Raw genomic sequence first — 72,089 nt, 5'->3', positions numbered from 1 at the left:
CGCGCAACCAGAACCAGCAAACACCTGGCAGGGGAGTTAGAGGGGGAGGGGCGATAGAGCTATCAAGTGTATCTGAAACCAAAACCTTTGTGTTTCTCTAGGTAGTCCTCCTGTCAGCTTCCTGTTGCTGTATATTGTGACCCTTCAGGGGTTTATTTACTGACAGGTCCACTTTCTATCCTCTAAACCCTCTTCAGTCCAGTCCTGTCATTGTCACGGCTTTATCTGAACACACGGCCAGTATGAGCGGCTGACATCTGTCTTGTGATTGGTTGATTGTTTTGTTTCATAATAAAAGGTTAGACATTGTCATATGACGGAGTAGAGCCTCATTTTTCCGTCCCACAAATATTCCTAGAAAAGGTCCATTGTATAATGCAGGGCTCTCCGATCCTTATCCCTTACACAAAGGGCCAGCTTTATGTCCTTCTGACTTTAGGGGTTCAAGAGGTGATCAGTGGGAGGAAACAATGCCCCATCCTTGGTGGCTGTGGGAGGAATATAGGGCCGGATAAAGCCAAGTACAGGGCCGCATCTGGCCCCAGGGCCACAGTTTGGAGACCACTCTTCTAAACAAATGGAAGTGAGGGGGAAAAGCACGAGCACATTTTTCTGTTTGATTCCATATGATTTATGAAATTGTATTTATTGATCATTTTTCATATTGAGCTGTCCTATTTTTGGCTAGAAGGATATGGAATCATTTGATGGTAAAGGAGAGCTGCTCTGTTTTTTTCTCATTTTAAGTGCTGAACCAATTCAATAGCGTGCAATTTTACCCCTTCCTGCCCAGGCCATTTTTCAGGTTTCAGCGCTCTCACACTTTGAATGACAATTGCGCAGTCATACAACATTGTACCCAAACTAAAATGTTATCATTTTCTTCACACAACTAGAGCTTTCTTTTGGTGGTATTTAATCACCGCCGGGGGTTTTTATTTTTTGCTATATTAACAAAAAAAAAGACCGAAAAATTTGAAAAAAAACCCATGTTTTTCTTTGTTTCTGTTATAAAAGTTTGCAAATAAATAATTGTTCTTCATAAATTCAAGCCAAGATGTATTCTACTACATGTCTTTGGTGAAAATAACCCAAATTAGGATGTATTTTTTAGTTTGTAGGAAAGTTATAGAATTCACAAACTATGGGATAGATCTGAATATTGATCAGTCCTGAAGTACTGACAGCCAATCTAATTTCTTGAGGTCCAAGAATGTCAGAACAGTACAGATATCCCCCAAATGACCCCTTTTTGCAAAGTAGACAGTCCGACGTACTTCATAAGAGGCATGGCGAGTTTTTTGAAGTTGTATTTTTTTTGTCATAATTTTTCGGAAAATGAAAAAATGAAAAATATTATTTTCACTATTGTTTTTTTACATACTGTCACCAGTGCAGTACAGCGTCATCATATAACTGGCATGGCGGTGATCAGGGACACTGACTGGTGACAGTATGAAAAAAAAAAATTTTTTTTTTTTTATTTTTGTATTATTTTTAATTTTTTATTACATTTTTTTTCTTTTTTTAAAGATTTTTTTTTCATATTTCACTATGTCCAAAGTAGTACAATGTTACCATAATAACATTGTACTACTTTGGAGAAGTGATCAGTATTTTTTATTTTTACATAATTTTCTTATACCAAAGAATTACTTTGCTATAAGCAGGCATTTACGTGAATGACCGATTCATTTAAGTTTTTTTTTTGTGCTTAGCTGTGATTTGGCCACAGCTAATCACATGGCATGTGCATGTGATCGCTGTGACCATTCAAAGCTAGACACTAGTATACAATGGATGGCATGAATGAAGCCATCCATTGTATATAACTGTCATTTGACCTGCTGCGATTGGTAACAGCAGGTCACATGGTACCGGCAATGGAGGCCGGTACTCAGATCTGTCATCGGCCATGTCCGAGGTACATGGCCGGTGACAGATCGCGCCGCTGTGCGGCTCTGCAAGCGCGAAAACTGCACATGTGCGGGAGGACGCCATATGGCGTCCACCCAGAAATTTACAGCCTTTTCCCGGCCGCCAAACGGCTATTGGCTGAGCGGCTATTGGTTAAAGCACTATGGGGTTTATTTTGTTTGTTTTTTTTACTAAAGTAACCCCTGTCAGCACTGAAAAATACTGATCTTCGTGTGTGTAAATGTTAATATTATTAACAGCTTCCCGACCGCCGTATGGCAGAAATATACTGCTACAGGACGGCACTCGCGTCCATGGCTGGCAATCACCAGGTCCCGCTGATTACCGAGGATCTCCGGCAGGGAGGAGAACTGTTTTGTTTACTAACAGTTCTCCACCCTGTCAGCTCTGGCACACTGCTTTGGATGGCTTACAGTGCCATTAGTACAGTGTCAGTGCTTTTTTGTTTTTTTTAGCCCTGATCACTGTATTGGTTTCACTGCGGATGTCAGTGACACCAAGAAAGTTCCCCCCAGTGTCAGAATGTCTGCCACAGTCCCGCTATAAGTCGCTGATCGCTGCCATTACTAGTAAAAATAAAAAAATCCCAGTGTACATACTGCCATTTGTAAACGCTATAACATTCACGTAAACCAATTCATTTACACGTATTAGGATTTTTTTTAGCAAAGACATGTAGCAGAATACATTTTGACAAATTTTGACTTTTTACATTTTTTTATTGGACATGTTGAACAGCAAAAAGTCATAAATATAGTTTTTTTCTCAAAATTGTTGGTCTTTTTTTTCATAGCACAAAAATTAAAAAACGCACAGGCAATCAAATAACACCGAAAGAAAGCTCAATTCGTGGGAAAAAAGGATGTAAATTCCATTTGGGTGCAGCGTTGCATGACCGCGCAATTGTCAGTTAAAGTAACGCAGCGCCGTATTGCAATAAATGGCCTGGTCAGGAAGGGGGGGAAATCCTCTGGAAGTGGTTAATCTTTCTAGGGAGTATATTTATCACCTTAAAAGGCCAGCAAAGCTAGATTAAATTTATAAAAGAAGGATTTTCGCTTTGTTTTTATGTTTTTTTTTAAAGCGTTGGTATATTGTCATTGCTGCTTTCTGAACATTTCCATTCATGCACTTAAATGCTTTTGATTGCGTTGGCATGTGTTATACCTTAGACCTTATAGAATATGGCATTGTGGATAGACATGAGCAAAACAAAAAAATTTGTTTCGTTTCGATTCAAAATCGAACACATTTTTATGTAGTTGGATTCGGTAAATTTGTTTTCGAGATTTGTTTTGGTAATTCGTATTTGAATTCAATTCGAAAACATTTCGGTCAAATTCGAAAAGTCGTTCACATTCAAAATTGGTTCAACCGAATTTGAAATTGATTCAACAAACTTCAAAAGTCATTCGAAATCAAACATTTCAACCAATTTCGAAAACATTTGACCGAATTTAAGTTAAGCTGGCCCACACACGTGTAGCTTTTTATCCGAAAATATTAGTTTCAAGAATATTCATCTGATTTTCCAACCGCTAGTGGGGTCAAATCAATGTTTGTTTGTGACAGCAGTGTCGGAAAAATTCGAAGGGGCAGGAAGGAAAACTTTTTTTTTCTCGATCAAAAGAATTTTCGGCCAGTGTATGTGGTTCTCTGTCAGAAATTACATTTATTTTAAAATTGAATGTTAAAAGCAAAAGACAATTTTCAAATGACATTCGTCCATTCATCGAATGTGCAAAGGATTTTCGTAGGACTTTTCTTACGAAAATTCTTGGCCGAAAAGCTACACGTGTATGGCCAGCAGAAAAGAAGTTGATGGGACATTAGTAGTACCGAGTTTTTTGTGCACTGGTAAATTTTAGCGTGGTTTTGTGGTGCACTGTGACAGGTCTTCTTGGGCACTGTTGGAGATGTTTTTTGTGCAGGGGTACACTGTGACAAATGTTGATGGGGTGCTGGTACAGTGACAGTTTTTTGATTTTCTACACCATTCTAATCTTTTCTATTCTTTGATTTTCTGTTGTCTTATAAAATATTGATTCTATTCCTTTCTATTCTATTAAGTTATATTCTTTTGCATTCTATTTTATTAGTTTTTCTTTTCCTCTATTCTTTACTACTCTACTATTTTCTATTCTATTTTATTCCTTTCCTTTTCTAGAAGCTACTTCGTTGTATTCTTGTTTTCAAATTGGAGTTTAAAGCGGAGTTCCAGTGAATATAAAAAAAATAAATAAACAAAAGGCAGCAGCACATGCGCGAGTCGCGCTGCGCCACCTAATTGTTGCGGTAGTCTTCTGGAACCTGTGAAAGTTATCAAGAGACTGCGGGAAGGAGGATGGGGCTGAACTTCTGGCTCACTTCGCTGCGGCAAACTGAGCCGAAAGTGGGAGTGGGTACTTGTCAAAAACAGGTATCTGCTCCCCCTCCCCCCCCCCCCAAAAGGTGCCAAATATGTCAGTGGAGGGGGGAGAAGGCAAATAAGCAGAGCTTCCACTTTTGAGTGGAACTTCGCTTTAACAACAATATACAGGAATCAAAAGAGAAACTCAGCCCTTTTGAAGATACAACCCTTTAAATAGAGAGATCTAAACAGTTAAAATAATTTGTGGATAAATTAAAGATACTCAATATAAAAAAATAAAAAATATTAGAGAGATGTTGGTGATTACCAATATTATACACTTTTCAACTGGCGGGAGAACAAAGATACTACGGGGACAGAGTCTAGAGCTTCCTCTGTAGAGAGAGAAGGGGATAGTGTGAACCCTACACTTGTGACACCTAATCTACCCACAGGGGAGAATACTAGAAGGAGCCCACCACCTGCCGAGGAGAGGGGCCAACAAATAAAGTCAGCTGCATCTAAATAGCAGCATTTGGTAAGACATACCCCCTCCTCCTATGGATAATATACAATATAATATACACACACATAATAGTTACCATCCTTTGGACTATGGGTATTGATGACATGGAGAGGTTCAGAGAATAGTCTTGCAAACTTCCTGGAAAAGATTCAGGAGGTTGGAACCATAACCAAGTCATTTTTTCTGGATTTGGCGGTATATTATATTGTAAAGCGCTGAGCAAACTGTTGGCGCTATATAAATCCTGTATAATAATAATATAAACATAAGAATAAGTTGTACACACAAAGTTTTTTCAAGGAGATGGACCGCAAAAGATATATCCCCATAAATAGCTGTCACCACCCTAGGTGGATTGGAGAGTATACCAAAGGGCCAATTCATGCTAATCTGTCATAATTGCAAAGATATAGATGAGTTTAATGACCAGACTGAGCTGCTCATTGACAGATTTGTGACTAAAGGGTACAAAGAAGTTAAACTTAGAGACATTAAACAACAGGTCTTGATTTTAGAGGTTTATCTTTAAATAACTTCTCCCTAAGTAAAATGTAGAGTTTGGGACTGTTTTTGTTACTAAACTTAGCAATCAATATAGACAGTTTGAACCAGACCCAGACTGGGACAAAAACAAAAAATCCGGGCATTTTAGACTGAGCGGCCCATTTTTGTTTTTTCAACCAAATTACAAATAATGACAACTACCGGTCATGCAGTACCCAGGGCGAAAAGTGGCAAACTACGCCCCCCCACCACCACCGTTTCCTTATGAAAGAATAACTCCCAGCATAAGTGCCAGTTTACAGAATACCAACCCCCAGCATTAGTGGCAGTAGCAACAATAATGCCAATTTCTGCAATAACCCATGGCATTGGTATAGTTTTGTGCAATAATAACCCCCTAGTGTAGGTGCCAGTTTGTACAATATAACCTCCCAGCACTGGTGTCAGGTTCCACAATAATGACCTCCAGCACTGGTGTTAGTTTTCACAATAATAACCCCCAGCATTGATGTCAGTTTCTGCAATAATAACCCGCCGCATTGGTATAATAATGACCCCCCACATTGGTGCAATAATAAACCCCCAGCATAGATGGTAAGTGGCGTTATGTTATTTAACCACTTCCTGACCGGCCGTTGCATATAAACGGCCGGACGGTGGCAGTGTAGGGTCGGGTGGCCGTTTATAAACGGCCTCCCTGCACCCTGCTTGTGCGCGCTCCCTGGGAGCTCGCAGCACCGCGATCCGGTGCCCGCTGTGTCCTCCGGACACAGTGAAACACCGATCATCGGACGGGACCTCTGTACGAGGTCCCGATCATGTGATCACTGATTGGCCAATCAGTGATCACATGCAAAGTAGTAAGCAAGATGTCACTTGTGACATCATTGCTTACTGCATGTGAAATCTGTGAATGATCACAGAGGTCACATGGTACAAGGCTATTCACAACAGGCTTGTACCATGTGACAAGCTGTGACCAATCACAGCTCACTCAGTACTTCTCAATGAGTGCAAGAATGCACACAGAGAGAAAGAGAAATGATTGCTTTTACATCCTATATGGGTGTAAAAGCAATGTGTAAAAAAAAAAAAAATATCTTCATCACCCCCCACAAGTAGTACAGTGTCACCATGGTGACACTGTACTGCTAGGGTGACAGTATGTAAAAAAATAAATAAATAAATAATAATAATAATATAAAAAAATTAAATAAAAATGTAAAAAAAAATGTTTAAAAATTAAAATTTTTGGTTATAAACTAATTTGGATTTTTTTTTACTAAAAAGATAACGGAATACATTTTGGCAAAGATTTATGATGAAATATTATTTATTTGCAAAATTTTATAAAAAAAACACTTTTTTTCAAAATTTTTGGACTTTTTTATTTACATAGCAAAAAAAAAAATAATCCCAGTGGTGAATAAATACCACCAAAATAAAGCTTTATCTGTCTAAAAAAAAATGGTAAAAAATTCATATGGGTACAGTATTGCATGACCGCGCAATTGTCATTCAAAGTGTGATAGCGCTGAAAGCTGAAAATTGCCCTGGTCAGGAAGGGGGTAAAAGTGTCCGGACAGGAAGTGGTTAAACCCCTGCAGCATGAAGGGGTTAATTAACACTGACCACTAATGTAGCACAAAGGGGATATGATACTGCCACAGATCACTAATGCATCAGTGACCAGTGGCAGTACATTAACCCCTTCATGTGGCACCTTACTGGCTAATGGCAGTGTTATTTAACCCCTTCATCCTCGACACGCTCAAAGGAGTCAACCATTCCAGTTCACAAGAAAAGCCGTAAAAGGATAAGTTCACCTTGTACCATAAAATAAGAAATGCACATTTTTTTGCAGGTAAAAAAAAATGTGCATTTATTATTTTTTGTTCATGGAGCCTCAAACATTGCACCAGCGATCAGCAGATCGCTGGTGCCATGCAGGTGCCCCCCAACCTGTCAGTATATTTGCTTGCTCGTACATCATGTACAAGCAAGCAGATACTACTGACAGGAAGGTTCAATAACAGCATTGTGGAGCGCCGTGGTAGTTCATTGAAAACTACAAGCTGAGAGCCGCAAAGGCTGCCAGGACTTGTAATTCTCCCATTCACAATATGCTGTGAATGAATGACGCAACTGGGTGAAGATCCACATGGCCATGTTTAAAAAAAATAAAAATAAATTGTGACAGCTAGCGAGGGGGAAGAAGATCCCTCACTAACTGTCACAGCGGGTATCGGGGTGCGGGGACTGGTCAGATCGTAACATGTTATACCCTGAATATGGGTGTTACATGCAACATGTTATGAAAAGTGAACTTATCCTTTAAGATTGAGTCACTTAAATATTGCTTGACAGTGTAATGTTGATCCTCCTCTGCTCTTTTCTGAATATTGTTTACTTCAATCCAAGGAACATACAGTGAGGAACAGAAGTATTTGAACACCCTGCGATTTTGCAAGTTCTCCCACTTAGAAATCATGGAGGGGTCTGAAATTCACATTGTAGGTGCATTCCCACTCTGAGAGACAGAATTAAAAAAAAAATTCAGGAAATCACATTGTATGATTTTTAAAGAATTTATTTGTCTTGCACTGCTGAACATAAGTATTTGAACACCTGAGAAAATCAGTGTTAATATTTGGTACAGAAGTCTTTGTTTGCAATTACAGAGTTCAAACGTTTCCTGTAGTTCTTGACCAGGTTTTCACACACTGCAACAGGCCCACTCCTCCACACAGATCTCCTCTAGATCGGTTAGGTTTCAAGGCTGTCGCTGAGCAACACAGAGTTTCAACTCCCTCCAAATATGTTCTATTGGTTTAGGTCTGGAGACTGGCTAGGCCACTCCAGAACCTTGATATGCTTCTTACGGAGCCACTCCTTGGTTATCCTGGCTGTGTGCTTTGGGTCGTTGTCATGTTGGAAGACTCAGCCAGGACCCATCTTCAATGCTCTGACTGAGGGAAGGAGGTTGTTGCTCAAAATCTCACAATAAATGGCCCCATTCATCCTCTCCTTAATACAGTGCAGTCGTCCTATCCCCTTCGCAGAAAAGCACCCCCAAAGCATGATGTTACCACCCCCATGCTTCACAGTAGGGATGGTGTTCTTGGGATGCAACTCATCCTTTTTCCTCCAAACACGACGAGTGAAGTTTAGACCAAAAAGTTCTACTTTGGTCTCATCTGACCACATGACTTTCTCAGATGCCTCCTCTGGATCATCCAGATGGTCATTGGCAAACTTCAGACGGGCCTGGACATGTGATGACTTGAGCAGCGGAACCTTCCGTGCAATGCATGATTTGAAACCATGATGGCGTAGTGTTCTACCGACAGTGACCTTTGAAACTGTGGTCTCAGCTCTCTTCATGTCATTGACCAGCTCCTCCCTTGTAGTTCTGGGCTGATTCCTCACCTTTCTTATCATAAATGATACCCCACGAGGTGAGATCTTGCATGGAGCCCCAGTCCGAGGGAGACTGACAGTCGTCTTTAGCCTCTTCCATTTTCTAACAATTGCTCCAACAGTTGATCTATTTTCACCAAGCTGCTTGGCAATTGCCCCGTAGCCCTTTCCAGCCTTGTGGAGGTCCACAATTTTGTCTCTGGTGTCTTTTGACAGCTCTTTGGTCTTGCCCATGGTAGTAGTTGGCATCTGACTGACTGTGGGGTGGACAGGTGCCTTTAAAGAGATCAGACAGGTGCTACTAAGTTAGATTAATGAGTGGAGTAGAGGTGGACTTTTTAAAGGCACAGTAACAGGTCTTTGAGAGCCAGAATTCTTGCTGTTTCTTAGGTGTTCAAATACTTATGTTCAGCAGTGCAAGACAAATAAATTCTTTAAAAATCATACATTGTGATTTCCTGAATTTTTTTTTTAATTAGGTCTGTCAGAGTGGGAATACATCTACAATGTGAATTTCAGACCTCTCCATGATTTCTAAGTGGGAGAACTTGCAAAATCACAGGGTTTTCAAATACTTCTGTTCCTCACTGTACATGCTGCTTCTCTGTGTATCTCTCTCTTCCTGTCCTGGCATCTGAATGACATCACATCAGAGACCAGGACTAGAAATCATCTGTTGGGCGGAGCTCACTCCACCTGACAGAGACGTGTTTTGGATGTCTTACAGTGCTGGGTGAAGGAGGAGCGCAGGTATCTGCCCAGAAATGTATTTCTGCAAGTGAATTATGGAGGCTGTTCCAGGCAGTGGCGGTGAGCTGTACAACCACCCTTAGGCAGAGTTTAACCTGCACATCACTGCCTTCCACCAGCACCCTCTCCAGTCAGTTGTTGTGCCCAGGGTTCCTGCCCCTTCAGCCCCTCCCTCCTTGATCCGGTCCTGGGAATGACCATATAGAGGCTGGAGGGGATTTGCCATCAGCTGGGCACTGCAGTGTCCTTCATTGGGGGAAATATGCAGAAACCTCTACAATGCATAGAGGGAACGGTCAGTTTCCAACCCCCATACACAAGAGGAGAGAGATCTGGTCAGTGAAGTAGCAGAGGGGGTTGTTAATCAGTTTCAGCTGCTTTGGTGTTAATGAAATTAACAACAGGTGCACTAGATGGGTAACAATGAGATGACCCCAAAACAGGAATGTTTTACAGGTGAAGGCCACTGACATTTTTTTCCCTACTCATCTATTCTGACTGCGTTTCTTTAATTTTGCATTTGGCTAGGGTCAGTGTCACTACTGGTAGCATGAGGCGATACCTGGACCCTACAGAGATTGCACAGGCAGCGCAACTCCTCCAGGATGGCACATCAATACATGCCATTGCCAGGTTTGCTGTGCCTCCCAGCAAAGTCTCAAGAGCATGGAGGAGATTCCAGGAGACCAGCAGTTACTCTAGGAGAGCTGGACAGGGCCGTAGAAGGTCTTTAACCTATCAGCAGGACCAGTATCTGCTCCTTTGTGCAAGGAGGAACAGGATGATCACTGCCAGAGTCCTACAAAATGACCTCCAGCAGGCCACTGGTGTGAATGTCTTTAACCAATCAGAAAAGACTTCACGAGGGTGGCCTGACGTCCTCTAGTGGGCCCTGTGCTCACTGCCCGGCACCATAGAGCTCGATTAGCTTTTGCTATTGAACACCAGAATTGACACCCTGTGCTTTTTACAGATGAGAGAAGGTTCACCCAGAATACATGTGACAGAAGTGAAAGGGTCTGGAGAAGCCGTGGAGAATGATATGCTGCCTGTAACATCGTTCACCATGACCGCTTTGGTGGTGGGTCAGTGATGGTGTGGGAAGGCATATCCATGGAGGGACGCACAGACCTCTACAGGCTAGACAATGGCACCCTAACTGCTATTAGGTATCGAGATTAAATCCTTGGACCCATTGTCAGACCCTATGCTGGTGCAATGGGCCCTGGGTTCCTCCTGGTGCACGACAATACTTGGCCTCATGTGGCGAGAGTATGCAGGCAGTTCCTGGAGGATGAAGGAATTGGTATCATTGAATGGTCCCCTCGCTCACCTGACCTAAATCCAATAGAACACCTCGGAGATATCATATTGAGGTCCATCCGAAGCCGCCAGGTTGCACCTCAGACTGTCCAGGAGCTCGGTGATGCCCTGGTCCAGATCTGGGAGGAAATACACCAGGACACCATCCGTCATCTCATTAGGAGCATGCCCTGACATTGTCAGACATGCATACAAGCACATGGGGGCTATACAAGCTACTGAGTACCATTTTGAGTTGCTGCAATAAAATTTCAGCAAAATGGACTAGCCTGCTGCATCATTTTTTCACTTTGATTTTCGGGGTGTCTTTGAACTCAGTCCTCTGTAAGTTGATAATTTTCATTTCCATCAAACAATGGGGCATCCTTCCTGTCGGCTTGGTGGGCGATAGCTGCTTTCAAGCCTTATGGTGGACTGGCTTCTTCCCGACCGACAGGCTGCCTTCCCCAGGAGGCTTGGCAAAGTGGAATTCCTTCTGTCCAGCATCCAGCCTGTCGGTAGGCTCCTCTCCCTGGGGCCCCCTCCAAAGCTTCACTCTTTAGCACCTACCTTCCTTCTGTCCATCTTTCACCCAACTCCTCTGCTGCACAGGCTCTGTCAAATTTAAGGGGCTGTCCTTGGCCACCATGCCTGGCCTCTTGCCTGGGGATTGGCCATGTTCCCTTAAACATGCAAATCTGGACCTCCTCCCCTCCTCCAGAAAGTGCCAGAAGTTACTGGAAGTGTGTGAGGGCTCCAGAAGCCATGACCTGACCTGTAGAGCATGTCCTGAGGTGAAAGCACTACCTCACTCACAGGCTCACTTAATCCAGGCTTTTAACAAGCCTCTAACTAAAAAAACAAATCCTACCTACCTAGAGGGCGCTACAAATATAGGCATTGAATTAATCAAAATTATCAGGGATATTTAAGTCCCAGATCCAATACTTTCAATTCATTGTCTGAAATAACTACACCACTAAGATTGAAAATACCCTGCCCTAGTTTTTTGCTTCCTTTTTGCTATGACCTCCCCCTACAGCCTCTGTCTCTTACCCCCTCTTCTTCTTGCAGGTGGCTGGGGATGTCCCCAATGCCTCCCTCGACGTCTTCTTCCCCCATACTTTTGCCTTGCCCTTCCTGTGTTTACTAAAAAATAATTGGGTTTTCCAAGGGATCCCCAAAACCCCTACTGATTAAATCCCTTCTATAGGAGTCTGCATTTCTTACAGGGGTTCTGTCATAATCATACCCGTAGTCCAAAGGACAGTAACTATTATGTGTGGGTATATTATATTGCTTATTATCCATAGGGGGAAGGGGTATGTCTTACTCACCAAATGCTGGGGAAGCCATGACTAAAGAAAATTGCACCAAATGCAAACATACTCAAATTGACTGACATATTATCACAGCCACTGCTCCACTAGACTCTAGGGAATTGGAACATAGCACTGTGCCCAGGGAAGAGCAGTAAGTCCAGATGCATCAAAGCAGATCATGTAGTGTACAAAAGCATGATTTCAGGGACAAACCCTGCCTGGCTTCGTTCTCCTCTGGCAGGCATACCTCACAAAGTGATCGTTAGGGACTGGGTCACACTGGTGTAATTGCCCTGCAGCTCAACATACCAATATCGCCTAACACAGGGTTCAGTTGATATGGATAAAAAGAAAGGTGCTGTGATCACTTATTAAAGTGTCTATAATGTACCAAAGACAAAAGGAACAAAAACAAAGAAATATAAATGCAAAACGCATATGTGTGTACATCAACCAACAGAATATGCAAACCCATATGCCATTTTTCCCAAAATAAAATCTCGAGAAATGTGGACATGTAATAAAATTAGTGGCCAATACAGATGACAGTCTCTTTTCCTTAAAGTGCCAAAACCATGAATTCTTATGTCTTCACCACATGCTCATAGGATAAAAGTGATTTGCTCACTCGCCAGAGCTATTCGACCCGTTACGGTGGTCAAAAACTTTTTTGGAAAGGTATAGCCAAGAATCAGCCTCTGGATGTCATATGATGTTCTACTCATCAACAGACCGCAGGTTATATCATCAGGAGGGATGGTATTGATATTTCCAGCCAACCAAACAGTATGCAAATGCTTCAAGACTGGCTCTCTTTACTCTTGGTAAAATGTATGCCACTCAAATAAACCAGAGATGAAGCCATTCAAAGCATAGCATTTATTAAAATGGTTTAAAAGCACCCATACAAGAAATGCACTCACATGAAAAGGTGCTATGTTAGCCAGCACCAGCATGTACAGCTCTGAAATCCACAAAATGACCGATGTGCGTTCCAAGCCTCACTCTCGCTCGGCCAGGCGTGACATCACCAGAACCCAGAAGTGATGGAATCACACAAGGTTCAATGCCCGAAGTGATATTATAAACAGGCACTGTGTCTTCTTTATCAGAGCGTTTGGGTTCAGACCGAGGCTCAAAACTGAGAGGCACCAATTCAGAAGCTGCAAGGGAGACAGCTGTGGTAGCTATAGCACAGCCATAAAGCTTGATTAAAAAAAAAAGCTCACAATAAATCCAAAAAGAAAAAAAGTTAAATACTTCTCTCACTATAGAGGAGGCATCCATCACCTAAGGAAACAAAAAAAACTGGTAAGTGCTGGGAGTGGGAGGGAGTAAATGGAGGTTCTAACAGCTCTGCTTTGTCAATGTCCAAGCACCTGAATTCACTTATACAGCCCAGTTATTTAAGACTATGCCTGTGTCCTGTACCACCTTCCTAGGTGGACAAAGCTGAGAAGGGCAGGTGCCCAAATCCAGGACGGCCGGTGCCATAGCCTGCCCCACAGGCCACAAAGCTGCCGCCCTAAATTTTCAGCTGGCAAGACCAAATAGTGCACCCACCCACGGGATGGCCCAGCGGAAACCCTGGCCTTGAAAGGTGTGCCAACAATGTCCCCAGCTCATGGCAAAGAATAGCAACATTTAGGGAACCGGACGGAGCCTACACCTCAAACGCCCCCCACTGGGCATCTACCCAACAGAAACAATGACGGGAAGGCTGCAGTAAACAGCACCACTGCCGCACCAGCAGGTTACCACAGGACCGCCAGGAAATTGGATGCCCATCAAGGGGCCCCAGTGAGGGAGATAATACGCATCCCGTTCAAGCGAGCCCCATGTCCCGGGGAGGGAAGGGGGTGGGGTTAGCAAGTGAGGAAGACCATCACATGGTTTGGAGGGGAGGAGTGGACAGTGCAGAACTGACCACCCCAGGAAGTACCCGCACGGCACACTGCATCTGAAGAGTGGGCATCTACTTACCGATCCAGCGGTGTGTGCAGGTAAGGCTCCCATGATAGATCCTCCTCTCCACCGAAGTGGGGGACTGTTGACCAGGGTAACACTTGGACACTGACTGCAGGCACCTGGTCATATGTGTCCCCATGAGGAGTTTCTCTTGCTGGCTGGCCCAGGGTGGGCATGTTGCGGCTGCCCAGCGATTAGCTGTGAGCGCTCATTGGCCAGACTGGGTTGATCACTGGATCTAAAATATCTAGCCCATTGTCGCCCAGCCTGGCTGTTGATTGAAAATTTCCTCCGGAATAAAAAACCCAAGAAAAAGAAAATGGCTATGGAACCACAGGTACCAAGTTCTTACTTTTCCCTAGGCAGAAAAAAAACTGGTTTGCCAATAACAGAGAGGGGGTTTTATGCCCAAAGAGGACTGCCCATAGGAGGGGCGAGGTTTTTTTTTTCCTGCCTAGTGTCCTACTCCTGTAGGGGTGCTAAAAAACCTTGTTTGGTCAAGAATACAGAAGAGAGGCTGTGTCTGTTAATGAACATAAGAGGGAAAAAATAAACATTTTATGCAAATTCATTTTATTAAAAAATATTTACACAAAGAGAAAAAAAAAAAAAAAAAAAAGGACATGTGCTATGAGAAGAAAACATTTATAAAAAAACACATTCAATGAGTGAGAAGAAAACTTTTACATTTTCTTTGGTGCCCATATAAAATAAAAATTTAAAAAAAAAAAAAAAAAAGGGAGGAAAAAAAAAACAAAAACAAAAAAAAACGTAAAATACTATAAATAAACCACAAGCTCAAACAAATGATTTGCATTAGTGCACATCTTAACAGATCTTTCCATATGAATGCATGGGAATTACTTCACAAATAAATAGCACAGATGTTTAAAAGCAGCATGTCCACATCTTGTAAACAGTCCTTTCCTAAAAACACAGAAATGTCTCTGAATCCACAAAGCGGCAACACTGCGACAGACAACAGGGTAAAAAGAAGTGTTGTCCCTCTATTGGTCCAATTTTCTTTGATCAAGTTACAAGTTTCCGTTTTTAATTTTTTTTTTTTTTAAAAAGATGCCTGGGTTTAAAACCTCAATCCATGAAGTGGTTAAAAGGGATGGGCCTCAGAGTGGTTATTTACAAAATTTCTTTTCTGCTTTCAAACACAAAAGGGTAAATTTGCTCCACAGCAGTGGCAACGGATTTCACATTTGGACCTGCAGAAAAATAAAAAAAAATATATAATCAATTTTTATGCAAAGAATGCCATAGTACTTAAACATTTTATTTACCTGGCACATACACAGAAAGGCTCCATTCACACTTGTGCAACTTTTCATGCGACTTTGGACACAAAGTCCCATGATAAGTCGTATTTCAATGGAAGTTGTTCAAGTCTATGCAACTTAAAGGTTCCTACACTACTTTGATGAGACAGTCATGTGTTGAGTGCCATAGACTGCAATATAAACTCCCAAAAGTCGCATCTTAATGTTATCAATTCAACAGCTGTGCAACAGGCAAAGTCCCATCCACGTAGCACCCATCCAAAGTTGCATCAGAATTGTACCAAAGTTGCATAAAAGTCACAATGGAAAAATCGCACAACTTTGTAGTTTTACAGGTGTGAATGGAGCCTAACACTGCTTACTCAGAAAAATAAAATAAAAAGATGCAAGAAGTCATACCAACTCTCCCCTGCTATTGAGATGGCCGAGTGAAAACTGGTATAAAGACTGATTCTTGGCCACGAATGGTGATTTTTATATATATATATATATATATATATATATATATATATATATATATATATACATACACATACATACATACACACACACAGCGGGGAACAGAAGTATTTGAACACCCTGCAATTTTGCAAGTTCTCCCACTTCGAAATCATGGAGGGGTCTGAAATTCACATTGTAGGTGCATTCCCACTCAAGAGACAGAATTAAAAAAAAAAATTCAGGAAATCACATTGTATGATTTTTAAAGAATTTATTTGTCTTGCACTGCTGAACATAAGTATTTGAACACCTGAGAAAATCAGTGTTAATATTTGGTACAGAAGCCTTTGTTTGCAATTACAAAGGTCAAACGTTTCCTGTAGTTCTTGACCAGGTTTGCACACACTGCAACAGTGATTTTGGCCCACTCCTCCATACAGATCTCCTCTAGATCTGTCAGATTTCGGGGCTGTCGCTGAGCAACACGGAGTTTCAGCTCCCTCCAAAGATGTTCTATTGGATTTAGGTCTGGAGACTGGCTATGCCACTCCAGAACCTTGATATGCTTCTTACGGAGCCACTCCTTGGTTATCCTGGCTGTGTGTTTGGGGTCGTTGTCATGTTGGAAGACTCAGCCACGACCCATCTTCAATGCTCTGACTGAGGAAAGGAGGTTGTTGCTCAAAATCTCACAATAAATGGCCCCATTCATTCTCTCCTTAATACAGTGCAGTCGTCCTGTCCCCTTCGCAGAAAAGCACCCCCAAAGCATGATGTTATCACCCCCATGCTTCACAGTAGGGATGGTGTTCTTGGGATGCAACTCATCCTTTTTCCTCCAAACACGACAAGTGAAGTTTAGCCCAAAAAGTTCTACTTTGGTCTCATCTGACCACATGACTTTCTCCCATGCCTCCTCTGGATCATCCAGATGGTCATTGGCAAACTTCAGACGGGCCTGGACATGTGATGACTTGAGCAGGGGAACCTTCCGTGCAATGCATGATTTAAAACCATGACGGCGTAGTGTTCTACCGACAGTGACCTATGAAACTGTGGTCCCAGCTCTCTTCATGTCATTGACCAGCTCCTCCCTTGTAGTTCTGGGCCGATTCCTCACCTTTCTTATCAGTGATACCCCACGGGGTGAGATCTTGCATGGAGCCCCAGTCCGAGGGAGACTGACAGTTGTCTTTAGCTGCTTCCATTTTCTAACAATTGCTCCAACAGTTGATCTATTTTCACCAAGCTGCTTGGCGATTGCCCCGTAGCCCTTTCCAGCCTTGTGGAGGTCCACAATTTTGTCTCTGGTGTCTTTTGACAGCTCTTTGGTCTTGCCCATGGTAGTAGTTGGTGTCTGACTGACTGTAGGGTGGACAGGTGTCTTTAAAGAGCTCAGACAGGTGCTACTAAGTTAGATTAATGAGTGGAGTAGAGGTGGACTTTTTAAAGGCACAGTAACAGGTCTTTGAGAGCAAGAATTCTTGCTGTTTCTTAGGTGTTCAAATACTTATGTTCAGCAGTGCAAGACAAATAAATTCTTTAAAAAAATCATACAATTTGATTTCCTGAATTTTTTTCTTGTTAATTCTGTCTCTCGGAGTGGGAATGCACCTACAATGTGAATTTCAGACCCCTCCATGATTTCTAAGTGGGAGAACTTGCAAAATCGCAGGGTGTTCAAATACTTCTGTTCCTCACTGTATAGACTGATCTCTTTGAAATTAGACTGATTCTTGTTCATGAGTGAAAAATGATATGAAGACAGATCCTTGCCCACAAGTATGGATGCTATGAAGACTAATCCTTGGCTCATGAGTGAGGAATGGTATGTAGAATGATCCTTACTTATAAGTAAGGAATAGTATGAAGAAGATGGCTTCTTGCTCATGAATAAGCAATGGTATGAAGAATGATCCTTGCTCATTAATGAGGAATAGTAGGAAGAGATATCCATGCCCATGGGTAAGCAATGGCATGAACACGGATCCTGGGGAATGATACTCATGAGTGAGAATTGATATGAAGAAGCTTGATCACTGCTCATAATTAAGGAATGATATGAATACTGCTTGCCAAATATGCACCAGTCTACAAAGAAATGCATTCCCTGAGTAATGTTGCACCCCCAACCAAAAGAGAAACACTATAAAATGCTACATTTCTAAAACAATTCAAAATCTGATAACCATGCAAAATAACCTTTTACATTTATAGTAATAAAGTTTAGAAACTGTTTCCATTTGCATTGCACCTACACTGGCCCCACAAACACTGTCCCACTTTGCTCCCTTGTTCTTGTAATGAAGTTGCCATTTTTCTTCAGGACTTTGTTACGTAGTACCAGTCCTACATACATTTGACTTAAGGGAGAAATCCAACAAGCACCGCATTGCATAGTGGTATTCACATAAGCTCATTAAGCAACAGTGCATTCCTCAGCCTGACAATTGTCCTGAAATTTTGTCATATCTGAAATTGATTGATGTAAACAAAGTAAAAAAAAAAAACACACACACATTCTAAAATATCAAGTATACCATAGCTGGCTTTTTTTTTTGTTTAAAAAGTCTCTTACCATTTTATGCCCTCTATCATCCATTGATGCACCTCCCTGCTAATAGTGTAAAGGGAACAGTGCCATTATTTCTGATTATATGTTCAACTCTATGTTGTATGTTTAGTAAGCAGAGTGCAGCGGTTTAAAAAGTTGCAACGAGGAGTGTAGATGATGTTTTCCACTTCTCACTGCAGCTCAGTGAGAAGCTGCCATTGATTCCAATATAAGCGGCTAGTTTAATAAGAGTCATGTAAGCAACTCACTGGCCATTTGTTTAATTTATCTCATTCCCTGCTTCTCCACCTCAGAGGTGACTATAGCAAGTAGAAAAAGAGGGAAATGACTGTGAAGAGGAATCAGGGAGACCTGTCGATCCTTCTCTTCCTCTCACCCTTTGCAATCCTCTGCTTCCCTCCTCTGCCTTTCCTGCCAGTAATTGCAGACCCTACCTGCCGCTGTAACCCCTGCTCGCTTAATTCCCCTTCCCCCCAAGGCAAGTTGATGCCTTCTCTCCAACTGTTTTAAACTACATTTTTGCTGACAAATGTGCTGCATTGAACGCAGTTGCAAGGCATTTGAGGTGCTCACACTGCATGAGGGACAGTGTCAGATCTGTCCTTGCAGCCGCTGCATCCCAACTGACATGATAGGACTGCCTGCGCAGAACACCTGTGAATCCCCATGATGCAGGTAAACATGGCCCTCCATGGGTGTACGCTTTAGTACAACCCATGTGAACGAGGCCTTAGTTGGAATTTAGGAGGAATTTTGTAAGTCATGCTGTGTTTATGTGTGCAAATAAGGATTTTAGTGGTTTTTAGTAAAAATAGCAGATTTGATAAACACCTGCACAAATATGGCAGCACCTTAAAACTCTGTAGCACCTTCTTTGTATTCTACTGGTCCTAAGCTTTCAGAAAATACAGTGGGTATAGAAAAGAATCACCCCCTTTTCAAATAATCACATTTTGTTGCTTTGTAGCCTGAAATGAAGATAGACACAGTTTTTGTTTTCTCCAGCTGTATTTTTTCAGTGCAACGAATAACACCCAAGTGAAAGATATAACACCAACATGTCAGGGAAAAAAAAATTCAAAAACAGAATCACCGAGTTGAAAAAAAGGACCACCCCCTCCTAAAAATGACTCGCAAACTAAATCAGGTGTAGCTAATCATCTTCTCAATGGAACACAAGGCCATTTGACTTAACTGATCAGCTGTGGACATTTTGATTAGCTCAGCATGAAAAGAGCTTTCCTGTAGCATCTCCAGGATAAAATTTGGATGCAAAAAAAATTAAATCAATGCCTAGAAGCACAGTGAAGTCTATTACAGTTGCAAGAAAAAGTATGTGAACCCCTTGGGATTACGTGGAGTTTTGCATGAATTGGGCATAAAATGTGCTCTGAACGTCATCTAAGTCACAACAATAGAAGAACACAGTCTGCTGAACATAATACTACACAAACATTACATGTTGCCATGGTTTAATTGCACATAACATGTAAACATTCACAGTGCAGGGAGGAAAAAGTATGTGAACCTTTGGACCTTATAACTGGTTGACCCTACTTTGGCAGCAATAACCTCAACCAAACATTTCCTGTAGTTGCAGATCAGACCTGCACAACGATCTGGAGTAATTTTGGACCACTCCTCTTCACAAAACTGTTTCAGTGTAGCAATATTCTTGGGATGTCTGGTGTGAATCGCTCTCTTAAGGTCATGCCACAGCATTTCAATCGGGTTGAGGTCAGGACTCTGACTGGGCCACTCCAGAAAGCGTATTCTGTGCTGTTGCAGCCATTGTTTTGTTGAATTACTTGTATGCTTTGGGTCATTGTCCTGTTGCATCACCCATCCTCTGCGGAGCTTCAGTTGGCAGACAGATGGTCGTACGTTTTCCTGCAAAATGTCTTGATAAACTCTGGAATTCATTTTCCCATTAATGACAACAATCCGTCCAGGCCCTGAGGCAGCAAAGCAGCCCCAAACCATGATGCTCCCTCCGCCATGTTTTACAGCGGGGATGAGGTTTTGATGTTGGTGTGCTGGGCCTTTTTTTCTCCACACATAGTGTTGTGTGTTCTTCCCAAACAACTCAATCTTGGTTTCATCTGTCCACAGTATATTTTGCCAGTAGTGCTGTGGAAGATCCAGGTGCTCTTTTGCAAACTTCAAACGTGCTGCAATATTCTTTTTGGACAGCAATGGCTTCCTCCGTGGTGTCCTCCCATGTACTCCATTCTTGTTTAATGTTTTCCTTATTGTTAGCAGGTGCCAGAAATTTCTGTAGGTCTTTAGCTGACACTCTGGGATTCTGCTTTACCTCATGCAGCATTCGGCGCTGTGCTCTTGCAGTCATTTTGACAGGACGACCATGCCTAGGGAGAGTAGCAACAGTGCTAAACTTTCTCCATTTGTAGACAGTCTGTCTTACCGTGGACACATGAACATCAAGGCTTTTGGAGATACTTTTGTAACCCTTTCCAGCTTCATGCAAGTCAACAATTCTTGATCGTAGGTCTTCTGAGAGCTCTTTTCTGCGAGGCATGGTTCACATCAGACAGTGCTTCTTGAAACCAGTAAACCCAAAACAGGTGTGTGTTTTTTAAGGGCAGGACAGCTGTCAGCAACACATCCAATATCATCACACTGATTGGAGTCAAGGTTGGCTCACTCCTGGCTCCAATTAGCTCTGGGAGAAGTCATTAAGCTAGGGCCTCACATACTTTTTCCTCCCTGCACTGTGAATGTTTCATGTTATGTGCAATTAAACCATGGCAACATCTAATGTTTGTGTAGTATTATGTTTAGCAGACTGTGTTCTTCTATTGTTGTGACTTAGATGACGTTCAGAGCACATTTTATGCCCAATTCATGCAAAACGCCACGTAATCCCAAGGGGTTCACATACTTTTTCTTGCAACTGTATTAAGAAGTGGAAGGTATTTGGTACAACACAGACCCTCCCTGGATCAGGATGTCACTCCGAACTGGATAGAAGAGCCACAAGGAAACTGGTCAGACAGACTACCAAGAGGCTTACTCCAACTCTGAAGCAGTTGCAGGAATTTGTGATAGAGTGGTCATTGTGTGCATGTGACAACAATATCACAAATTCTCCACAAATGTGGCTTGTAAGAAAACAGCCACTCCTCAAGAAAGAATACATGCAGACACAACTGAACTTTGCCAAAACGCACCTTGAAGATTGTGAGGCCACATGAGAAAAGCTGTTATGGTCAGATGAGACTAAAATTGAATTATTTGGACTCAACACTAAATGATATATGTTTGGCAGAAATCCAATACAGTTAACCATCCAAATAATACCATTCCTAGAGTAAAGCATGGAGGTGGTAATATCCTGTTATGGGGGTATTTCTCTGCATGCAGCAGGGACTGGAGCACTTGTCAGGATAGAAGGTAAAGTGGATGGGGCAAAATACCGTCAAAATCTTCTGACCTCTGTCAGGAAGCTATGAATGGAAAGAACGTTTAAATTCCAACATGACAATGACCCAAAGCACACAGCAAAAATGACCACAGAGTGGTTGAAGGAGAAAAAGGTGAATGTCCTTGCAAGGCCTAGTCAGAGCCAAGACTTAAATCCCATTGGAAATTCTGTAGATTTTCTGCACAGAAAAGTGGGCAAATATTATATATAAATAAAAGTCTAGATGTGCAAAGTTAGTAGAGACATATCCTAACAGACTAAAGGCCGGAATTAAGAGCAGAAGGTGGTTCAACAAAATACCGACACAAGGGGGTGATCCTTTATCCAACTCAGTGATTCTGTTTTTAACATTTTTTTTTCCTGACATGTGGGTGTTATATATTTCACTTGGATGTTCTTTTCCAGTAAATTCTCTTAGATTGTAAGCTCCAAGGAGCTCACCCTCCTAACCCTCTTGTATTGAACTGTATTGTTGCTGTATTGTCTCCCGTTATATTGTAAAGTGCTGAGCAAACTGTTGGCGCTATATAAATCCTGTATAATAATAATAATAATAAAATACAAGTGGAAAAGAAAAACTGTGTTTGTCTTCATTTCAGCCTGCAAAGCAACAAATGTGATTTTAAAAAGGGGGGCGATTCTTTTCTATCCCCACTGTATATGGTTTGGGGGGTCTTTTACAAACTCTAAAAGCTGTAAGTGGAAAACGAAAACCTTTAGATTTTTGGACAAAACATGATACAGTTTTGCGTAGTTCAATTTTCGTGATTTCGCAAAAAAGCGCAATTTACAATTTAAAAAAAAATTATGTTATTTATTAGCTGAGCACAGGCTAAGCTTTTATATTTAGTAGGAATCTTGGAAAATCTGCTTGCTGTGTTTTTATCTGCTAATAATTAGTGTATTTTTAGTGAAAATATTGGTCTGGTAAACATTTGCGCTAGTATGATGGGGCCCTAAAAATCAGTAGCAGTACGTGTCATGTGCTTTCAGAAAATTATATGGTTTACGGAGTCTTTTACAAATGCTGAAAGTTGTAAGGGAGAAATAAAAAAACAATGGAAAAATTGCAAAAATGGTCCGGCCACCTGAGTTTAAAAAGTGGAGTGCAGGGCCTGGCAGCAAAAGGGTTAAAAGGATAACTGTGACAAAGTATAGTAATCCTTTAAATTCCATTCAGATAAATCAGAGGCAGCCAGGAATTAATCCAAAATGAGATCCAGTTTGTAAAAGTACACAGCGCAATCACATTTGACAGTGCCAAGAAAATGAACGCAATTGCGCATAGCCAATAGACAGAGAAACCTGAAATGCATACTGAAGAAAAAGCTCACCAGCACAGAGCTGCCATTTTTTCACCTGAGTTTGCTATAGTACAGGCACTAGGACCACATTCTTGAATACTCCTTTTGGTTCACAACTGTATTAAGCGTACAAAAGAATATGTGAAAAGTGTCATACAAATGTTACCTGTTACTGTAATACTTCCAGTTGAGAAAATCTGTAGTGTTGTTCTTAAAGTCTTTATTCTATAGCAAACTGCAGGGTGAAGTTCAGGTTCATAACTGCATAAAAACACAATATTTAGCATAAACGTAGCATCCGAGTGAGTGAGGTGATATATAAGAAATGAAACACACCTACCTTGCATTGGGGCGGTTTTTCTTAGTAAATTCTGGGAGTCTTATTTCAAATGGCATATTACACACTGCCAGCACATTGACAACTTTAAATTCTGTAAATTTTACCTGTTATACAAAAAACAAAGATACAGTCAAAGAAGCAACATTCATTATTAAAGCATGTGTGCACATATATGTGAAGGCAGCTAATACTATAAGCAATGTTCCTATTCTCTTAATAATAAAGATGTGTTATGAAGTCGCGTAATAAAAGGTGCCTTTATAAGCTGAAAATACTTTTTCATGCACACTAGGTGTACATCTGAAATCCTCCCCAAATATCCTGGTTTACACCCCACTGCAACAAAGGCACTTCTAATTGGTGCCCGTATTCCAATGCATTCTGTGATCCAGCAGATGTGTTTAAAAGAGAAGTATGGGCTTAACAAAAAAAAAACAAAACAAAAAAATTTATACTTACTTCGGTGAATGCAGCATCTGTTCCTCACCAGCTCTGCAGTGAGAACTGAGTGATTAAACACTGCTGATTGCTCAGTTCTCACCTCCACTCTGAGCAGAGAGCTGTGACAATCAGTCTCCGGCTCTCTGCTCTGCCCCTTTACCTTCCTTTCAAAATCAACATTTTCTATGGGACACTATATTACAAAACAGTTCCACAAATGCCGATCATTGATTGCAAACAAGATTTGTTAATTTGCACACAATATTTTTCCTAACAAATTCATTCAATACTATGTTGCAAAATTGAATACACCCCAATGAAAGTCTTAGAAGAAATTTTAGACAACAAAATCCTAATTTACAAGAATTCAACTACAGGTGAGTCTATTTATTCATTAACCTCTTGTCCTCCTGAGGCTTTACCCCCTTCCTGACCAGGCTAATTTTTGCTTTAACTGACAATTGCGGTCATGCAACGCTTGACCCAAATGAAATTTATGACCTTTTTTTTCCCCACGAATTGAGCTTTCTTTCGGTGGTATTTGATTGCCTATGAGTTTTTTTGAGAAAAAAAAAAACTATATTTTTTACTTTTTGCTATTAAACATGTCCAGTAAATTTAAAAAAAAAATCCCAATACGTGTAAATTAAATGGTTTACGTGAAAGTTTTAGCGTTTACAAATGGCGGTATAGATACTGGAATTTATTTTTGTCTATTAGTCATGGCGGCGATCAGCGACTTATAGTGGGACTGAGGCAGGAATTCTGACACTGGGGGGAACTGACTTGGTGTCAATGACATCAATACAGTGATCAGTGCTTTAAAAAAAAAAAAAAAAAAAGCACTGGCACTGTACTAATGGCACTGGGCAGGAAGGGGTTAACATGAGGGGAGATCAAAGGGTTAACTGTGTGCTGAGGGTGTTTTACTAGGGGGCTGTGTCAATGTGCTTCACTGTAAGCACACAGCCATCCAAAGCTAGCTTGTTAGTAAACAAAAGCGTCTCCTCCCCGTCGGAAATAACCGGGCTCCGGTGAGTAGTCAATGGCTGGGACCCGGTCATTGACAGCCGTGGCCGCACATTGCAGCGTGGGTAGGGCACACGTGCGCCCCCTACCTGGGAGTGCAAAATCACACACACGTGATTTTGTGCACCCATGTTGTCCTGTAGCAGTAGATCTGCTATAGGGTGGACGGGAAGCGGTTAAACAGGTGTCCAGCAGATAGTTGCTTATAAAAGGGTGTTACTTAAAGAAAACCCCTTCCCATTTCATGATGTCAACAAAGGCACCACATAGAAGAGAAATGTCACAAGGCCCGAGAAAGAAAATAATTTCTTTACATAAGAAAGAGGAAGGCTACAAGATCAGCAAAGCTTACTGTAGCAAAATGTATCCAAAAGATAGAACTGCAACCATCTCACAGAGATGTCCAGGCCGTCCATGGAAGATAACACCTCGACAGGAGCATCTTCTGATGAGAAGGGTTGAAGCAAATCGCCATGCAAGTTCACTGCAGTTAGTTAAAGAAGTAGAAAGCCAAACTGGGGTGATTGTTTCCCATAACACAATACAGCGTACACTGCAGAGGAATGGCATGCATGGGTGTTGTCCATGAAGGAAGCCTCTCCTAAAGCTCATGCACAAAAAAGCCCACCTAGAATTTTCCAGGGCCATGTTGAAAAAAAAGACGACTACTGGGACTCTGTACTCTGAAGTGATAAGACCAAAATAAATGTTTTTGGAACTGATGGCTTCAAAGCTGTATGGTGTCACAAAGGTGAGGAGTAAAAAGAAAAATACATTGTGCCTACAGTGAAAAATGGTGGTGACAGTGTCCTTCTGTGGGGCTGCATGAGTGCTGCTATTGTCGGGGAGCTGCAGTTCATTGATGGTATCATGAATTCACAGATGTACTGCTCTATATTGAAAGAGAAGTTGCTACCATTACGCCGTGCTCTTGGTTGTCGTGCACTTTTCCAAAATGACAATGATCCAAAACATACATCTAAAGGCCAATGCTGCACTTCTGAAGAAGAACAGGGTGAAAGTGATTCAGTGGCCAAGTACAATGGATATAAAAAGTCTACACACCCCTGATAAAATGTCAGATTTCTGCGATGTAAAAAAAAAAATGGGACAAAGAAATAATTTCAGAACTTTTTCCACCTTTAATGTAACCTATAAACTCAGTTAAACAACAAACTGAAATATTTTAGGTGGAGGGAAGTAAAAATAAAAAACTAAAATATGGCTGCATAAGTGTGCACACCCTTAAACTAATACTTTGTTGAAGCACCTTTTGATTTTATTACAGCACTCAGTCTATCAGCATGGCACATCTTGACTTGGCAATATTTGCCCATTCTTCCTTGCAAAAACATTCTAAATCTGTCAGATTGCGAGGGCATCTCCTGTGCACAGCCCTCAGATCACACCACAGATTTTCGATCAGATTCAGGTCTGGGCTCTGGCTGGAAGCCTGAAGGTTTTGTGCCAATAGTAACTGGTATTTGGAGCTGTTCATAATCCCCTCTACCTTGACTAAGGCCACAATTCTAGCTGAAGAAAAACAGCCCCAAAGCATGATGCTGCCATCACCATGCTTCACCGTGGATATGGTGTTCTTTTGGTGATGTGCAGTGTCTTTGCACCAAACATATCTTTTGGAATTATGGCCAAAAAGTTCAACCTTGGTTTCATCAGACCATAACACATTTTCCCACATGCTTTTGGGAGACTTTAGATGTGTTTTTTCAAAATTTAGCTGGGCTTGACCTCAACCTGATAGAACACCTTTGGGATGAATTAGAGCGGAGACTGTGAGCCAGGCCTTCTCGTCTGACATCAGTGCCTGACCTCACAAATGTGCTTCTGGAAGAATAGTCACACATTCCCATAGACACACTCCTAAACCTTGTGGACGGCCTTCCCAGAAGAGTTGAAACTGTTATAGTTGCAAAGGGTGAGCCAACAAAATATTGATCCCTACGAACTAAGACTGAGATGCCATTAAAGTTCATGTGCGTGTAAAGGCAGGCTTCCCAATACTTTTGGCAATATAGCGTATTTGGTATCTATTTACTCAGCACAACCTAATTTTTCTACATGTTACCAAAAATCAAGATGTATATTGTGACTGCATGAACTAAAATTATATTTTTTTTTTTACTGAAAATATAGGATTTGATAAGGCTCCAGCAGCAAGAGGGTTAACACACGTTGAACATTATTTCATCAGAACCATATTTCCAGGTGTTACAAATTAGGTTACCAAAGAGTAGCCAAATTTCTCAATGAGCTTTAATCAGCAGTGTAGCCCTAACCTAAGCTTTGACTTTCATACTTGCATATGGATTTGAACTCCTGGAACACATTCTGCAGGAATACCCAACTAACAGAGGTAAATGAGGCATATACTGCTCCCTTAGAGTCCATTCACACTTGTGCGACTTTGGGGTCTAAAGTTGCATGACAAGTCACACTTCATGTTACCCAATGAGTACCATTCAAATCTGTGCGACCTCAAGTCACAGTGAATTGAGAGCAGTTCTTGAACTACTTTGGTACAACTTTTGATGTGACTTTAGTCCAGTGAATGTAGTCAGATCATAATCGCACCACAGGTCACATCAAAGTCTCTCTGGAAATTGTGTCATTATGAAGACGCACTAATGTGAATGGAGCCTCAGGGTGCTTGCTTTTACATAGCTGATACAACAGGTGTACTTTAAAACCCAACTCCAGGGAAAACTTTTTTTTCAGGATCCATAAGAAGTTGTCAGGTTTTTATTGCTGTGTGCACCTTGCTGGAGATATTTCATCTCACTTACTGTCTATGTAACAGCATAGAAAATTAGGGAATCTACTCAAAAGTGACAGGACAAACAGTAAAAAAAAACAAAAAACTGGCAGATGTTCTAATTAGAGATGAGCGAAGAAATGAAAAATTCGATTCGACTGATTCGGCGAATTCGTGGACAATATTCGATTCGAGTCGAATAAATTCGCTGTGAATTTAACTTAAAAAAGGGTGTTTCTAGGCTTCAGAGAGACTTAATATTAGTGCAGAACACTGTACCTTTAATTTAAATGCCCTTGGAGTCTGCTGGGGAAGAGAAATAATACTGTCAGTCAGTATGACATGCAGATGAGTGCCGTCGATCTTAGAATCACCGCACACTTCACTCATTTGGGCAGTCACGGGGCCAAAACCAGAGTGTGGAGCCACAGTGTGGCGGTGGAGGCAGCAGCAATGGGAGGCCATACAGCACCCTATGACAAAAATGGAAACCACCAGCAGTGTGAGGAGACCTGAAAGTGGCACATGGCAGAGTGTGGCGATAGAGACAGCAGCAATGGGAGGCCGTACAGGGACCCATGACACACTCTGGACCTGGCAGCAGCATGAGGAGGCGGTACAGGGGCCCATGGCAGATTACGGGCCTGGCAGCAGCATGAGGAGTCGGTACAGGGGCCCATGGCAGATTACGGGCCTGGCAGCAGCAATGGGAGGCCGTACAGGGACCCATGACACACTCTGGACCTGGCAGCAGCATGGGGAGGCGGTACAGGGGCCCATGACAGATTACGGGCCTGGCAGCAGCATGAGGAGTCGGTACGGGGGCCCATGACACACTCTGGACCTGGCAGCAGCATGAGGAGGCGGTACAGGGGCGCATGACAGATTACGAGCCTGGCAGCAGCAACTTGGACAGGAGGACGTTCAGCTTCTGCACCGTCGGGTGCGTGCTCGCAAACTGTTGTCTCTTGGAAACGGATTCCAAGAAAGACTGCTGACGGAATCCGTGAAGAGGAGTAGCAGGAGAAGGAGCATCTGAACGAGCGGAATATGCCAACAAGCGACAACAGTGGCCCATGACAGATTACGGGCCTGGCAGCAGCATGAGGAGTCGGTACGGGGGCCCATGGCAGATTACGGGCCTGGCAGCAGCTATGGGAGGCCCGTAATCTGCCAGCACCCTATGACAAAAAATGGAACCCACCAGCAGTGTGAGGAGACCTGAAAGTGGCACATGGCAGAGTGTGGCGATGGAGACAGCAGCAATGGGAGGCCGTACAGGGACCCATGAGAGACTCTGGACCTGGCAGCAGCATGAGGAGGCGGTATAGGGGCCCATGGCAGATTAGGGGCCTGGCAGCAGCTATGGGAGGCCCGTAATCTGCCAGCACCCTATGACAAAAAATGGAACACACCAGCAGTGTGAGGAGACCTGAAAGTGGCACATGGCAGAGTGTGGCGATGGAGGCAGCAGCAATGGGAGGCCGTACAGGGACCCATGAGAGACTCTGGACTTGGCAGCAGCATGAGGAGGCGGTATAGGGGCCCATGGCAGATTAGGGGCCTGGCAGCAGCTATGGGAGGCCCGTAATCTGCCAGCACCCTATGACAAAAAATGGAACACACCAGCAGTGTGAGGAGACCTGAAAGTGGCACATGTTTGGGGCATGATTCATGGCGGATTTAGTCAGTTGTGTCAGGAACTGGTGGTTTGAAATCCAGACTAATCCACGCCTGATTCATTTTCACAAACGTGAGTCTCTCCACACTTTGGGTGGACAGTCGTGTCCTCCGCGGAGTTGCAATACCTCCTGCCGCACTAAACACGCGCTCCGATGCCACGCTACTGGCCGGGCATGACAGCCTTTCAAGGGCAAATTCAGCTAGTTGGGGCCAAAGGTCAAGTTTCGTTGCCCAGTAGTCAAGGGGATTGTCTACCTCGGTTGGCAGGGTGCTGTCCAAGTAGGCCTAAGCCTGTTGTTTGAGGTCCTGCTCCAGGTCCACCTGATGCTGCTGCTGCTGCTGCGGCTGGTTAGTAGTTTCCTCACTGCGCTGGTGAAGAAAGCTACTCATCATCGACTGCAGACTGAGGCAGCCGCTGCTGGTGGAGCTGCCACTGCTCCTACCACCCCACCCCTCCCCTGCTGCCATGGCAGCGGAACACGAGCGCACAGGGCCCACAGTGTCTGAGGATGGACGTTGGCGCAGACAGGCAGAGACCAGCTGACTACATAGGTGTTTTTTATAGTACGTTATTTTGGCCTCCCTCTCAGCAGGTGTGAAAAAGGCCACCATTTTTGAACGGTAGCGAGGGTCCAACAAGGTGGACAGCCAAAAGTCATCCCTCTGTCTGATGGTTATTATTCGGCTGTCGCTACGCAAGCAACCGAGCATGCTATGGGCCATTTGTGCCAAGGAATGCGAGGGACTCCCTGCCTCCATCTCCACAGCATACTGCCACGGTGCGTCTAGGTCCTCTGTCTCCTCTTCCTCCTCCTCTACCAGATGCTCCTGCTCCTCCACTCCTGTCCGCTGAGTGGAAAAACCACCCATTTCACTCAATAATTCCTGAGCACCAATGTCCTCCTCTACCTCCTCCTCTTCTTCCAGTCCTGCCCCCACAGGGGCCATGTGGCGTTGAGATCTGTGCGCCACGTCTACCGCACCCTGACCAGCCATTGTTAACAGCATTTGTTCCAGGACGTGCAACAGAGGAATGACGTCGTTCATCCCATAGTCCTGCCGACTCACGAATAGCGTGGCCTCCTCAAAGGGCCTGAGCAAGCGGCAGGTGTCACGCATGAGCTGCCAATGGCTGACATCTAAGTTACACATGGAGTACCTTTATCTGCTTTTAACATCAGGAAATCTGTGATGGCCTTTTGCTGTTCGTAAAGGCGGTCTAACATATGTAGGGTTGAATTCCACCTTGTTGCAACGTCACAGCATGAGGAGTCGGTATAGGGGCCCATGGCAGATTAGGGGCCTGGCAGCAGTTATGGGAGGCCCATAATCTGCCAGCACCCTATGACAAAAAATGGAACACACCAGCAGTGTGAGGAGACCTGAAAGTGGCACATGGCAGAGTGTGGCGATGGAGACAGCAGCAATGGGAGGCCGTACAGGGACCCATGAGAGACTCTGGACCTGGCAGCAGCATGAGGAGGCGGTATATAGGGGCCTACGGCAGATTAGGGGCCTGGCAGCAGCTATAGGAGGCCCGTAATCTGCCAGCACCCTATGTCAAAAAATTCAACACACCAGCAGTGTGTGAGGAGACCTGAAAGTGGCACATGGCAGAGTGTGGCGATGGAGACAGCAGCAATGGGAGGCCGTACAGGGACCCATGACAGACTCTGGACTTGGCAGCAGCATGAGGAGGCGGTATATAGGGGCTTATGGCAGATTAGGGGCCTGGCAGCAGCTATAGGAGGCCCGTAATCTGCCAGCACCCTATGTCAAAAAATTCAACACACCAGCAGTGTGAGGAGACCTGAAAGTGGCACATGGCAGAGTGTGGCGATGGAGACAGCAGCAATGGGAGGCCGTACAGGGACCCATGACAGACTCTGAACTTGGCAGCAGCATGAGGAGGCGGTATATAGGGGCCCATGGCAGATTAGGGGCCTGGCAGCAGCTATAGGAGGCCCGTAATCTGCCAGCACCCTATGTCAAAAAATTTAACACACCAGCAGTGTGAAGAGACCTGAAAGTGGCACATGGCAGCAGAGTGTGGCGATGGAGACAGCAGCAATGGGAGGCCGTACAGGGACCCATGAGAGACTCTAGACTTGGCAGCAGCATGAGGAGGCGGTATATAGGGGCCCATGGCAGATTAGGGGCCTGGCAGCAGCTATGTGAGGCCCGTAATCTGCCTGCACCCTATGTCAAAAAATTAAACACACCAGCAGTGTGAAGAGACCTGAAAGTGGCACATGGCATGAGAGACTCTGGACCTGGCAGCAGCAGGAGGAGGCGGTATAGGGGCCCATGGCTGATTAGGGGCCTGGCAGCAGCTATGTGAGGCCCGTTATCTTGCAGCACCCTATGTCAAAAAATTTAACACACCAGCAGTGTGAAGAGACCTGAAAGTGGCACATGGCAGCAGAGTGTGGCGATGGAGACAGCAGCAATGGGAGGCCGTACAGGGACCATGACAGACTCTGGACTTGGCAGCAGCATGAGGAGGCGGTATATAGGGGCCCATGGCAGATTAGGGGCCTGGCAGCAGCTATGTGAGGCCCGTTATCTTGCAGCACCCTATGTCAAAAAATTTAACACACCAGCAGTGTGAAGAGACCTGAAAGTGGCACATGGCAGCAGAGTGTGGCGATGGAGACAGCAGCAATGGGAGGCCGTACAGGGACCCATGAGAGACTCTGGACCTGGCAGCAGCAGGAGGAGGTGGTATATAGGGGCCCATGGCAGATTAGGGGCCTGGCAGCAGCTATGTGAGGCCCGTAATCTGCCTGCACCCTATGTCAAAAAATTTAACACACCAGCAGTGTGAAGAGACCTGAAAGTGGCACATGGCAGCAGAGTGTGGCGATGGAGACAGCAGCAATGGGAGGCCGTACAGGGACCATGACAGACTCTGGACTTGGCAGCAGCATGAGGAGGCGGTATATAGGGGCCCATGGCAGATTAGGGGCCTGGCAGCAGCTATGTGAGGCCCGTTATCTTGCAGCACCCTATGTCCAAAAATTTAACACACCAGCAGTGTGAAGAGACCTGAAAGTGGCACATGGCAGCAGAGTGTGGCGATGGAGACAGCAGCAATGGGAGGCCGTACAGGGACCCATGAGAGACTCTGGACCTGGCAGCAGCAGGAGGAGGTGGTATATAGGGGCCCATGGCAGATTAGGGGCCTGGCAGCAGCTATGTGAGGCCCGTAATCTGCCTGCACCCTATGTCAAAAAATTTAACACACCAGCAGTGTGAAGAGACCTGAAAGTGGCACATGGCAGCAGAGTGTGGCGATGGAGACAGCAGCAATGGGAGGCCGTACAGGGACCATGACAGACTCTGGACTTGGCAGCAGCATGAGGAGGCGGTATATAGGGGCCCATGGCAGATTAGGGGCCTGGCAGCAGCTATAGGAGGCCCGTAATCTGCCAGCACCCTATGTCAAAAAATTTAACACACCAGCAGTGTGAAGAGACCTGAAAGTGGCACATGGCAGCAGAGTGTGGCGATGGAGACAGCAGCAATGGGAGGCCGTACAGGGACCCATGAGAGACTCTAGACTTGGCAGCAGCATGAGGAGGCGGTATATAGGGGCCCATGGCAGATTAGGGGCCTGGCAGCAGCTATGTGAGGCCCGTAATCTGCCTGCACCCTATGTCAAAAAATTAAACACACCAGCAGTGTGAAGAGACCTGAAAGTGGCACATGGCATGAGAGACTCTGGACCTGGCAGCAGCAGGAGGAGGCGGTATAGGGGCCCATGGCTGATTAGGGGCCTGGCAGCAGCTATGTGAGGCCCGTTATCTTGCAGCACCCTATGTCAAAAAATTTAACACACCAGCAGTGTGAAGAGACCTGAAAGTGGCACATGGCAGCAGAGTGTGGCGATGGAGACAGCAGCAATGGGAGGCCGTACAGGGACCATGACAGACTCTGGACTTGGCAGCAGCATGAGGAGGCGGTATATAGGGGCCCATGGCAGATTAGGGGCCTGGCAGCAGCTATGTGAGGCCCGTTATCTTGCAGCACCCTATGTCAAAAAATTTAACACACCAGCAGTGTGAAGAGACCTGAAAGTGGCACATGGCAGCAGAGTGTGGCGATGGAGACAGCAGCAATGGGAGGCCGTACAGGGACCCATGACAGACTCTGAACTTGGCAGCAGCATGAGGAGGCGGTATATAGGGGCCCATGGCAGATTAGGGGCCTGGCAGCAGCTATAGGAGGCCCGTAATCTGCCAGCACCCTATGTCAAAAAATTTAACACACCAGCAGTGTGAAGAGACCTGAAAGTGGCACATGGCAGCAGAGTGTGGCGATGGAGACAGCAGCAATGGGAGGCCGTACAGGGACCATGACAGACTCTGGACTTGGCAGCAGCATGAGGAGGCGGTATATAGGGGCCCATGGCAGATTAGGGGCCTGGCAGCAGCTATGTGAGGCCCGTTATCTTGCAGCACCCTATGTCAAAAAATTTAACACACCAGCAGTGTGAAGAGACCTGAAAGTGGCACATGGCAGCAGAGTGTGGCGATGGAGACAGCAGCAATGGGAGGCCGTACAGGGACCCATGACAGACTCTGAACTTGGCAGCAGCATGAGGAGGCGGTATATAGGGGCCCATGGCAGATTAGGGGCCTGGCAGCAGCTATAGGAGGCCCGTAATCTGCCAGCACCCTATGTCAAAAAATTCAACACACCAGCAGTGTGTGAGGAGACCTGAAAGTGGCACATGGCAGAGTGTGGCGATGGAGACAGCAGCAATGGGAGGCCGTACAGGGACCCATGACAGACTCTGGACTTGGCAGCAGCATGAGGAGGCGGTATATAGGGGCTTATGGCAGATTAGGGGCCTGGCAGCAGCTATAGGAGGCCCGTAATCTGCCAGCACCCTATGTCAAAAAATTCAACACACCAGCAGTGTGAGGAGACCTGAAAGTGGCACATGGCAGAGTGTGGCGATGGAGACAGCAGCAATGGGAGGCCGTACAGGGACCCATGACAGACTCTGAACTTGGCAGCAGCATGAGGAGGCGGTATATAGGGGCCCATGGCAGATTAGGGGCCTGGCAGCAGCTATAGGAGGCCCGTAATCTGCCAGCACCCTATGTCAAAAAATTTAACACACCAGCAGTGTGAAGAGACCTGAAAGTGGCACATGGCAGCAGAGTGTGGCGATGGAGACAGCAGCAATGGGAGGCCGTACAGGGACCCATGAGAGACTCTGGACCTGGCAGCAGCAGGAGGAGGTGGTATATAGGGGCCCATGGCAGATTAGGGGCCTGGCAGCAGCTATGTGAGGCCCGTAATCTGCCTGCACCCTATGTCAAAAAATTTAACACACCAGCAGTGTGAAGAGACCTGAAAGTGGCACATGGCAGCAGAGTGTGGCGATGGAGACAGCAGCAATGGGAGGCCGTACAGGGACCCATGAGAGACTCTGGACCTGGCAGCAGCAGGAGGAGGTGGTATATAGGGGCCCATGGCAGATTAGGGGCCTGGCAGCAGCTATGTGAGGCCCGTAATCTGCCTGCACCCTATGTCAAAAAATTTAACACACCAGCAGTGTGAAGAGACCTGAAAGTGGCACATGGCAGCAGAGTGTGGCGATGGAGACAGCAGCAATGGGAGGCCGTACAGGGACCCATGAGAGACTCTGGACCTGGCAGCAGCAGGAGGAGGCGGTATATAGGGGCCTATGGCAGATTAGGGGCCTGGCAGCAGCTATAGGAGGCCCGTAATCTGCCAGCACCCTATGTCAAAAAATTCAACACACCAGCAGTGTGAGGAGACCTGAAAGTGGCACATGTTTGAGGCATGATTCATGGCGGATTTAGTCAGTTGTGTCAGGAACTGGTGGTTTGAAATCCAGACTAATCCACGCCTGATTCATTTTCACAAACGTGAGTCTCTCCACACTTTGGGTGGACAGTCGTGTCCTCCGCGGAGTTACAATACCTCCTGCCGCACTAAACACGCGCTCCGATGCCACGCTACTGGCCGGGCATGACAGCCTTTCAAGGGCAAATTCAGCTAGTTGGGGCCAAAGGTCAAGTTTCGTTGCCCAGTAGTCAAGGGGATTGTCTACCTCGGTTGGCAGGGTGCTGTCCAAGTAGGCCCAAGCCTGTTGTTTGAGCTCCTGCTCCAGGTCCACCTGATGCTGCTGCTGCGGCTGGTTAGTAGTTTCCTCACTGCGCTGGTGAAGAAAGCTACTCATCATCGACTGCAGACTGAGGCAGCCGCTGCTGGTGGAGCTGCCACTGCTCCTACCACCCCACCCCTCCCCTGCTGCCATGCCAGCGGAACGCGAGCGCACAGGGCCCACAGTGTCTGAGGATGGACGTTGGCGCACAAAGGCAGAGACCAACTGACTACATAGGTGGTTTTTATAGTACGTAATTTTGGCCTCCCTCTCAGCAGGTGTGAAAAAGGCCACCATTTTGGACCGGTAGCGAGGGTCCAACAAGGTGGACAGCCAAAAGTCATCCCTCTGTCTGATGGTTATTATTCGGCTGTCGCTACGCAAGCAACCGAGCATGCTATGGGCCATTTGTGCCAAGGAATGCGAGGGACTCCCTGCCTCCATCTCCACAGCATACTGCCACGGTGCGTCTGGGTCCTCTGTCTCCTCCTCCTCCTCCTCTACCAGATGCTCCTGCTCCTCCACTCCTGTCCGCTGAGTGGAAAAACCACCCATTTCACTCAATAATTCCTGAGCACAAATGTCCTCCTCTACCTCCTCCTCTTCTTCCTGTCCTGCCCCCACAGGGGTCATGTGGCGTTGAGATCTGTGCGCCACGTCTACCGCACCCTGACCAGCCATTGTTAACAGCATTTGTTCCAGGACGTGCAACAGAGGAATGACGTCGTTCATCCCATAGTCCTGCCGACTCACGAATAGCGTGGCCTCCTCAAAGGGCCTGAGCAAGCGGCAGGTGTCACGCATGAGCTGCCAATGGCTGACATCTAAGTTACACAGGGGAGTACCTTTATCCGCTTGTAACATCAGGAAATCGGTGATGGCCTTTCGCTGCTCGTAAAGGCGGTCTAACATGTGTAGGGTTGAATTCCACCTTGTTGCAACGTCGCAGATCAGGCGATGCTGTGGAATTCCGTTCTGCCGCTGCAGCTCAATGAGGGTGTTCTTTGCGGTGTAGGAATGGCTGAAATGCATGCACAGTTTACGTGACATTTTAAGGATGTCTTGCAGTGGGATGGTGGATTTTAGGAACCGCTTGACAACCAGATTGAACACGTGAGCCATGCATGGCGCATGGCACAACCTTCCTTGACGCAGAGCAGACACCATGTTCTTTCCGTTGTCAGTCAACATGGTTCCGATTTTTAGTTTGCGCGGAGACAGCCATCTGTCGATTTCTCTGTTCATTACACTCAGCAGTTCCTCCCCTGTGTGACTACGTTCGCCAAGGCATACCAGGTGCAGCACAGCGTGACACCGTTGCGCCCTGCACATGTGATATGCCGGTCGGGTAATGGGACTTGGCACGGGGGTGGCGGCTGAGGACACGGCGGAAAAAGAGGTGGTAGAGGCGGACATGCTTGCTGGACCAAGGACGTGCAAACGTGGAGGCAAAAGCGTCGTGACCTGTCCAAGTTGCTGGTGCGGCTGTGCCGGCACCACGTTCACCCAGTGGGCCGTAAATGACATGTACTGTCCCTGACCGTAGTTACAGCTCCACACGTCGGCGCTGCCGTGCACTTTGGCAGAGACCGACATGCTCAAAGACTGGCCCACCATCTCTTCTACATGTGAATGCAGGGCTGGCACTGCCTTTTGGGCAAAGAAATGACGGCTTGGCACTCTCCACCGCGGCGCGGCACAAGCCATCATTTCTCGGAAAGGTGCTGAGTCCACCAGTTGGAAAGGGAGGGACTGCAGCACCAGCAACTTGGACAGGAGGACGTTCAGCTTTTGCACCGTCGGGTGCGTGCTCGCAAACTGTTGTCTCTTGGATACGGATTCCAAGAAAGACTGTTGACGGAATCCGAGAAGAGGAGTAGCAGGAGAAGGAGCATCTGAACGAGCGGAAGATGCCAATGAGCGACAACTCCCCTCAGCAGAGGTGTTGGAGCCTTGACTGGCTGATAGAGGGCGATTGACGACGTCGGGTGACGGAGCAAGTAACGGAGCGGGTGATGGAGCGGGGGCTGGGGCAGGCAGAACCGCCGTATGTTTATCACGGTTTTCCCAGGCCACCGAATGGTGACGCTGCATATGCTGACGCAACGCTGTAGTCCCAACATGGGCCCCCTGGCCACGCTTGCATTTCTGGCCACATAGTCGACATACGGCTACGTTTACTTCCTCGGGCGGCTTGAGGAAAAATTGCCACACCACCGAGTAGGAAACTTTGCCCCCGCTACTCTTCACTGGCTGACTGCTACTTCCTCCGTGCGCACCGGCACCACTACTGGCCGTGGTGGTAGGCTGCAGTGGAGCTGGTGCTCTACTCCGTGGACGTTTGGCTCCACTGACACTGATGCGACCCTGCTGCTGTCTCCTGGGCAACCCACCGACTGTTTTGCTCGCTGCCAAGCTGCCACCCTCTTCTCCTGATGATGCGGAAGAAATTGCCTGATGACGACGAGGCTGCCAAGTGCGATCAACCTCCTCATCATCAAGTAGGGTCTCCGCCTCACTACTAGCCCCCTCGGCTGCGTCTGGGTCAGGAGACAGACCTGTCTCTAGACCGGCTACCGAGCCACTCTCCTCGCCAGTACTTGTTCGCTTGGCTGCTGAAAAGGCCGATGTCTCCCCCGTTCCTGACCGCCCTCTGTTAGCTCTTCCTCACTGTACAGTGGGGCTGAGCCCACAGCATGCGATACTTCGCTTGGTGAGGGAACAGCAAAGGACAGGGGCAGGTAGAGGACACGTGATTTCAGTGGGCTTGGTCCCGGGCCATGCCAACTAACGGTTGTGTCTGACGTACCCACCGACCGTTGGCTGTAGGTGTCAGAGGTGACCTGGGAAGAGGAAGACGACCGAGCCAACCAATCAATGACGGCAGGGTTGTCGGTGGAGACACGACCGCTGGATGACACCGGGAGCACTGGCCTCTGGCTGCGAATACTGCTGCCTCGACCCCTTCCTCTGCTGCCACGTCTGCTCGCTCCTAAAACATTGCCTCCTCTGCCACTCCTCTGCATGTTGTCTGACATACTATTTAATTCAACGATTAGGTGTCCCTGAGTAACAATTCTCTGGCACTCAGTAACAATTCTGTCTGTCCCTGAGTATGAATTCTGTGGCCCTGAGTAACAATTGTGTGTCTGTGCAAGTAACAATTCTGTGTCTGTGCAAGTAACAATTTTGTGTCTGTGAGAGTAACAATTCTCTGGCACTCAGTAACAATTCTGTCTGTCCCTGAGTAACAATTCTCTGGCACTCAGTAACAATTCTGTCTGTCCCTGAGTAACAATTCTGTCTGTCCCTGAGTATGAATTCTGTGGCCCTGAGTAAGAATTCTCTGGCACTCAGTAACAATTCTGTCTGTCCCTGAGTAACAATTCTCTGGCACTCAGTAACAATTCTGTCTGTCCCTGAGTAACAATTCTGTCTGTCCCTGAGTATGAATTCTGTGGCCCTGAGTAAGAATTCTCTGGCACTCAGTAACAATTCTGTCTGTCCCTGAGTATGAATTCTGTGGCCCTGAGTAACAATTCTGTCTCTGTGCGAGTAACAATTCTGTGTCTGTGCAAGTAACAATTTTGTGTCTGTGAGAGTAACAATTCTCTGGCACTCAGTAACAATTCTGTCTGTCCCTGAGTAACAATTCTATGGCACTCAGTAACAATTCTGTCTTCCCTGAGTAACAATTCTCTGGCACTCAGTAACAATTCTGTCTGTCCCTGAGTATGAATTCTGTGGCCCTGAGTAACAATTCTGTCTCTGTGCGAGTAACAATTCTGTGTCTGTGCAAGTAACAATTTTGTGTCTGTGAGAGTAACAATTCTCTGGCACTCAGTAACAATTCTGTCTGTCCCTGAGTAACAATTCTCTGGCACTCAGTAACAATTCTGTCTGTCCCTGAGTATGAATTCTGTGGCCCTGAGTAACAATTGTGTGTCTGTGCAAGTAACAATTCTGTGTCTGTGCAAGTAACAATTTTGTGTCTGTGAGAGTAACAATTCTCTGGCACTCAGTAACAATTCTGTCTGTCCCTGAGTAACAATTCTCTGGCACTCAGTAACAATTCTGTCTGTCCCTGAGTATGAATTCTGTGGCCCTGAGTAACAATTCTGTCTCTGTGCGAGTAACAATTCTGTGTCTGTGCAAGTAACAATTTTGTGTCTGTGAGAGTAACAATTCTCTGGCACTCAGTAACAATTCTGTCTGTCCCTGAGTAACAATTCTCTGGCACTCAGTAACAATTCTGTCTGTCCCTGAGTAACAATTCTCTGGCACTCAGTAACAATTCTGTCTGTCCCTGAGTATGAATTCTGTGGCCCTGAGTAACAATTGTGTGTCTGTGCAAGTAACAATTCTGTGTCTGTGCAAGTAACAATTTTGTGTCTGTGAGAGTAACAATTCTCTGGCACTCAGTAACAATTCTGTCTGTCCCTGAGTAACAATTCTCTGGCACTCAGTAACAATTCTGTCTGTCCCTGAGTATGAATTCTGTGGCCCTGAGTAACAATTCTGTCTCTGTGCGAGTAACAATTCTGTGTCTGTGCAAGTAACAATTTTGTGTCTGTGAGAGTAACAATTCTCTGGCACTCAGTAACAATTCTGTCTGTCCCTGAGTAACAATTCTCTGGCACTCAGTAACAATTCTGTCTGTCCCTGAGTAACAATTCTCTGGCACTCAGTAACAATTCTGTCTGTCCCTGAGTAACAATTCTCTGGCACTCAGTAACAATTGTGTGTCTGTGCAAGTAACAATTCTGTGTCTGTGCAAGTAACAATTTTGTGTCTGTGAGAGTAACAATTCTCTGGCACTCAGTAACAATTCTGTCTGTCCCTGAGTAACAATTCTCTGGCACTCAGTAACAATTCTGTCTGTCCCCTGAGTATGAATTCTGTGGCCCTGAGTAACAATTCTGTCTCTGTGCGAGTAACAATTCTGTGTCTGTGCAAGTAACAATTTTGTGTCTGTGAGAGTAACAATTCTCTGGCACTCAGTAACAATTCTGTCTGTCCCTGAGTAACAATTCTATGGCACTCAGTAACAATTCTGTCTTCCCTGAGTAACAATTCTCTGGCACTCAGTAACAATTCTGTCTGTCCCTGAGTATGAATTCTGTGGCCCTGAGTAACAATTCTGTCTCTGTGCGAGTAACAATTCTGTGTCTGTGCAAGTAACAATTTTGTGTCTGTGAGAGTAACAATTCTCTGGCACTCAGTAACAATTCTGTCTGTCCCTGAGTAACAATTCTCTGGCACTCAGTAACAATTCTGTCTGTCCCTGAGTATGAATTCTGTGGCCCTGAGTAACAATTGTGTGTCTGTGCAAGTAACAATTCTGTGTCTGTGCAAGTAACAATTTTGTGTCTGTGAGAGTAACAATTCTCTGGCACTCAGTAACAATTCTGTCTGTCCCTGAGTAACAATTCTCTGGCACTCAGTAACAATTCTGTCTGTCCCTGAGTAACAATTCTGTCTGTCCCTGAGTATGAATTCTGTGGCCCTGAGTAACAATTGTGTGTCTGTGCAAGTAACAATTCTGTGTCTGTGCAAGTAACAATTTTGTGTCTGTGAGAGTAACAATTCTCTGGCACTCAGTAACAATTCTGTCTGTCCCTGAGTAACAATTCTCTGGCACTCAGTAACAATTCTGTCTGTCCCTGAGTATGAATTCTGTGGCCCTGAGTAACAATTCTGTCTCTGTGCGAGTAACAATTCTGTGTCTGTGCAAGTAACAATTTTGTGTCTGTGAGAGTAACAATTCTCTGGCACTCAGTAACAATTCTGTCTGTCCCTGAGTAAGAATTCTCTGGCACTCAGTAACAATTCTGTCTGTCCCTGAGTAACAATTCTCTGGCACTCAGTAACAATTCTGTCTGTCCCTGAGTAACAATTCTGTCTGTCCCTGAGTATGAATTCTGTGGCCCTGAGTAAGAATTCTCTGGCACTCAGTAACAATTCTGTCTGTCCCTGAGTATGAATTCTGTGGCCCTGAGTAACAATTGTGTGTCTGTGCAAGTAACAATTCTGTGTCTGTGCAAGTAACAATTTTGTGTCTGTGAGAGTAACAATTCTCTGGCACTCAGTAACAATTCTGTCTGTCCCTGAGTAACAATTCTCTGGCACTCAGTAACAATTCTGTCTGTCCCTGAGTAACAATTCTCTGGCACTCAGTAACAATTCTGTCTGTCCCTGAGTAACAATTCTGTCTGTCCCTGAGAATGAATTCTGTGGCCCTGAGTAAGAATTCTCTGGCACTCAGTAACAATTCTGTCTGTCCCTGAGTAACAATTCTCTGGCACTCAGTAACAATTCTGTCTGTCCCTGAGTAAAAATTCTGTGGCCCTAATAACGTTTCTGTGGCCCTAAGTAACAATTCTCTGGCACTGAGTAACAATTCTGTCTGTCCCTGAGTATGAATTCTGTGGCCCTAACTAGCGTTTCTTTGTCCCTAAATAACGATTCTGTGGCCCTCATTAACAAGTCTGTGTCCCTGAGTAATGGTTCTCTGTCCCTAAGTAACTTCTCTCTGTCCCCAATTCTCGTTTCTGTGGCCCTAACTCTGTCCCTGTCCCTAGTACAGAGCGGTCTGCCTCTGTTCAATGACTGCAGGCAAATGAAGATTTCCAAAATGGCCGCTATATATACCTCGACCATTACACAGTGCTGGCTGGCTGGCTGCTGATTGGCTGATGCGATCACATGTCGTTGAGGAATGCATTATGGGGCAGCGCGCCTTGTCTGCGCGCCTTCCCCGACATCCCCGCTCCGTCGCCGCACATGTCAGCCGCCATTTTCGGAAAAATTTCGATTCGCGCGTCCGAATTAGGCTGTTTTTCGGATTCGGCACGAATCGAAATTTTTCCGAAATTCGACTCGAATTCCACTTCGGATACTTCGATTCGCTCATCTCTAGTTCTAATCCCACCTCACTCTTTTACTGCTTTCAGTGACCCTGTTAGAGTTTTCCCTGACTTTTATTTTTATACCAATGACCAGAGAAGCAGCCCGTCTCCCTATTTTAACCCACAGCTAGAGATCGGCTGATTGGGGACTAGTACTGTTATAGACAATGCTGCTCAGGAGGGTGAGGGGGAGCCATTAGGCAGCAGGTACACAAGAGGGCAACTATTCTTTAAAAACTGCAATCCTGGGGAAAAAGTTACATTTAATTAATCTGCTTTATCACGGATACAGATTAAAGTAGAACTATAGGCAATTTTTTTTTTCATTTTGGATAGATCAAGGGAGGGTTATAACCCTGTCAAGATTTTTTTTTTCACCATCTGTGTCCCATTGTGGAGATTTACCTTCACTTCCTGTCCCATAGCCAAAAAGGAAGTGAGAGGAAATCTCTGCAAATTAACCGCTTACCCGCCACCCTATGGCAGACATACTGCTGCAGGGCTGCGCAAAATCACATGTATATACGCGATTTGCACCTTCGGGTAGGGGGCACGCCCACGCTGCCATTGGTGGCTTTAGCTGTCGATCACTGGGTCCTGGCTGGTAATTCCACGGCGGCACCCTGGCGATCACCGAGTATCACTGATGGGGCAGAGGTCTGTATGCAAACAATACAGATATCTCCCCTGTCAGCTCCAGCACAGTGCTTTGTATTGCTCTGCAATACAAAAGAAAATAAGTAAAAAAATATTGTTTTTTTTTTCTCAAAATTGGCCATCTTTTTTTGCTTATAGCGCAAAAAAATAATAAATGCAGAGGTGATCAAATACCACCAAAAAAAACTCCATTTGTGGGGGAAAAAAAGGACATAAAATTTAATTTGGGTGCAGTGTTGCGCAATTGTCAGTTAAATAATGCAGCGCCTGGCCAGGAAGGGGGGTAAATCCTCTTGAGGGCAAGTGGTTAAGGGAATTCCTTAGGCACCCCCAGGTCACCAGAATTCATGTCCCCATTGGAAGATTTCCTCTTTATTACTTTTCTGGGGACAACCCAAAATTTCAGATTTTCTTTTACTTTCAATAATAATGATAAACAGGACAAATAGAGAGGGGCAATATCCCTAATGGGGGCACAGACATCAATAAAAACCTAATAAGTGTTCTAATCCATCTCCACTCTATCGAAAACTAAAAAAAAAAAACGTTTTGCCTTAAGTTATACTTTAGATACCAATGTTGGATAATATTATTCCCAGTTCCAAGTCAACATTACTTCATTCCAGTGTTTAACCTTAAAGTGTAACTCCACTTTTGTTGAGAAAGAAAAACATTCCCCTCTAAGTGATCAATGTACATTATAGGGATTGTAACAAACTTTTTTGGATTCCTACCTTTTGTTATTTTGAAGAAACAGCGATTTGTTTGTCTGTGTCAATGTGCAGAGTGAATCTGTATGCAGGTGGCTTTTTAATTACCAATCAATTGCTGCACCAGCAGGGCTCTGAGGACATTGGTAGGGTCTGCATCCATTTAGATGTGATTTCCATTTGAGGGTATATCATCAAAAACTAAATTTTTGCTACAGGGGATGCTCAAAATTTGACTTTTATCTCTGTACAGACTTCTGGGAAAAGCAGTAAGCCAACTGCACAAGCAGGAAATTACATTTTCAAGGGGCGATCTGTACGCCATTCGTGTACAGAATGCCTCCAGGTAGCCATATTATATTGCATTTTACAGAAAATCACAGTGCTGCAGATTGAAAAGGAAAGGTAATTTTTAATAACATCCAATTACAATATGATTTGTGTAGCAATTGTATATGTTATACTATTTTTTTTTAATTTGCCATTTTTTTTTCCCCACACGAAAGTTGAGTTAACCTTCAAGGGTTCCAAAGCATTTAGACAAGATATCCCCAGAGCTTCACTCTTATTAAGGCTACCTCCTCAAGAAAAAAAAACAAAAAAACATTTAAATGCCTACATATTTCATTCATACATGATTAACCGTTTTGCCAAAACCACTATTGAAAAAGCATTTTCCAAGTTTGCTTGGCATTGAAGTAGAAGATCCACTTTGAGCAAGCATATATATATATATATATATATATATATAACTGCCCAACAGCTTTATTTTCATGCTGTAACTGATGACATCACTGCTTCATTTACCTTCATGAGACATACATTATTTTAAAGGGGCCATTTTTAGATTTCCTGAACAAGCAAACTGCATGTCTGTCTCTGCCTTTAATTTTATGTCACAGTTCTAGTAGAAGGCATCCAGTGAAGTCAAACCTTATCTGCATACCCGTTTTTTCAAAATGTACTGATCCATAATTTCAATTGTACTAAAACCCCTGGACTGGCATAAGAGTATGGGTGCTAGCATTTTCAGGAGGGATACAGCTGTCTTAATGTTTATTGCTGTATGCACATAGTTGTGTACTGCATAGATGAGATTTATCATTGTTCTAGCCTAGGGCTAAAAATTTCAGGTTCTGAGCTACTAGCCAACTTAGGAGTTACTTGCCACCTGTTGCCCCACCCAACTTTTACCCTGTAACACCCCTAATCCCTCCCCTAAACACACCCTTGTAAACTCTCTCATTAAATGACACTGTTAAATGTTTTATGAAGATTAGAGTTACAAAAATAAATATATACCCCCTTAAATAAAGTGTCCTCCTCCTCATGCTCTGTCAGTCATTCTCTCCTCTCACCGGACCGGACTCGGAGCACATTTGCACAATCCACCCTGCTGCCCTCCCCATCCTTTCAGGTGCCTGTCATAGGACCTCCTAAGGATCCTGGGCCCTTGGGTAGTGTGTGAGTGCCTGAATGCCTAAAAGCTTAGTCCGCCCCTGGTGCCGGCACTCCGCTCCATATCTATCGGCTGTCTGATTGATCTGGCCCTCGCCCCCACGTTATTTCCACTAGCCAAATGCGAGCAGGCGAATGGAAATGTCGAGACCTGTTATAGCCTACAGCATATACACATTTGTTGCATGGGACAAAACACAATTCATAATAGTTATATATATGCATAAACAGAGCAAACTAATACTGTACCAAAAAGCCAAGTTTTTGCAAGGAACGAGCCAACCGCCTAGCACCAAATTTAGCTTCCTCTTCACTAGGAGAGAAAAGAAAACAATGAACCATCAAACTGTGCATATGTGATGTTTACTATGTTACCATAGTAAAATAAAATGAGGCATAATTATAAAAAAAAATTAAAAAAAATGCAAAAAAGAACCCTGCTGAAATTCATAACAACTAGATGCCTGAACACCATGTCACATAACATACACATGTCAATAACTGGAATCTGGTTGATGGGAGAAAAAAAAATTACACAATATTTAAAGGAGAAGTATAACATTATAAAAAAAAAAAAAAAATAAACATACATACCTCTATGTTGCGTGGTCTGATGCTCCAACTGTTCCACTGCTCTAAGCCTGAGAAACGAGCGATCACATAACTGCTGATTGCTCACAGTTCACAGTCAGCTCTGAGCAGAGAGGGGTGACTGTCAGGCTGTCTCCACTCTGCCTCAGGAGCACTTAGCAGAAAAGGGGGCAGGCACAGGTGGCTTCGGCTCTGAGCTGTTCACGGAGACCCAGACCCAGCTGGGTGGATCCTGACAATATGATTGGAATTCTTCCAGAACCTGGAGTGGCTCTGCGATGTCAAGGGGCTTTAGCCTACTGTAGGCTGATTCTGGGTCACAGGAGTGCAAAAGTAAGTGAACCCAAGAGAAGTATTGCCAAAGTGACCCAAAAGAGAAGTATTGTCAAAATAACTTTGGCCATAATTCAAAGTTTTCAGTGTATACTATTAACTGGAATCAAATGATGTGTTCCCAAAAGGAAAGCACTCAGGCTGAACTAGATGGATATAGAAAATTATAAGGGTAATAGAGTGTTTAAATGGCAATCAAAGGAAGAACCTGCTGTCAACAATGTGTTGACAGAAGGTATTATCAGAGTAGGGTGACCCCTGGGGGACCTCGCTTGAATTATTTGACAGGTCAGGTTCCTCTCAAAGTCAATGAAAGAACTCTAAATATATACTCTCCCAAACATGCTCCTAGTTTTAGTAGTTTTAGGGCCCACTCTGATTTTAGGGGAAGAAGAAGGTATAAAACCTACAATCAATTTATACCACTGCAGGAGGAACATATGTGAGATAACTGGGGATAAAATAGATATATTACTGAACATCCCCATGCACAAAATCATTATGGGTCTGGGAATAACTTTCCAGCTACTCCTAGTACATTTAGACCGCAATGGGAACATGACCATGTAGGACACTCAAATGATCAAATATACAATAGTGATTATGCTGATGAGAATGAGGGTCCATGGAGACCTACTAACAACCCCCATTTTTTTCCCCAAGGCCAACCCAAACACAAAAAGGGTTATAGAACAAAAAGAGGCAGCAGAGAGGGGAGGAGGATCGACTCAAAAAAGAAGGCAGGAATGAAAGATATAGTTTGCCCCACCTAATAGGCTTAACAAATTTGAGACGTTCATGAATGTACATAAATTTATTAGGAAAATCAACATTAAGCGGTATCTTATCAGTAATCCCACTAGGAATAGTGGCAATATGAATCAGGGAAGACTTAACTATAAGCAAACTTCCTTGGCCAATGCATCTTTATTTAACCCACCTGGGCATGTGGCTCTTTCGGCCTCTGTTTTTAAGGACTTGGTCCTCAAGGATCTGGAGGAGCTTTCAGTCAAAAGACAGACAGGTTTCCAGATTCCAGTTGGGTATGGAAGCCCTTAAGCATCGGAACGACATTGCAGTTCGTCCAGCGGATAAGGGGAGTGGAATCATTATATTGGATCGTGAGGCCTATCGATCTGAGATGAGTCGTTTATTAGCAGACAGAGATACGTATGCCCTTCTAAACAGTAACCCCACTAATAAATACAGGAAATAATTATTGGATTTGGTTGAAGGAGGGTATAAACATGGTATTATAAATAAGGAGAGATCTTTTTTGGATCCCATAGCACCTTGTGTACCTGTGATTTATTATTTACCAAACGTCCACAAGGATCCTATTAACCCCCCGGGGAGGCCCATTATCAGTGGGATTGACTCAGTAACATCAAGAGTAGGGAAATATATAGATCATTTTCGCCAGTCCCTAGTTGTGGGTACACTATCCTTCCTAAAGAATACTACTCATATCATTAATATTCTTGGGGATACCGAGTGGAACCAGTGATACGTTTTGGCAATGGCTGACGTTGCCTCTCTGTATACCATCATTTCCCATCTTCACGGCAGGCTGGCAGTGGAATATTTCCTGATGCATGATGGTTCATTACCTAACCCTCAGATGGATTTTATTCTCTCCCTGTTAGACTTTACTAAGGGGCACAATTTTTTTTGGTTTGAAGACACTTATTATTTGCAAAGTAGAGGAGTGGCCATGGGAGCAAAATTTGCTCCCAGTATGGCCAATCTCTTTATGGTCAAATGGGAAAAAGAGGTAATTCATGGACAGAGCCACCCACAGCTAGTACTCTGGAAAAAAATACATCGACAATGTCTTCTTTATATGGGAGGGGGAAATGGATACTATAGATGAATTTGTTTCCACTCTCAATAGAAATGACAGGGGAATTGTTCTCCAACATGAGTACAGCAGGGAGGAAATACATTTACTTTTTTTATTTAAAGATTAGAGTGGAAGGTGACAGGTTAGTCACCTCTACCTTCTTCAAAAAAACTGATAGAAACAGTTTCATTGGGTCTAGAAGTTGTCATTATCCCTCTTGGTTGAAGTCTGTGCCTAAGAGCCAGTTTCTTAGGCTCAAAGGAAACTGTACTAATACTACTGATTTCCAACTGGTAGCAGATCGATTAAAATTGCAATTTCTTGAAAAGGGTTATGATACCTATACATTGGATAAAGCACTTAGGGAAGTAGATGCTAAAGACAGATCAGAATTATTAGCTCCAGGTTTGAAGAGAAACACTAACAAATCTTTCAAAACTGCCTTTATCACTACATATTCTACTCAGTATTATGACATCAAGAATATTTTCAAAAAAACATTGGGGAGTATTACGTAATGACAAAATCCTGGGTTCCTTACTTCCAGAAGCCCCCGTTATTTTTTAAAGGGGCACCCCCTTTGAGACTATTTTTAGCTCCTAATGTCAGAGCTCCCACATTACCAATATATAATTTAAAATCAAGAATTTTATTACCTGCTCTACAAAGAATGTAATTTATTTGATTCAATGCCCGTGGGGGTTTCAATATATAGGACGCACTGTCAAAACACTACAGACCAGGTTGAAAGAGCATATTACTAATATAAAGAAGGGTTTTCCAAACCATAGTGTCTCTAAGCACTTTGCTCTTCACCATAATAAAAATCCTGAAGGTTTGTTATTTATTGGTATTGATAAATACTCCATAAATTGGAAGGGTAGCCATATTAAGCAAGAGATCTCCAAACTGAAAGTGTGGTGGATCTATACCCTTAAATCATATACACCTCATGGTCTTAACATCGAATGGGATGTCAACGCGTTAATCAATAATAGTTAAGCTGTTTCTTATTATCTTATTTTTTTATATTAGTGTCCAGGATTGATTGAGTTCATGTATCTGTGTTATTTATATTTTATTTATAATTTTTTGTATTATTATTTTGACATTTTGAAGCAAAATTGAATTGACAGCTGTAATATGTTTTGTGTACAAAAGATGGCACCACAATTGGTATTGCTTTGTTTTTGGTTAGGCTGTTTTTTTAGGGCATTAAAGATTTGGTTCCTGTTTTTTAATTAAATAATTTCCACTTTTGTTGCCCAGGACCCGTTTTTACTTGGTCAGTCGATTAAGTACTTTTGGCATTATATGTTTAGTATCTTCCGGTCTTTGGGTCAGAGGTTTCTTCTTTCTGTTCCGATGCATGCCTTGATTAGAATAGGGGGGGGAGATGGTCTCCCTCCTCCCTATATAAAGGCACTACGTCCTGGCGATGGCCACGCCCCTGACGTCAGCACGTATCGTAGCGCGACAGCCATTTTATGGGTTTGAATCTTATCCTTTTGGTGACATGCTGTTTTATCAATGACTTTGATGTACATTTTATATTATGCTTTGGTGCAATAAATCTCTTAATTTACTATACTATGAGTATTTTCTTGTTTTTTGAATGGGGTTGTCCTCTATGAGGATAAATCTTTTCTGCAGGTTTATTTTCTCTATTCTATTTTTTGAGTTAAAGTTTGGAGCTCTACCAGTGTCTGGATCATAGCCAATTTTTGGAAGTATCCAGCAGGTGTTTTTATCCATCTACCATTGAGGGCCAGTTTATTCCTTTGACGTTATTAAGTGTCCCGGTCCATGGCATGCGTTTGGATTCTGTATTGCGCATTTTGACCCAACCTTAACTGGGGGTCAATTTCATCTGATAAGAGGCAGAATTTTTTCGGGTGTTGGTGATGGTGGATTTTTTTCATCTTCTTGACCAGATTTGAAGTATTCATGACAACATTGATGTCCCATTAAAGGGGCTTATTCTACGTTCTCCTTCGCATGTGTATCTTTTCATTTACTCAATGTATTTGCACAAATGTTTTGGTTATATGTAGAGCCGCACTTTTATGTTTTACTATTTGGTAGGTGGCTGCTTATGTTCTATTGATTTTTTATGTTAGGGAGTCACATATATACTATAGTGCAAAATTTTTAAGTTATACTTTATGCATTGATATGGTGCTATCAAATTTGGTTTCTTCAAGGTGCAGGCTTCAAATCAATTCAGTGATGTCAACAGCAATATTTCTTTCATGACAAGTTTCTTTTATATCTGGAACTCAGAATTTTATACTTAAAATTATCAGGTCCAGTTACCTGTTATAACCATTATATAGCAGGTCTTATTTTTGCAGTTCAATATCTTTTGTATTATTTTATGTAGGAGAGAAAGAAAGGAACCAGCTTACATGGCTTTTATTGGGGTAGCTGATGTCACACCTGAGGGGGAAATGTTACCATGGAAGTCTGGCACATTGTTATCCACCATAACAGAAAATGTTACTTTCGGACTAACTACTCTATTATTTTACTTCGCTAAATATTTTTACTTAAATATTGAAAACGTACCTGTGTGGATTTTATATAGTATACAGTATCTCACAGAAGTGAGTACACCCCTCCCATTTTAGTAAATATTTTATTCTATCTTTTCAGGTACAGCACTGAAAAAAATGACACTTTGCTACAATGTAAAGTAGTGAGTGTACAGCTTGTATAACAGTGTAAATTTGCTGTCCCCTTAAAATAACTTAACACACAGACATTAATGTCTAAAGCGCTGGCAAAAAAAGTGAGTGCACCCCTAAGTGAAAATGTCCAAATTGGGCCCAATTACCCATTTTCCCTCCCCGGTGTCATGTGACTCGTTAATGTTATAAGGCCTCGGGTGTGAATGGGGATCAGATGTATTAAATTTGGTGTTATCGCTCTCACTCTCTCATGCTGGTCACTGGAATTTCAACATGGCACCTCATGGCAAAGAACTCTCTGAGGATCTGAAAAAAAGAATTGTTGCTCTACATAAAGATGGCCTAGGCTATAAAATTGCCAAGACCCTGAAACTGAGCTGCAGCACAGTGGCCAAGACCATACAGCGGTTTAACAGGACAGGTTCCACTCAGAACAGACCTCACAATGGTCGACTAAAGGAGTTGAGTGCACGTGCACAGTGTCATATGCAGAGGTTGTCTTTGGGAAATAGACATATGAGTGCTGCCAGCATTGCTGCAGAGGTTGAAGGGGTGGGGGTTCAGCCTGTCATTGCTCAGACCATACACCGCACACTGCATCAAATTGGTCTGCATGGCTGTTGTCCCAGAAGGAAGCCTCTTCTAAAGATGATGCACAAGAAAGCCAAAAGTTTGCTGAAGACAAGCAGACTAAGGATATGGATTACTGGAACCATGTCCTGTGGTCTGATGAGACCAAGATAAACTAATTTGGTTCAGATGGTGTCAAGCGTGTGTCGCGGCAAGCAGACAAGTGAGGAGTACAAAGACAAGTGTGTCTTGCCTACAGTCAAGCATGGTGGTGGGAGTGTCATGGTCTGGAGCTGCATGAGTGCTGCCGGCACTGGGGAGCTACAGTTAATTGAGGAAACCACAAATTGCAAAATGTACTGTGACATACTGAAGCAGAGCATGATCCCCTCCCTTCGGAGACTGGGCTGCAGGGCAGTATTCCAACATGATAAAGACCCCAAACACACCTCCAAGACGACCACTGCCTTGCTAAAGAAGCTGAGGGTAAATGTGATGGACTGGCCAAGCATGTCTCCAGACTTAAACCCTATTGAGCGCCTGTGGGTCATCCTCAAACGGAAGGTGGAGGAGCGCAAGGTCTCTAACATCCACCATCTCCGTGATGTTGTCATGGAGGAGTGGAAGAGGACTCCAGTAGCAACCTGTGAAACTCTGGTGAACTCAATGCCCACGAGGGCTAATGCAGTGCTGGAAAATAATGGTGGAAAAATATTGACACTTTGAGCCCAATTTGGACATTTTCACTTTTGTTGCCAGTGGTTTAGACATTAATGACTGTGTGTTGAGTTATTTTGAGGGGACAGCACATTTACATTGTTATACAAGCTGTACACTCACTACTCTACATTGTAGCAAAGTGTCATTTCTTCAGTGTTGTCACGTGAGAAGATAAATAAAATATTTACAAAAATGTGAGGGGTGTACTCACTTCTGTGAGATACTGTAGCATACAGTTTTATTCAACTATCTTGCAAGACCTGTCCTGATGACTTTCATGAAATTTGAAGAAAATATTTTACCTTGTAGCTCCTGTACAAATAATTTTTCCGGATGACCAGATTGTAGCAGTTATTCTCGGCTTTCTCAGTTTCATCAACACCTTCTACGGTAAGAAGCAACAAAAACACATTTAGTTGAAGCAGTCAAAAATTACAATACTTGCATGTTTTGGAATCCTATATTCCTTAGATGCCTGGCAGCCTTAAACAGTTTACAGCTACATAACATATATAAGGTGTCCACATAGTGGGACTTATTCCTGGGAGCCACATATATGCATTCCTGTGTTTGTGCTGGAAGCACACTCAATCCCATGCTCCCAGAACATAAGCTGGCCATACAATATACAATTTTCTTATTCAATTTCCTTTAGATTTACCTTTAACTATGTAGTGCAAGGGGCTGCTTGATTGCATACAAATTGAAAGTGTTTAGGTTGGACCTCATAAATATGGTGTGGGTAAATCTAAAGGAAAATTGTACAAGAAAGTTGTACAATGTATGGCTGTTACTGACAGCCCTGGTTCTCGTTCATAATTTGGAGCTGGGATAACTGGCAGCCATTCATTAATCACTAACTAGCCAATCACAGTGAAAAGTACTTTGAAGGCCCGCCTTAGTGTTCTTTCTCCACCGTATCATTTCCTCCTCAAGAGTAGAAGTCTGTAAAAAAATGAATGAGTGAATGAATTAAATAAAGAAACGTTTAACTATATAAGGGCTTGATGTAGTTTAGTGAGTGCCAGTTGCTGTCAATGTGTTTAACTAAGGGGGATAAAAATATGTATAGGGTGTTTTTGCCCTACTAAGGGTACAAAGAAGAAATAAAACACATATGTGGTATCGTGCTATCGTCAGGAATAGGCAAAAATTTGATGGCCGAGCGGGAATTTCATCATTCCAGGTAGATGTCATAGGACATCATCCCGGAACAGGCTGAACTGCGATCTGTCACCGGCTGTGTCCACCAGACACAGCCTATGACTGATCAGTGTATTGGCCCGCTGCCGGTACCATGTGATCACTGTGACCAATAACAGCAGATCACATGACAATTGTAAACAATAAATGTCTTCGATTCATGCCATTCATTGTTGCAAATGTGTTGTTAGCTGTGACTAGTCACAGTGGTCACATGGTACAGACAGGGCCAATCACAGCCCATCAGTACCATGTGATTAGCTGTGACCAATCGCAACTAATCACACCAAAACAAACTGAATTAATCGATTTAACAGTTTGGCTACCGGGCACTTTTACCCCCTTTATGCCCAGGCAAATTTTCAGCACTGTCGCACTTTGAATGACAATTGCGCAGTCATGCAACACTGTACCCATATAGAATTTTAATCATTTTTTTCACACAAATAGAGCTTTCTTTTGGTGGTATTTAATCACCACTGGGTGTTTTATTTTTTGCACTATAAACAAAGAAAAAAAAAAGGTTTTCTTATTTTCTATTATATTATTTTGCAAACAGGTAATTTTTCTCCTTCACTGATGTGTGTTGATGAGGCTGCATTGATGGGCACTGATAAGCAGCACAGATGAGGTGGCACAGATAGGCAGCACTGATATGCAGCAATGATGGTCACTGATAGGCAGCACTGCAGCGCACTGATCACCAGTGCCGCTCTGCTCTGTAACAGCTGCTGGTTATCGGTAGTACTTTTCTCATGCTGTGACAGCGTGAGGAAAGTGCTGCCAATAACTGGCAACTGTATTTACTCCATGATTGGACACAGCTAATCAAGGAGATCACTAGGGGCGCACGGGAGGGCGTGTTCTGGGAGGACGTAATATGATGCCCTCCCAGAAGTGAACAGCCGCGCTTTAGCCATCATTTGGCTATAGTGCGGTTAGCAAGTGGTTCATTCAGTAATATGCTTGCTTATAGCAATGAAATTCACTGCTATAAGCGATCATAATATGTAAAATAAAGAAAAAAAAAAAAAGAGGAAATCCTGATCACTCACCCAGAGTAGCACAATGTTACTCTGGTAACATTATATTGTTCTGGTCACAGTGAATTAAAAAAACAAAAACTGAAAATAAGTATCAAAAAGGTTTTTTTTTTTCGTCACAAGTCAGTGTCCCTGATCACCGCCACACTAGTTATGTGATGACGCTGTACTGCACTGGTGAAAGTATTAAAAATATATGTCATTTTTTCTTCAATTTCTTAATTTTCAAAAAAATTACAACGTCAAAAAACTCAAAAATCCTCTTAATACCTTGGACTGTCTACTTTCCAAAAAGGGGATAGCATAGTTTGTGGACTCTATAATTTTCCTACAGACTAAATATTAAACACTGATTTAGCTTAATTTCAGCAAAGAAGTGTAGCAGAATACATTTTTGGCCTACATTTATGAAGAACAATTTATTTGCAAAATTTAATAGAAACAAAGAAAAACACATTTCTTTCCACAATTTTTGGTCTTTTTTCGTTTATTGAGCAAAAAAATTAAAAACCCAGTCGTGATTAAATACCACTAAAAGAAAGCTCTATTAGTGTGAAAAATGCTAAAAATGTACTTGGGTTTAGCAGTGCATGACTGCACAATTGTCACTCAAAGTGCGACAGCGCTGAAAGCTGAACATTGGCATGGGTAGGAAGGTAGTTAAAGTGCCTGGTATTGAAGTGGTTAAAAAAAAAAAAAAGGGGAAGATATCCATTAACATTTACCACCATATGACCATTTGAAAAGACACACGGTATAATATAATCCACCTGATCATAGGGGGGAAGAGACTGGGGGAGGGGGGCAGGCCCTATAGCACCAGAAGCCTACTGAAGGAGAGGGTCAGGTAAATAAAACTCCATCTACCAAGATTTTGTGGCGTCAGCATAACCTGTCAGAAGTGACTTGTACAGAAAGCAGAGGAAGGAGAAAACGGATAAGAGCCACACTAGATGTTTTTGGATTGTGGATAGTACACATTATAGAGGGATATGCTTTGTTCAATTTTCATTTCAGGAGGTTTACGATCACTTTAAGGTTTCAATAACATCTAGCTATGAGAAACTGGGATAGAAGAAAGTTACTCACGCCAACTTCACGCTTGTATATTACATTTATCCCTTCCAGTGCAATCTTTCGCAAGTTTAAATGACATCTGGTTCGAAACACACATACAACATTTGTGATTAAAATATCTAATGCCACATCGCTGTCCGCATCCATTGAGGTGGATTACTCGATTCTTGTGCAAACCATGAAGAATGCACCCTAAAAAACAAAATATGCAGAAATTAAAATATGATATGCCATCATGTGTGATCACAGAAGGACTGAAGTGCTTAAATTGATGGGGGGTGTGTGTGTGTGTAAAAAGTTATAACGCATAAAGAAAAAGCAATAAAAAATAAAGCATTGTTAAACCCAAAAGCAAAAATGTAATATATTGCAGCTTACCAATCATTAGATGTGGTGATTGTATCAGGTTTCTTTCCCTCTAATTTCCGCTGGTGATCTAGCCACTAACACACCTCCTGTATTAGAGTGCCCCCACTCTGGATGAATGAGCACAGGGGGCACATTTGGATAGCAGCATTGTCAGTCGGGGGGGAGGGGGGGGGGGGGCGCAAAATCCAGCGCACACTTTATAATCAGATACAGCAAACATTTTTTTTTTCCTTTTGGGATAAATGATTTACATAAATAAAAAAAAAATCATTATACACACCTCTGTCAGTGTTGAATGGTCCATCTCATCCAAATAATTGCAACAGAGCTTTTTTTGTTAACCTCCCTAGTGGTCTGATTACAGTTGTGTCCAAAATTATTCAACCCCCACTGAAATTGAGTGTTTTGGCCAGTTTGACATTGCTTTTGATCATTCAGTCATCTTGCTTACATTTACATTAAAGAGGCACTTGTAGGTCAGACAAATATAACATAACAGTTATAATGAAATAACCACAAATGTCTTTTCTGTGCTCACAGCATTATCAGTTTTATTCAACCCCCAAGTGACATTCAATCTTAGTACTTAGTACAGCATCCTTTTACAGTTATAACAGCTTTTAAACGTGAAGCATAGCTTGACACAAGTGTCTTGCAGCGATCTACGGGTATCTTCGCCCATTCTTCATGGGCAAAGGCCTCCAGTTCAGTCACATTCTTAGGCTTGCGCACTGCAACTGCTTTCTTTAAGTCCCACCAGAGGTTCTCAATCGGATTTAAGTCTGGTGACTGCGATGGCCACTCCAAAATGTTCCAGCCTTTCCTCTGCAACCATGCTCTAGTGGACTTGGAGGTATGCTTGGGATCATTGTCCTGTTGAAAGGTCCAACGTCTCCCAAGCCTCAGGTGTGTGACGGACTGCATCACGTTTCCATCCAATATCTCCTGGTACTGAAGAGAATTCATGGTACCTTGCACACGCTGAAGCTTCCCTGTACCTGCAGAAGCAAAACAGCCCCAAAGCATGATTGACCCTCCACCATGCTTCACAGTAGGCAAGGTGTTCTTTTCATCATAGGCCTTGTTCTTCCTCCTCCAAACATAGCGTTGATCCATGGGCCCAAACAGTTCTAATTTTGTTTCATCAGTCCACAGAACACTATCCCACAACTTTTGTGGTTTGTCCACATGGCTTTTGGCATACTGCAGTCGACTCTTCTTATTCTTTGGAGACAGCAAGGGGGTACGCCTGGGAGTTCTGGCACGGAGGCCTTCATTACGCAGTGTGCGTCTTATTGTCTGGGCTGAAACTTCTGTACCCACATCTGACAAATCTTTTCTCAGTTCCTCAGCAGTCACACGGGGACTTCTCTCCACTCTACGCTTCAGGTAGCGCACAGCAGTCGAAGTCAGCATCTTCTTTCTGCCACGACCAGGTAGCGTTTCAACAGTGCCCTTTGCCTTGAATTTGCGAATGATGCTTCCTAAGGTGTCTCTTGGTATGTTTAACATCTTTGCAATCTTCTTATAGCCATTGCCCTTCCTGTGAAGAGAAATCACCTCTTCTCTTGTCTTCCTGGACCATTCTCTTGCCTTCACCATGTTTGTAACCACACCAGTAAATGTCTAGAAGGAGCTGAGTATCACAGTCATTTTAAAGCTGCCTAATTGGTGCTTATTATGCTTGATTGCTGCTCGGTGACATCCACAGGTGTTTTCAATACCTGATGGAAAGCACCTGTATGAACCTCTGTTCTTCAGAGTGGTAGTCTTTAAGGGGTTGAATAATTGTGGCAATGAAGAAACCACATAAGAACCATTTACTACTGTATTACATAAACAATTGATGTCATTTTAGTTGCATTTGGGTAGTTACAACGTCCTTGTAGGATTTGATTCTGAATACAATTCCAAATGTACACTATAGTCCCTAAACCCCTTTACAGCATTGGGGGTTGAATAATTTTGGACACAACTGTATGTCAGTATTTCTGTGCTCAAAGTGGTACATTTTTTTGCATGGAAATATGTTGTTTTTTATTGTAGACCTCTAATTCTTAGGAATAACTCACTGAAATCTGTCCGAACAAGAGTCTAGTAAACATCCCGGGTATGATAAAATTTGAAACACGAAATCATAAATTATAATTTAATAAATAATCATAAAAAATAATATAATAATAATAAGTTTAATTCAATAATATAATCAAACCAAAAACACTGAAATTTGAAATATAGCGCCAAGTTCGCACATCATTGAGCTTAGTCGCAAAATCGTTTTCAGTGTCTGATGATGAATTTCCCCACAAATCATTATCACTCAATTCTGCAAGTGGTTCTGATTTACTATCGCTGTTCTCTAGCTGGTCTAAAACCGCTTTTGACCTAAAGGGACACTTTTTGGACGCCATGGACATTTCTCAGTTTCCAGGCAGAAAGAACAGTAAAAATGCAGGCAGGGCACAGGACAAAGCACTAGGGACAAATGTATGTGACATGGTTTGATACAGTAATGTTATACTATGTGATTTTAGTGTATTTAGTGAATATCACTTTTTGATATTTTTAAATTTCCCACCAGTTCCGTCCCCTGTACGTCCTGACGTCGCAGGGAAAAGAACCCAAAAGACAGATGCCGGCATCGGCCAGAGGACATTGCCGGGGATGCTGCAGGGGGGACATCGCGGGAGCGCTGGACAAGGTAAGTGCAGAAGGGATCCTGGAGCAATGCTGCAGGGTATGCCCGAATGTAGCTCGGGGTTACCGCTTGTGGTGCTGAAACTTTACCCCGAGCTACACTCAGGAATACCGCCAGGGAGGTTAAAAAAAACAACAGACTTACTAGGTGGATCACCAGATGAAAATAGAAAGAAGACTAAGAAAAGGAAATGAATTCAGCTATCGCATCTAAGAACTAGTAGGCTGCAATATAATAAATGTTTGATTTGGGGTAATACTGCTATAAGAATGCATACTTGAACAGAATTTTCTTTTCAAAACAGGGTTTGGTACCACTTTAAAAAGAGACCCCACCACGAACTTAAAATAGTAAATAAAAGAGCAGAAAAATCAAGTATTTTACAAGCTTACTTGTTTCAATAAACATTTTTTTATTCGATACAGAGCACCTTTGAACTTGACAGAAAATGTGAGGTCTCCTCACGAAGGGTCAGATGACTAGTGCAGCTCCCTCTTTCCATGCATTTCATAGCCCTCTCCATAACTAAATCTTGTGAAGCACCAATGAAAAACAAACAATCCAATGATTCACACTACTGGTGGGTGCCAGAATTCAAAACGCTCATCCAGGCTTACTTTAGAACAGGGGTCTCCAAATTTTTCACTTCGAGGGCCACACTGTATATTTTACACATATCCCACAAGGCGGAAAAAGCATTTAAATAAATCTGAAGCAGCGGTATAGAACAAAATTTACCAGGCTGCTGGCAGTAGGGCTGGATGGTGCACCTGTATCCTCCATCCGCATTAAAAGCTGTAGCTTCATGTAGCAGGTTAAACTCCCAGTGTGCATTACACCTAGTACACACAATCAGAATATCAGACAAAAAAAAAAAGGTTTTGGAGCAATTGATAATCTGATCATTAGTACACAGCTCTTGAGAGCCACTCACAACAGTTCATCCAAAAGGAAAAGCATGAACATTTTTCTTGTAAGATAGCAGAACAAACGATTTTCATTTAATCAGTATAGTACTCATCCATAAATTAAAAAAAATGAGTGACTAAGGCCGTGCATGTTCAGAAACAAAAGGATACACATTATGTCATCATGGGAAGTTGTATTCTGTCTAATGAGAATTTTTGTAACTCTAGTAACCTATTAATTTTCATATGAGACTAGAATCAAGAAAAATAAAAAAAAAAGTGGACAACCATTTGTCCGATAATTTCATTGTGTGTACCAGGCATTAAGGACTTACATCTGTGTCCCCATCAGAGCTCACACACACACACACACACACACGTGTCCCCATCAGAGCAACACCCCCCACACACATTTGTGTCTCCATCAGAGCCCCCTCTCACACACACACATCAGAGCAACACCCCCCGCACACATTTGTGTCCCCATCAGAGCCCCCTCTCCCACACGTGTCCCCATCAGAGCAACACCCCCCGCACACATTTGTGCCCCCATCAGAGCCCCCTCTCACACACGTGTCCCCATCAGAGCAACACCCCCCGCACACATTTGTGTCCCCATCAGAGCCCCCTCTCACACACACGTGTCCCCATCAGAGCAACACCCCCCGCACACATTTGTGCCCCCATCAGAGCAACACCCCCCGCACACATTTGTGTCCCCATCAGAGCCCCCTCTCTCACACACACACACACACACGTGTCCCCATCAGAGCAACACCCCCCCACACACATTTGTGTCCCCATCAGAGCTCCCTCTCACACACACACACACACACACACACGTGTCCCCATCAGAGCAATACCCCCCGCACACATTTGTGTCCCCATCAGAGCCCCCTGTCACACACACGTGTCCCCATCAGAGCAACCCCCCCCGCACACATCTGTGCCCCCCTCAAAGAGCCCCCCCTCCCACACACACACACACACACGTGTCCCCATCACAGCAACACCCCCCCCACACACACATTTGTGTCCCCCCCCACTTTTGTGTCACCAGTGACCCCCATACACATACATTTGTGTCCCCATCAGAGGGCCCCCCACAACTGTGTCCTCATCACAGCCATCAACCCCCCCCCCCCTTCCTCGGAGCCGATCCATCCCCACCCCGCACATTTTTGTTTTCTCCCCATACACTAGTACTTTACCTCTGTACAGTGTGCCTTAAGGACCAGTTCACACCATAGAAATGCAGTCCAGATGTGTTCCGGGTGCGTTTTCACATGTGCGTTTTTGACGCATTTCAATGCATTTGTGACAAGTTCCTGTCCGTTTTATGCATTCAAGTTTATTTTTCCCCGTCTCTTTTTCTTCAAGTTAAATAGGGACATTTGCCTTTTAGAGCGTTAATTATGCGTTTTACCACGTTCCAGTACAGTTCTATGCAGAAACAATGCAGCATGTTCTACTTTTTTTTTTTCTGCAACTGAAATGCACTGGAACTGCCAATACTGATGTGAACTATGACATTGACAACCATATAACCTACTTTCTGTACGTTTTGGATGCACCAGAATGCGCCAAAAACAGACATGCAGAAACTCAACTGGACTGTTTCTATAGTGTGAACCGGCCCTAAGGCTAGGTTCCCATATGTGTGGGTGGTGCCGCTGCGGATCCGCACAAAAATCCATGCAGCCGCACCACCCACACAGAAGAATACGGACCCACGGTCGGGTGCCATTAGTTCTAATGGTACGCCGCCCACACTGGAAATCGCAACCAAACTGGGAACCAAGGTCCCGTGCAAGCTGTGTTTTCCAAAGAAGTGCAGGGACTTCTTCCCTGCGTGTCATGGGCACGGGAGTCCATTCAAATGAATGGGCTCTCATGCCTGCGCAAAACGTGGCTCGTACAACCGCATATATGTGAACTGGGGCTAAGGAACATTGATGTCAACAGTAGGGTAGAAACTGCACTGAAACATGTCACTGGTTGACGCCAGCAATCCTAGCAAGCAGCACATGGAGGCGCCTGCAGTTGTTGCGGGACCTACGCTGCATACTACCGGGATGGAGGCAAGTATGCATCACAGGTTCTGCAACCTGACACTGCTCCTGGGCGCCACCAACTTGGAAGTGATGTCAGCAGACATACGTCACACTCTAAAGTGTTCCCCTTCGCCCCTCTTCCAGCAGCCACATAGTAAGATATGTAGTGAGAAGAGGAGGAGCTACAGTGAGTCCAGCTGTGGGCTGGTAAAAGCATCATAGTGGGCCAGATGTGGTTCACAGACCATACTTTGGAGACTCCTGCCGCAGACTGACAGCCAAATCATTTGGCTATCCTTTGTGTGCAGCATTTCATTCTTTGATAACCCTCTTATCTGGGAATGGCTAATGACTGCTGTGCTGGCCCAGCTCCTCCTCTTCTCACTACATATCTATGTGGCTGCTGGAAGAGGAGTAAATGGGAACACTATAAAGTGTGGCATGCGTCGTCCAAGTTGGCGGCACCCAGGAGCAGTGTCAGTCCTATAGGATATCTATATGGAGGGGGGGGGGGGGGTTGTATAGGAATATCATGCAGACAATGCTTTCGCTATATCATTTATAGAAGAGTTTGTTGCAGTGATGTGAGGGCAGGACCTCATTAGGGGGCTGGACTGGAAATGATTTGTGTAGTCAAAGGGCCTCTATGTTGTCTCTGATATCTGAGGGACCCTCTGGACATAACAAACCTGGCCTTGGCTCCTGGAGGAGGAGGTGTGACATAGCAGGGACTACTAACACTGAGGGAGCCCACGTCAATGAACGAGGCTGCTGGAATGCAGTATCATCCCACACCTCCTCAGCAATGCTCACTCATAGCGGAGGAGGTCACCCGGGACACCACCCTCCTGTAGCCGGGCCTGCAGCCGCCACAACCTACCTGTGAGTGCACCGTCACAGCCGGTGCAACCAATACAGAGCGGAGCCAAATCCGTGTGTTCCGGAAGCTGTGCTGGGACCTGGTAACCCTGGAGCGCAGTCCGTGCCGCCCCGCCCTCCCGCCAATCAGTGAGCGCCGCACAAGCCGCCAATAGCCTATTACGGCTCAAGTGGCTCTGGCTCGACTTGGGCTGAGAGTCTGGCTGTGATTGGCTGGAAGGAGGGCCGCGGCAGTTAGGGGCGGGGTGTAGGGTGGTCGTGCTCTTTGTTTGGGAATGCTGGATGTTGGGAGAGATGAGAGAAGGATAGGTCACATCCGGGCAGAGACTTCCTGGGAGGAGGTAAGGGAGTGGCCAGACAAGTCTCTAGGACGGAAGCGTGTCTGTTACTGTCCATTGTTGATTTCTCATAGAATTGCTGACTTTGTTATTGTTTGGACATGGGAACAGAATCGTCAGCCTTGGTAGCTGTTCATCTAATGTAATGCAGCTGCTGAAGACTTGAAAGGCATAATCCACCTTGTGGGAAAAAAGTCTTAACAGGCTATGGAGCTTGAGGAAGTAATCAATGGGCGAGGAGTGCACTAACTACCCACTTGTGTTCTATCGAGAACTACCTCTGCCTCAGATGGCGATGGGACTTGTAGTCTTCAGTTAAAGTGATACCACACATACAATGTTTAATTGCCATCATCACGTCTGTTTATGTATGAAGATCATGCCACTGTGTTTCATTAAAAAAAAAAAACCGAGTTCCTTAACCACTTAAAGTGAAACAACACTGCATCTTAGCATCACAAACTGTAGGCAGGACAGAACACACGGAGCAGATGGCAAACACAAAGCTTTATTGAGACAAAATGACAGTCACTCAATGGGGGAATTGCAGGGAGGGTGACATTGCCAATAGGGGAACAGCAAGGAGAGGGTCAAAACACTTGCAGTCCAACCCCAAGGGGCAAAGGTAAAGTCTCTGCAGCAGATTGTAATCCAACAGGGGGTAGGGGGGCAGCTCAGGAACAGTTCAGCCAAAACGGGAAAGCATACAGTCACGGATCCGACAGGGTGCTGGTCTCCCAGAGGTAAGATAGTGTGACACAGGTACCTGTTGGAGTCCGGAGTAGGCGTGTGGTCTCTCCCTTAGCTGGGTCTCAGGCAGGCTCTCCTCCCTTTGGCTGGGGGTCTTAGACAGGCTGGTGTGTGCGGTCTCCCCCCTTTGCCTGGGGGTCTCAGGCAGGCTGGCGTGTGCGATCTCCCCCCCTTTGGCTGGGGGTCTTAGGCAGGCTGGCGTGTGCGGGTTCCCCCAGTATCCCTGGGGGTCTTTGGCAGAGTTAGCCACGAGGGTCCCGCCGCAGCTGGGATCCCTCGATGGCTGCGCAGCAGAAAGGATGACCGGGGAGCCCGGCATCAGCCTTCTTAAGCTGATGCAGGATGCTCTCTGGTCATCCTGGCAACTCTGGGCGGGCCTCGTCGCCTGGCAATGAAGCTTGCCCCCTGGACACGGGCCACACTCTCGTGAGCGCGACCTTTGTCCAGTGACGTATGCAAGCGCGGGAACTCTCCGTGCCCGTGCTGCGGATGACAGGACCGGGTGGCGTCAGTCTGACGCCGCGGTCCAGAACATCCCCGCAGGAGGTTTGCACCTCTTCGCGGAGAGGTGTGAACCTCGCTACCTTCTTTCCGGCCACGCCGGAGGAGGAAGATAGTGGCAGGGGTGGTGAAAGCTGCACCTCTTGTCCTGCGCGACAGGATGAGAGGTGGAGGGGGGCCACTTAGCAGAGAGGCAAGGGAGGAAGGTAACGCTGGATGACAGGAGATAACAGTGGGGGGTAAACTCATTGCTTGAATTTGGGAACATTTGGCAGGATGACATGGAGGAGGAAATACGTTGATTGAATTTGGGGACATTTGGCAGGATGACACGGAGGAAATACATTTAATTGAATTTGGGAACATTGGGCACAAGACAGTAAGGAATGCATTAAGGATGTACTTTATTTGGGCACAAGGAATTAATGATGGGATTAAGGTAGAAATTAATAATTGGCAGAGCACCTATATTGTGACACAAACGAAAAACACATTGTGTGTTGAACGCAAACATGTACAGTTAGGTCCATATATATTGTTCCTCTGGAACTCCCTACCACAGCATGTCCGGTCAGCCCCCACCCTGTCTGCCTTTAGGCGATCTTTGAAAACTCACTTCTTCAGGGAAGCCTACTCCACCTAAGAACTTTACTTGAATCACCTCCACCAGATCATCCCCCCACAGCTATCATCTTTTGTATCACCTCCCCCTTCCTTTAGATTGTAAGCTCCACGAGCAGGGCCCTCCTTTTCCTTCTGTACTGAAATGTATTGTAATTGTACTGTCTCTCTTATATTGTAAAGCGCTGCGCAAACTGTTGGCGCTATATAAATTCTGTATAATAATTTGGACATAGGTACAAGTTTAGTTTTTTTTCAAGTATTTACCAAAACATATTCAAGCTATAGTTATATAATGGATATGGGCTGAAAGTGCAGACTCTCGGGTTTAATTTGAGGGTATGTACCTTCCACATTCGACCCTTGCGGGTCACAGAGCTTTTATATATATCTCTCTCTGTTAGATGTCCTCCACTGCCTCCACCGACCATAATCCACCTCCAGGCAGTAAGTACCTCTCCAATTACTCCACTTTGCCAGGTAAACCTCTCCTCCACTGCCACCTCCGACCAAGATCCTCCTCCAGGCAGTAAATAATATCCAATACCCCTCACACAATGGACTCAGGCTCAGAGCGATTCATATAAAACGATAAAACAGACCTCCATAGTGCAACAACGTTTTATTAAGGTAATCCAATGCAACCCGTACTTCCGGGTTCGGACGCCATCTTGGGACTCCTGTATATACCCATAGTATATGGGAAACTGCTTGTCAAATCGTGAGGACATGTGAGTTTAATGTTCCACTGCATTGGATTACCTTAATAAAACGTTGTTGCACTATGGAGGTCTGTTTTATCGTTTTATATGAATCGCTCTGAGCCTGAGTCCATTGTGTGAGGGGTATTGGATATTATTTACTGCCTGGAGGAGGATCTTGGTCGGAGGTGGCAGTGGAGGAGAGGTTTACCTGGCAAAGTGGAGTAATTGGAGAGGTACTTACTGCCTGGAGGTGGATTATGGTCGGTGGAGGCAGTGGAGGACATCTAACAGAGAGAGATATATATAAAAGCTCTGTGACCCGCAAGGGTCGAATGTGGAAGGTACATGAGGGGGCATTTCTGCTATTGAGGGGAGTCACGTCAAGATTTACACGAAGAGCACTATTTGCAGCATGGAGTGACATTATTTTGAACACTTTGCCATTAATTTTCACAGTGTGGCATCACTATTTATTTTAATCATTGTATTTCACTTTCTGCACAGTTTAAGAGATATAAGTTTTCACTATATCACCAGGGATATATATTCGTTATGTGTATGAAGATATTGCACTAGTTTTATATAATATTTATTATTTGTATTATTGAGAGATATGATTTGTGTATTTCACTAGGGAATTATAAGTTGAGCGCTTCACCACTTATATGATTTTATATGGTAGTCAATGTCATAGTTCAGATCAGTGCTTGCAGTTCCAGTGTGTTCCAGTTGCTGAAAAAAGTAGAACAGGCTGCATTTTTTTTCTGCACAGAACTGTGCTGGAACGCGGTAAAACACATCAAAAACACTGGAACGCACCGAAACACACTGGAATGCAAATGTCCCTATTTAAATTGAAGAAAAGGGGGCAAAATGAACTAGAATGCATAAAAATGCACTGGAACGCATAAAAAACACACTGCAATGCGTCAAAAACGTGCATGACAAATCGCATCTGGACTGCGTTTCCATAGTATGAACTGGCCCTGAAACAAGTAAATCTGATATACTTTCCTATCTACATACTAATACTAGCAGCATAGGGAATACAAATAGTCAATGTTGATTGAGAGATTGAAGTTCCGCTTCAAGGACCAGGCCTTTTTCTGACACTCTTTAAGTAAAAAAATAGTTATTTTTGCTAGAAAAATTCTTAGAATACCCAAATATTATATATATATTTTTTAAGCAGAGGTGCTAGAATGGCAGTCATTGCATGTATGTCACATGGTTTTTGCGCAGCAATTTTTCAAATGCAATTTTTTGGGAAAAAATACACTTTAATGAATTAAGAAAAAACAAAGCACTATATATACCCCAGTTTTTTGGTAAAATATGAAATGATGATGATGTTATGCAGAGTAAAGAGATACCTAACATGTCATGCTTTAAAATTGCATAAGCTCATGGAATGGTGCCAAACTACGGTACTTAAAAATCTCTATCAGCAACGTTTTAAAAATTTCTACAGAATATCTGTTTAGAGTAACAGAGGAGGTCTAGTGCTTTATTGCTCTCAAAATGACATTCGCAGCGATAACTCACATGTGTGTTGCGAACACCATTTACATATGTGGGCCTGACCTACTTATGCGTTCACCACTTCGCGTGAGCATGGGGGGATGGGCGTATTTTTAAAAAAGTTATTTATTTTATTACATTTTTAATTTTTTTTAATCACTTTTATTGCTATCACAAGGAATGTTTATATAGCGTGACAGGTCCTCTTTATAGAGAGATCTGGGGTCTATAAGAATCCAAATATCCGCTCTACCTTTAAAAGCAAAAGATTAAAAAAACATTTTTTTTTTCTTTCACTTTAAAAAAAGAAATGGCATTGTTGACATGGCACCGGATCCAGAAATGACACCATGACATTACTCTGATTCTCCTAGGCCATAGAGATGAGTGGAGGCCACCTTGCCTTCACTCATCTCTATGCCCTGCCGCCACCAGAACTGGATTGGTTCCTGGAGCTACCGGTCATCCAGGAGGGATGGATGAACCCTCCCACTGCTTCTAAAAGTGATTCAGCGGCTAATCCACCGCTCTGAACACTTTTAATAGAAAGTCTGGTGCCTGGGGGAAGAATTAATACTGGGGCTATGGCATCTACCTGCAGCCATAACCCCAGTCAGGGGCGGACTGACAACTCATGGGGCCCCCGGGCAATAGGGGATCATGGGGCCCCTGTGTCCTTGCCCAAGCTCAAAAAAGCCTATGAAAAAGGTACCAGGGGCATCTCATGGGGCCCCCTACTGACCCCGGGCCCTCGGGCAGTGCCCGAGTTTCCAAATGGTCAGTCCGCCCCTGACCCCATTATTAAACAAGTAATAACGTATTTTCCAAGTTAGGCGGTCGACAAGTGGTGTTCAGTGGTCACATGACATTTTCCAGATCTTTCCTGTCCTAAGGGAAAGTTCTGGGGGAGGAATTTCCAGTACTCTGTTGATGTGTGCTCCATAGATCAAATAGTAGTCCATAGATCCAAAAATGTCTAAACTTTGAATCTGTGTCAGCACAGCGCTGATTGGTGCTGTGCCGGTCATATGACATAAAAGTGGTACTTCACTCTAAATGAGAGGTTTGGATTTATAAACTCTTCCCCCCTCTTCTATTTTTGGCACAATTCTTTTATCGGGGAAGGGGGGTAGGGGGGGGGCGTAGCAGTTACCTGGTTTGTACAGGTACCAAATCCCACTTTCAGTCATCACGTTGGATACACCGGAAGTTCTCTCCCCCCCCCCATTCATGCCCACAACCTTCTTGGACATGTCACAGGTCCCAGAAGGCTGTGGGAGCATTCACAAAACCCAGTGCGGCTTGCGCATGCAAAGCCAGCTGTGAAGTCTCAAGGAATCACAGCCCACTTCCCACAATAAGATGCTGGCACCAGGGAACCGAAGACTGGCATAGAACTGGCCAAGGTGAGGACGACACTGGATTAATGGACAGGTGCGTGTCCTTCTATTAAAAGTCAGCAGCTACAGTATTTGTATTTCCACTTTTTTTCAATATGAAGCACATAAAAAATACTAACGAAACAAAAACAAAACAAAAGTTTACATATTAATCATTAATAACATAAAAAAAACCAGCAGGAAAATAAAAATTGAATAGAGGAGAATAAGAAGTTAATTAGGACTGATTAGAGTAAACTAAGGGTTAATAAGTGGTTACAGAGGGGAACATTTTATTTAAAGAATAAAAACAAACTTTTTATACTTGTCACATTGCTTTAACTGAGGTCTTCTGTGAGTTAAAGTTCATCCCCTTGATCTGAAGATGAATGAACAGAATGATACAAAAGTAACAATATGTTACATTGTGTCTTTCTATATTCCCATCTGTGCAGTGTTGTTTGTAAATACTGTCAGAAGCTGACAACCATCTCTATGTACAGAACAATGCTGGCTTTTATAATGTCCAAAGAGTGCACTGTTAGGGCTCATGTACACGGGGCATGTGGAAAACTCTTCTGAATGATGGAAACTGACTGCTGGAAAACGTAGGTTAAAAACCATCAGTTTAGATGTGTTTGCATACCACGTTCATGCTCGTTTAGACACGTTTATGCACGTTTGCGTTCAGAAGTGTTTTTAAAAGATAACCTCAGGAGACCCTCCCAAATGCCCAGAATGCACTGAAAAATAGTAAATAATTAACTATTTCAGACATTTTGAGAGAAATAGAGAGAGCAGAAGCAGAGAGAGCAGTATGTGTTCAGATGACCTGTCTTTTCTGGTTGTATTCACTATGGATCCTATCATGAGCATAATGCAGCATGTTCTACCATTTTTTCCTTCACGTGAAACCTGGAACTGACTGCGCTGGTGTACTGGGTCCATTTGAATACATGGAAAACGCTTTGCATGCATTTTTGATGATGAAAAAAGGCTCTGGACAACATCTGGATATGAAACAGTAAAAAAAACGCTTCTAAACGCAAATGCTTATAAATGTGGTTGACTGCATTTACAAGCGTTTACACACTTTTACAAGCGTTTGGTGTTTGAAGAGCCGGTAAAATCTATTCCTTAACGCAAGCTTGGTTAGTTAAAAATAACGACTGTAAACTCAACTGCCTGTAAGCAACTGTAAATGACTATGTGTACATGGACACATAGGAAAACATTAGGGAGAGTTCAGGGGCTGCTGAAAAAAATGCTGAACAGCTCTTGAACGTCAGGGTACATGAGCCCTTAATCACAAGCTGATAGTTGCAGTTGCAGCCATCAGCTTGTGCAGGTCTTCTGTCTTGAAAGTGAAAGTGATGCTGCTACTTTATAGCCAACAGCATGAGTCACTTCTGACAGGTTTTCCTGCCACCAAACCAGAAAAAGGTGGTGGGCAAAGCTGTGATTCATATCCTCAGCTCTGCATATTCATGTACTGTGAGGAGGGGAATGTGCCTTCCCTGTAATCAGGGCTAAGAGCGCTCATCACTGAGATCTGCTCTGTGAGACTTCACATTCCTGCCCCCTGCTGCTGGAGCTGAGAAAAAAATCCTTTGATCTGTGTGGTTTTTAACGATCTACATAAAAAGGGCTGAAATAAACAGGTACAACTTATGTAGGTGGATTCTTTCAATCACTTTAGGTATAGCATTTATTGGGTCAGGCTTGGACTAACGTAAGTATAAATGTGCCATATCAGTGGGACCATTGTGGAGACAGAAGCAGGGGCGGACTGACAACTCATGGGGCCCCCGGGCAATAGGGGATCATGGGGCCCCTGTGTCCTTGCCCAAACTCAAAAAAGCCTATGAAAAAGGTACTAGGGGCATCTCATGGGGCCCCCTACTGATCCTGGGCCCTCGGGCAGTGCCCACGTTTCCAAATGGTCAGTCCGCCCCTGGGCAGAAGTCACTACTACTACAGGGATTGCCAGGGATGAGCTAAAGCTTATTCATGCATGAATCCGATCCTGCATGGGCAGCCAATCATAGGTGGTGGAGGCAACCCCTGCCCCACATCAACTTATTTCAGGTCAGTGCTGTGCAATGTAAGCCACCGCATCGTACCACCAACATGGTGATAAAACCTTATGAAGATTCATTAAAATTTGGGATACGCAGTTGCCAATGCATTGGCCTTCCTACTGCACACTTCTCACTGCATTCTAATGTAGTTGCTGGTGTAAACAGGGCCCCAAGACAAGGAACATTCTACTTCAAAGCCAATAAATTTATGTGTGTATGCATATACATATTGATATTTGTACATGATTTAACCACTTGCCTACTGGGCACTTATAACCCCTTCCTGCCCAGGTCAATTTTCAGTTTTTAGCACTCTCACACTTTGAATGACAATTGCGCGATCATGCAACATTGTACACATATGAAATTTTTATCATTTTTTTCACACAAATAGTATAAAAATTATTTAAAACAGCTCTCCCCAACACCCTATTCATATACTTATATCATAGATATACAGACCATCACTGTATTCAAATGCAAAAATTACTAAAGTTCAAAAAGTGCAAAACAAACAAAATACTATGTGCAAAAACAAAACCATGTTAGGTGTTTTATATATCCAACCAATATTACCATATTCCAATATATCTAACAATTATAGAATGCATCCCATCTTGAAACATGAACATAAATGTGCTAATTAATACAAGAAAAATATATAACAATGATTACTATATGTGCAAAAGAAAACAAAATATATATAACAATAATTATATGTGCACCAAACCAATATATCTACATCCAGTGGCGTCTCGAGGCAGGTGCAGGGGGTGCGGTCTGCATCGGGTGACACCGACTGCATGGAGTGACACCGGACCCGCTCCACAAAAAGGTAATTTGTAAACAGGGGCGGTGCCCGAGGGCCCGGGGTCAGTAGGGGGCCCCATGAGATGGCCCTGGTACCTTTTTCATAGGCTTTTTTGAGTTTGGGCAAGTACTCAGGGGCCCCATGATCCCCTATTGCCCGGGGGCCCCAAGAGTTGTCAGTCCGCCCCTGGTTGTAAAGCAAGCTGACGATCCCCGCAGGATGGATCGGATCCATCCTGCGAGGATTGTCGGCTTTCTTTACAACTTACCTTTTCTTGGAGCGGGTCCGGTGTCACCCAATATAGGTTGCATGCCGATGATCCATTATGCTCAATCCGCATATCTGATCCATTCTGCGGGGATTGTCGGAGGTGTCACCAAGTGTTACCGCACCGGGTGACACCAACCCTAGGGACGCCTCTATCTAAATCTTAATAGTCCATAATATCACGTGATAAAGGAGGAAAAAAAAGGTCCTTCAATTCATATTTACATATATATATATATTATATATATATATATTTTATTCTTGTGTATTCTGAAACACCACCACACAGTGCTTATCCACCACCAAACAAATTGGATAAACTCACCAGAGCTCCAGGCTGATCAAATTATAAACCAGAGATGTCAATGACTCCTACAACTTCTTAGCTGGACAATCCTCATTAATATACATGGAACCATATGGAATAAAAAGAAGAGGGAACTCCATAGCGTAAAACCATTAAAATTCTTCATTCTATTTAACCACTTGCCTACTGGGCACTTATACCCCCTTCCTGCCCAGGCCAATTTCCAGCTTTCAGTGCTGTCGCACTTTGAATGACAGTTGCGTGGTCATGCAACACTGTACCCGTATGAAATTTTTATGATTTTTTTTCACAGAAATAGAGCTTTCTTTTGGTGGTATTTAATAGCCACTGGGTGTTTTTTTTTTGTTATATAAACAAAAAAAGAGCCAAACATTTGGAAAAAAAGGTTTTCTTTGTTTCTATTATAAAATTTAGCAAACAGGTAATTTTTCTCCTTCACTGATGTGTGTTGATGAGGCTGCACTGATAGGCAGCACTGATGGGCACTGATGAGGTGGCATGGATAGGCAGCACTGATAGGCTGCACTGATGA

The 72,089-nt window shown here is 44.0% G+C and overlaps 1 protein-coding gene across 2 annotated transcripts; it reads right to left on the bottom strand.

Moving 5' to 3' along the window:
• Positions 1–14,632: 14,632 nt before the first annotated feature.
• Positions 14,633–62,491, bottom strand: TBPL1 (TATA-box binding protein like 1). Of its 2 annotated transcripts, none has more exons than XM_089676192.1 (7): positions 62,258–62,491; positions 55,361–55,540; positions 52,328–52,410; positions 45,528–45,591; positions 23,475–23,578; positions 23,301–23,395; positions 14,633–15,297 (listed from the first exon to the last, which is right to left on the bottom strand). In XM_089676192.1, exons 2-7 carry the CDS (start codon positions 55,493–55,495, stop codon positions 15,218–15,220), a joined length of 561 nt encoding a protein of 186 aa, XP_089532318.1. In that variant the 5' UTR covers positions 55,496–55,540; positions 62,258–62,491; the 3' UTR covers positions 14,633–15,217. The 2 variants fall into 2 exon arrangements, with proteins under 2 accessions (XP_089532318.1, XP_089532319.1); XM_089676193.1 differs by lacking the exon at positions 62,258–62,491 and adding an exon at positions 59,154–59,237.
• Between the last annotated feature and the right edge of the window lie 9,598 nt (positions 62,492–72,089).

The sequence above is a fragment of the Staurois parvus genome, unplaced genomic scaffold (genome assembly GCF_062004578.1).
Source record: "Staurois parvus isolate SC_StPar_1 unplaced genomic scaffold, SC_StPar_1.0 ptg000165l, whole genome shotgun sequence".
In the NCBI taxonomy this organism is placed as follows: domain Eukaryota; kingdom Metazoa; phylum Chordata; class Amphibia; order Anura; family Ranidae; genus Staurois; species Staurois parvus.
Note: the sequence above shows the minus strand (reverse complement) of the source record. Positions and strands in the feature narration are given on the sequence as shown.

Coding starts and splice junctions, on each gene's coding strand:
- TBPL1 (XM_089676192.1), bottom strand. CDS start 55,495: ATGGATGCGGACAGCGATGTGGCATTAGATATTTTAATCACAAATGTT. Junction 23,579..45,527: donor TGCAAAAACTTGGCTTTTTG/GTACAGTATTAG, acceptor TTTGTATAACAG/GTAAAATTTACAGAATTTAA. Junction 15,298..23,300: donor TGGAAGTATTACAGTAACAG/GTAACATTTGTA, acceptor ATTTTTCTGCAG/GTCCAAATGTGAAATCCGTT.